Here is a 66897-nt window from a genome sequence, read left to right on the forward strand (position 1 = left end):
TCAGCCTATGCACCGTAGTTAGAAGACAAAAAAACACAGCTGTCCCCAGTTAAAAGACCAGCTGCATTCCCACGACCTAGATAATAACTCTTCGAAGACAGGACAAAGAAGTAGCTGAGGATAAAAGCGGGTGAATTTTTTCCAGAACTTCAGTCATCGACCAACCTTTCTACTGAGAACTTCACTCATCAACCAACTTTTCTACCGAGAACTTCACTCATCGACTAAGAACTTAACTCATCATGTCTGACATCGGTAATTCTTATACAAATTAAATATAATCTTTACTGTATCGATATAATTCAAAAAATTTTTATTAATTCAAAAAAATTTTTTTTTATAAAATTTTAAAAAATTTATAAAAAAAATTTTTTTTAAACATTGAGTTATATACATATACTAATTAATTTTTGTACTTCAGAATGTATCAAACGCATACTACTAATATATAGTAATTGATGATGATAAAATATTTTCTTGTAAAGGATTTGTTATACAATTACAACAAAAAAAAAAAAATAGACATTAAAACAGAATAGTTTAGTCTACTGGTTATTTGAGTAAATTTTAAGTTGCTTTTAACAGGATTGTCGTAATTTTGATTTATGATGGGATAGAATTACTTATCTATTTAACTGATGTTTCCTTTACTTAGAAAAGTTGATTACTTAATTAACTGTTTAATTATTAACTTTAAATTTTTGCTGTGAATTTCTATAGGAATAAAATTGGAACAATTATAAAACTCAACAATATATTTTGACTTTTTAAAAATTCATTATCATCATTCCCTTCTATATTTTTCAAGTCAGACAAATAAGCTATTTCCATTTCTTAACATTTTAAACCTTAAGTTGTTTCATCTTGCTCCAGAAAGCTCTGAGATATTTTAAGATATCTCAGAGCTTTCTTAAAATTTGCATTGTGAGAAGTAACCAGAGTAAATTGTATCTTAAACTTCTAGTGTTCTTTTTGAATATTGCAAAATTTGTGAAATAACTATGCGGAAAAATGTTCTTTTGCCTTTGTTGACAAAGTGCTCTTCCACAATTTATCTTGGATAAGCAGAATTGTGGTTAATTGAGGCTCTGCTGTATATGCATTCAGCATTCAGTGCATGAATTTTTATTTTTCTTATCATCAACCTGTTTTCTTTATTTTCATGTAAAATAACTTTTTATATTATAAAGGATCTTTCAAAAAGAATGCAATCACTTTAAACTACTGTAATTATGTTAATTATTACCCAAAAACATATACCAATCAATAGAGTAACTGCCCAAGTTTCATCTCGCATCTGAATTCAAACATCTTGTATTTACTGTCTCTATGAATTGACTCTGCAATAGAGAAGACTTTTTGCATTCTCAATTCACAAAGGATCACTGGTTATTGTGCAACATGTAGTGAGTGCATTGTGTAATTCCAGTTAAGGTTAATTGTACAACTAGTTCTTTTGTGTTCTCTCTCTTGTGTCTTTATAGTTATTGGGTTCTGTTTTGTCAGATAGTTGTCAGAAGTTAGATTTAAGATAGCTGTAGATTAATTTTAAGTTAATTACAGTGGTATCTCAGGATACGAAATTAATCCGTTCCGAAACTCAGATCGTATCATGAAAATGTCGTAAGGTGAATCATTTTTCCCCATACGATTACACGTAAAACCAAATAATTCGTTCCAACACGAAAATCACACTCAAATTAAAGCTAAGTTGTACATTAAAAAAAAATAACTATAGTAAGGAAAACACTGAAAAATGCGTTTTGTAGTTGTAAATGTATAAATAACCATAATAGAATAATAATTGATTTAAAAAATGCAGTTTTATTTGCACTTTACCTCTGAGGATAGACGACGGTGGAGGTGTAAACTGGTGGCGGAAGAGAGGGAGAAGGGAAATGATACTAAAAATTAACTTACATAACATAATGCAACAATAACTTAAAAATAACTTAACACTAATTTTTTAATCTTTTCTGTTTCATTTTTTTTTAATTTTTTATTCACTGCTTTTTTGCTTTCTTTCCTTCACTTCCACCAGCGCACTCACTGGATAGAGGTCACTTGGTAAAATATTTATCCAAAGAGGTGTGGCTTTGCCTACTTTTTAAAATGTTTCTAAAGTGACTTAGGCAAATGTCATTACCCCGAGCAGCAATACGGCCAGTGTGAACCTTTTTGGGATGTTTCTTTTCAATAAAATCAGTCACTTTCTGATAATACCTCGAAATTTTCTTTATCGAGCAAGATCCTTCCACGACGAAGCAAACGCGCGGACTAAGACCGATAAACAGAAGTGAATAAAAATGGCGCTGCGAACTAATGTGACGTCGTATGGTGAGTTTTTGTTCGTATCGTGGAGCAAAAATATGTTCGAATTTCGTGTCGTATCCTGAAAATTTCGTATGCTGGGACGTTCGTATCCTGAGGTATCACTGTATCAGTATATTTTTGGTTCTCCTAGTTGTTTCAGTTATATTATTCTGCTTATTATACAGCTTGCTAGCTTAGTTTCTGTATTATTTAGTATTAGTTTTAAGCATTAAACTTTACTCTGTCTAGCTAATTTGTAGATGCACTTCTTATTGGTGCACACTACAACTCATGTTTTTTAGACCCACGGCCTCAGTCTAAAAATTACATGCCAACATTAATAGTAGAGGGAGTAGTTATCTTATGTACTGTACACCACATGGAGGGATCCTTCCTTTTTCTTCTTTCTACCTCCTCACCCTCCTCCCTCCCCCCTCCCTCCCCTTCTTTTACTAGGTAAATAAACACTTTGTGAACAGCAGTTGTCTTTTATTAAATAAAATAAATAAAATAAAATCTGCAGTGAGGCACAGAATTATGGGTGCCGTGGAAGGAGTGATAACGGATGGGCCAAAGCAAGCATAAGAAGAATTTGAGTATAAGTCAAATGTGTGCTGTGTGACATAAGGTGCACATATTGAAAAACTAATGGGCAAATGTGAATCTTGAACATTTTTCCAATGTTTTAATGTACCTTACAATATTCTCAGGTAATAATTAATACAATTGACATTTTATTACACTAAAGAATGCTTAAATGTGAAAAAACAACATTGATATTTTTTGGCTGCAATTTGAAAAATTTATAGATCTATAAATTTTCACTGACGTCAGCTGCCTGTTTGTTGTTTCTTAATCTCAAGAACAGAGTTAGATAGATGAAAGTTGAGACCAGATTTGGAAAGTTTAGGGGCAAGAGGCCCTGATTAACTGTTGATATATATGAACTTCAGTTTTATTTGAATTAAAAATTTTTTCCTAAAAGGAGTTAGATAAATGATTGGCATGACTTCATTGCTAGCAGGAAAAGTGTGATGTACAGGGACAAGACACTACTAATTTGAGTTTAAGTTCAAGTCCAATATTATTATATTTTGTGTAAATTTACATAAAATTTAATGTTGGACTTTATTCCAACTGACTATTGTGTGCCATAGTGAGTATTTTGATATAGTTTTAAAGCAATTAATTATAATTTATTTATTAATTTCATGTATCTTACCATACAAATATGGAAAATTTTGTAATTTTCATTTTATCATTTAAAATACATAATTTTTTTATGAAGATTAATCANCATATATAGTAAATTTTAAAGGTAGAAGGTAAAAATTAATATTTTACTGAAGGTGTAAATAGTTTACAGCATGGAAACCTGTAGGTCAGGAATCTTGTTGAAAGGTTGTGGTAAAGTCTCATAATGAAATTTTTGTTATGGGGTCAAAATTTATCAGAGAATTCCTAATTTTTAGGGGTGGTCTTGTGTAAGATTGAAATATATGTATATTAACAGAAGTAACTGTCGTATCTACTTTAAGTGTTGTAAATATTTATATATGTATATATAAACTTGCATAACTGTGTTATTTACTACTGATGTACTACACTTGAATACTTAATACTAGAAAATAAACATTCATGTTTTGCTAAACATCTCGATAAAACATAAATAAGTTTATGTAAGCCTCTTCCAAACATAGATTTAATATTTTAGAAGGGAAAAAACTTATTTAAATTGCCTCAAATTTTATACATAAAATATTTTTATAGTTAAGAGAATATTGTATAATATCAGTTATCTAAAATTAAACTGTTAACCTTGATGGAAGCGTCTGCTTGCAAACAGTCATTATAGCAGCAAAGAAGGGCAAGAGTTTGATCAATCAATCAATATTCTTGATAAAAGTTCAGTTATTTAACTATACAGATCTTGTTATTTATTCATGTGATGATGAGTCAATAAGGCTTATCGTCATAGTAAATTCTAAAATTTGGTTTAAGATGATCAAAAAAATATGCAATGAAACTTGTCAAACATCTTTATTATATATTCTAAAGTGACCTTTATTACAAGTTAAAAAATAAAAATGTATTTATATATTTTTTTTAAAATGAATTCAAGTCTTATGAGATTAAACAGATGAAAATTTTATTACCTTTTTCCAGCAAAGAAAATAAAGTTTGCACTTTAAACTTTAATTCTGTTATAAATATTTTGAGTTAACTTTCTTTTGGTATGATTTATAATGGTGACAGACAGAAGAATACTTAATCGAGTTTCATTATTTTGTGAGATAACTTTCTATCTGATGATAAAATATTGTAGATGTGTATTCAGAGATTACATTGTTTGATGATATTTTTATGGAAGCCATTTTAATTTAATTATATTAATAGGTTGACTTAAAAACTATTTTCCAATTTCCAAATATAATCATTTGTTGGTCCTTCAATTGTCTGTTTAGAATATTCTTAAGAATTCTTTAATTAATAAAAATCCAAACTAAAAAAGATGAAATTTGTTATAAATTTAATTCTAGAATTCATTTCCTGACTTTCACTATGATTAGTTTAACAAAATATTTTCTTTTAAATGTGAATTTTAAATCATTTTGTTAGTTTTTCAAATGAATTTTCTTCTTCTACTCGTCCTTTTCCTATCTCTTCTTATCTTTCTTCTACTCATCCTTGTTTTTAATCTGTTCTCTTCCTATCTCTTTTCTTCATCTTTCACTTCTGTCTCTTCTTATCCTTCTATTTCTCTTTCTCCAATAATTCTCCTTTACAAGAAAATGGGATTTTGCTAATTAAAATTCATAGAATAAATGTTTAATTTTATATATAAATTATTAATTTATAAAATATTTATTTGAGACTTTTTTGTTAATGTAATNTGATGTTACCATTCCTTGGTAACATCAGTGGCGTGCCGTCATTAGAAGCGTTGGAAGCGCCGCTTCCCTCGTATTCTATAATATATATAAGCCTTATGAAGCCAGTGGATAAACATTTCTCAACAAATTTCATTTTTATCATACTGATTCATCCTGTCTCCTCCTGTTGAACTTTTTCTTCTCATTCCTTTCTTCAGCGTAGTTCTTTAAATAAGCTCTATACACAGTCAAAGAGAAGAAAATATCCAAAACATGGGGGAAAAAGGTACACGTGCAGCACTGAATGAAGCGATTGTCAGAGCTGGGGATCATGTCCACAGGAATAAAAATATCAAAGAAACTGATGGTCTTTTCTGAGACCCTTCACTAAACATAGCAGTGCAGTATACAGATAAACTACAGAAATAGTTGGTGCAATAGTTTGTTTGCCATTGTATACAGGAAAAGTCAAAGTGGCCCTTTAGGAAGATATATTAACTTCGGCTTCGTTAGAAGGTCGTGCGGGAGAGTCGGAATCCCACCATTCACCTGCTTCAGCCATCTGTGGAAAGTTATAAAGTAATTGTTTAATTATCGGATGGACGTGGTTATCGAAGAAGGGGCTTCAGATAAGCTTGAATGAGCAGCTCTTTTCATGGGCTTCTTGGTCCTCTTCTTGAAGAAGCTCGGGATATCCATAAAGTTGATGGGTGAAAGGAGCTCTTAGCGTTAAGGCTAATTACTCTACCACTAAACTATGGATGTGTCCTAGTGATTCTCCACAGGTGAGACATGTGGAAATTCGGTCTCGCCATTGAGCACAAACGATGTGACCATTGGTGCACTGGTATACCGGTGGTCGGACTAAATTATATTGGGTTGCCAATGCGTATGACATCGTTACTGGAATCCGGCACGTCTGGAAAAGAGAGAGAAGAGGTATGAAATCGTTGTTTGTTCGACGATTTAAAAAATTGTTTTATTATTGAGTTGAGCAAATTAAGTTTATCTAACGTGAGATCTCACGATGAGGAGATGGAAAAGATCCAGATTATCTCACCAGAATGTGAGATCAAGATCGTGAAGCCCGCTCAGGTGGTCTAGGATTTGACAATATTTGAACATAGCATAAATCTATTTATCTACGCCCTATACGAATAACGAAAAAGAGAGAAAGTTTACAACATGATTTTTATATAATATACTCTGATCGCTGAATCTGTTCCTTTTGTCGAACGTCGGCTCTGATTCTTCACGGTGTTAGCAGACTAAAAATTCTTCTGACACACAAAATAAAAGGACTGGAGGAGTACTTTTACTACAGAACCGAAGAGCGAACCTAGGCCCCGAGAAACGTGATGTTCTCCCCTTTTATCCCCGAATCTCCTCCAATCGGGGATCAATATGACACACCATGTGACGGGATCTAAGGGGTGAGTCGCGCCATACGATGTGAGATTAGATCATTTCTCGTGATGATGTCGGTTGTCTTGACAAAACAGAAGGAATTTCTATTTCTCTCTTACCAAATTTGAAAGTAAAAGAAAATTTAATGGCTTTTTCTACACACACAATTTCTCAAATAATATCTTTAAATAATTAAAACGACTACTAAATAATCTCCCAAGATATGATGGTTTTCATATTACGTCTCTACGTTCTCACACTAGTATACTACATTACGTAGTTAATAAGTTACAAATTACGTTTACTTATTTCCTTGAATCATAGTTAATTAATAGGTGTTGTTTGACATCTGGTTAGATCATAATAATGCAATAACATGTAGGATTGGCGATTTTTAGATAACGTGATAATAGGGTAAGAATTATTATAATACAAATGCCTTTATAGTCAGATAATATACAGGTAATCTTGTGATTTCGTAGATATCGAAATACCCTGTAGGTGTGATGAGTGGTATTTTAGCAAAAATGCGAAGTAGTCGTGGTAATGCCACTGCGGTAATGGAGGTCTATTGATAATATTTAAGCATAGTTTCTATCCGTGGCGTTTCTAAGAAGGAATATCCCTCCGGTAGATGAAGCTGTATCTCCTTTAGAGTATTTAGTAATACATCCTTCGGAAGAAAGGTGCTGAGTCGACTTTGTTCTAAGGTTTCGATAGCATTGCGAATTTCGTTTATTAGGGTTCAAAACTCTCTAATAGAAAATTCTGTAGATCGGACCGCCGATTCAAAAGCCAGATCATACTGATGCAGCACTAGAGATCCTTCTATAAGAATTTGTTTCTTTATCAAGGAGTGAATTTGTTGTCGATTGGTTTTTGCAATTCGTGGGTATCGTTAAATAAGGTAGCTTGCGATTGGAGGAGATGAACAAATTCTTCATTAGTTTTGGATAGTTGAGGATTTCGATGTTTTCAGTAATAGCCGTTCCAAATAGGTATTTTAAAATCTTTCCTCCGGCGTTTATTAATCCGCGCTTTCCTGGGGTATTGTTGAGAATGACCAAAGTTGCATTCATTATATTCTGATTCGTATTCTTCTAGCGTGACCTTCAAAAAGGTAAGTTCGTTGGCGGATGAAGTCAACCGAGGTGTTGAAGGTTTAGTTTGATTATTTTTTGGTACTTGTTGTTGTACTAAGGTGGTTAGAAGTTGAATATGTCGTTTTAGAAGATGTAACTGTTCATCATATGGATTAAAGGATGCATCCAGGATAAGAACCCAATAATTCATGGTCATGAAAAATTTCCTTGAGAACGAAGACAACGCATTTGTGTAAATTATGAGCTTCTTTCTTCGGTTCCAATTAAAGAGCATAGATCGTTGAGATGAGAAGGAGAAAAAGGAGGGTTCGAATTGCATAATTGTTCAGAGTCTTGACCGATGAAGAACACTGGATAAAGGAAGGAGAATTTGTTAGATGCGGAACGTGATAAAACATATAGTGTAGAATATGAATATTGTAATAAAAGGTGATTCTCGGAGAAGAAAAAGTTTATAGGGGAAGGTGGTGCAAGATGGGGTCATGGGGTAAGACGAGGACGTCTGTTTATTTGTGGTTAATGTGATTTTATCTAGCTGTTATTTGGAGAAGTAAATGTCAGCCTCAAAAGGGATCATGGGACAAGAGAACGTCCAAATCGCTCACTTTGTTTGGAAGCGAGACACGTTTTCCATGTTTCAGCAATACTTCATCTAATTTTGCGCCCCTACAAAGTTTCTACAAAGTAAGTATCATTGTGAACTTTTACATTACCTTTTACGTGAAGATATTATGGTATTAGAAGTACTTTTAAGACTGTAATTGTTTAGTTTTGAAATGAAGTATACCTGTGTTTGCAGTTAGTTTAGCTATCTCATCTAGCGACTCAAAATAATCGGTGACCTTAAGCCCTGTTGGGTCTCCCGAAAAGGAAAATATCAAGGAAATAATGCCCCAAATTCTGCCTACTGCGAGTGCACCTCCAGTCTGTCTCCTCGTGGCGTCCTGGAGGATTCGTTTCTCTTCTCGCCTCCATCCTATAATCGGTTTCTTAAGTTTAAATTTGGTTCAGAAACTCTCTGGTGTCCCGGATTCGATTCCAGGTTCACTAGAAATTTTTCTTAGACTATATGTCTCGGATATGTCGTTTCCACCTCAGCACCCGGCCGAACTGACGTCGGGTATAACTAAAAAAATCCTCTTAGAGCCCACACGACAGAGTTAATTTTTTTTTAAATTATGCAGGTTAACTTTCGTTAAAAATAAGGCCTGATGGCGGAGCGAAGATGGTAGCCTACCACTTTGGGGGACCCGGGATCGAGTCCAGACGGGTCAAAAATTCCCAGGAATTTTTCGGGAGTGGTCCTTCACCACCCGGCCGCCCCATTGTGGGCCTGGCCGAACCCATAATGGACTTGCTAAATGAGGCCCTCTTAGTGCCCACGGGGTGGAAAGAGTTTTTAAAAAATTCTTTAAAAATTCAAACAATTTACATTTTCAGCTTCATATAATTTGTTATCTACAAAGTTTTTTCATATTCGTATAGAATAACGAAAGTTCTAGTAATATCAGAGCAATTGTGGAGATGATAATTGATACATTATATTTTTCGATGTCAATGAAATCACCGGTGCGTTATCCTATGGGCAGAAAGGACAATTATCTAGGACTCCAAAGAAATATTTTATAAACTTATTACTGTACTAAGAATATTGAAATTTAAATTTAAGCATTATCTGGCGATTCTAGATTGCTACTGTGGCTCAGGTACGGAGCGCACTTGCACAGAGGTCGCATTAAAAAACAAACGAGGATACCGAGAGAAAATCCTCCCGTTAAACGGGTTTTTTTCACTCACTACGTCTCGTCGACTGCCCTCACTGCGGCGCACCGGAAACATCCCATCATTTTTGGCTTACATACTCGCAGTATACGGAGACCTGTCAAGATCTAGGTTGCACCTTGTCTATAGACTTCACCGTCGTCCGTACACTCACATCTGTTTACTGGGCGCATACCGATTTCCCTCCTCGCCAGCACGTGGAGGCCTTAGAACGATTTGTGTATCAATCGAACAGCTTTCGCATAATAACAAGATGGTGTGCATCGGAGAAAAGGCCAAATGGCTAACAGGCTAGAGACTCCATATGAACCCGTTTAAAGAAAGAAAGTCTCCGAATAAAAATGAAGTCAACACAGACATGGTGTTCCCTAATTCAAATTTCCCTGGGGACCATGAATCTATAACGCGCCATCGATGAAAATACAATTAAGTTGATGATGCTATGAAATATTAAACTGCACAATAACGAATTTTTTAGTAAGGATTTCAACACAACGTTTTCTTAATTTTATCACATAATATCTACATCCCTTTGGCAATACGTTTAAAATATTTTGAACGTTTACATAATACGATTTAAGCAATCATATGGATGACACGTTAATTTTGACGAAACTACATTATAATTGTCATATATTTCATATGTATACAGTGTTTTTAAAAATATATTTTCAATCTGTGGGCACTAATAGAGCGTTTTCATTGAGCAAACCCATTATAGGTTCGGTCAGGCCCACAATGGGACGACCTTCTGATGAAGTACGGGGTTCCGACATATCCGGACAGACCATCCCCGATAAAATTCCTGGGTTTTTTGACTCATCCAGATCGATCTCGGGTCCCTTACAGCGGTAGGCTGCCGTGTTAACCATTCCGCCATCTGATCATCAATGTGTATACAATATTTATTATTTTTAACAATCCAATCAATTTATTTATTTTTTTTTTTATTTTCTTCACCGGATTGTTGATAATAGGAAATTGGTGGCATTAGGTATGAACAATTTAGGCTCTTGCCTAGGGCCCTGAACTTTTACGGGCCTCATATATGCATAGATATATCCTTGTTGATGCTCGATTTTGCTTAAGTACTAGCTAAGAATTTTAAATATTGTACAAGTATCGTATATTGAACAGGCCCTATCATAGTTATTAGGGCCATCCTCTATCATAAGATATGTAAGGCTCTTAGGGTCGTGTCTTACCACAGGAGGCTTGAACTACTATTAGGGCCGGATCTTATTAGAGGAGGACTGCACCACCATTCGGCTCACATCTCACATTTATGGTGCCTCAAAAACATTTATAACTTGTTAATTTCATTGTGTATTAACGAAATTTTTTAAAACTTTAGCTTCTTTAATATAGTAGAAGCCTCAAAAAAGGCCTCAAAGCTCTGAAAAGTCTTCATATGGTTTTAACTATATAAACTTGAGGCCCCGAAAGTCTATACATTCTTTGTAAGGATATTATTTAACCTGTGTATTCAGTTTATTGCTTAATAATTTTTAGGCTTTCATAATAAATTTATATAAAATTATAGCATATATTCAAAAGATTTGTTATATAATTAACAAATTAATTCTAGAAAATTTTATTTACATAATTTTTTTTATAGAATATTCAAGACGAAGCAATCAGGGCATCATTTTTGTCTTCGTGTTTTTTTTTTAATTTTATGCCCACAAAAAAAATTATTAGAAAAAACTTAATTAAGATTCTGATGCTTCGATGTCAGAAAAATTCAATAAAAAAACCCCCCTCTAATTAATGAATACTCAATTATTTTTTTTTTAAATATTCGTTACCTGTTCTTTGTTTCAGCCAGACTTGTTTTTGTCACTATTTTTGTTACTTGTGCTACATTTAGAGCTGTGATATAACCTTAAAATGTGTTACAATCTATTTTACAGGCTGTATAAGGTTTATAAATGATATTTTTTTAATAAAATATATATAATAAGTGTACATTAAAACATTTTTAAAATAGTTTCCGTACATAATTAATACGGAGAAACCTAAGATTGTTGCTCACCCCTTTCAATTGCTTATAGAATTGCGGTTTTTTTTTTTAATATTTCAACCCTTAGAGAGCTATTCTATGTCCATCTTGAACATTAGTAGGTAATCAAGGGTTTGCACCCCACTAACAGACTGGCTTCGTGGAGTTTTCCCGTTTTCTTCGCGTGTCTCGACATCTAAACAATGCCAACTTCCCATAGAAAGTCTTCAAATCCCATTAAACCAAACCAACCCACTGTGAAGCTGGAATAATCCATAATTGGCGTGGATTGATTAGAGAAGGCAATGAGGACTTTCTACTATAAACTGATTCCTATTTAGGTTGAAGAAAACTCAGAAAACTCCACGTGGCCAGTCCGTTAGGGAGGCGAACACGCTACCAACCACCAGTGTTTAGAGGTTTTATCCAATCGGCCACTGTAACAGGAAGTGAGAAACTTATATGTAAAAAATATAAATTAAAAATGAAGTTTGAGATAATGTCAAAGCAACAAAATTGTTAATAAAATGCAAAAAAATCAGCATTTTCAGGTAGAAATTCCACTTCTAGATTAAAAAAATAACAAAATTAGCAATGAAATTTGTCGAAAATGCTTAATAAATAACTAAACACCGTGACTAGTTTAAAGATTACATACCAAAGAATTTAACATTTTACAACAGTAACGACATAAATCGTGTAAATACCCTTTTTTTTTCTATTGATGTGTACATTAAGATGCGGTTTGATTCGTTTTACGATGGATCGAAAAACAATAGAAATGTATAAATTACGTTATTTATGTCAAATTAAACTGCATGTTACTCAGGCAATAAGGAAATTTCTCGGGTTGTAAATTAACGTTTATAGACAGCAGATGTCCTAATCTCATCTGTAACGAAAGGCATTTCTTCCTGTAGGTTCATTTCTTGTTGGTATGTAATTTACAGGAAAGAAATCCTTGTATAAGGAAGGCATTTTGTGGTATAGATTTTAAAATTTTACAATAAAATCGCTTTATTATTACGATTTAAACTATTCAAATGTATCATTTTCGTGTTAAAATTGTAAATTAATAACCACTTATCGATATTTAATTGATAATATACAAGTTTAATGTTAAAAATAGCGTGTTGTGTGGCTTCTATGGTAGGAATTTATTGCATAAAATTATACTATTTGAAACGTTGTTACATATGTATGTTTCGTTAGGTTTCTACAGATGTAGCTATAAAATAATCCATTGAAAAAACCCCTCCAGAACTACTTAGTTTCTTGCTCTAGTCTGAGGTTCTGTTAAGGTACAGTACATCATCTAAAGCTTATTTGCTAGTGTACTAAATACTAAAAAGCTTTAAAACAAATTCAAATGATAGTAAAAGTACAAGGAAGTGTGTAAAATATGTATTATGATAATTTTAATAAACTGTCAAGTCACAGAAGCACATACATCNGTGGGAGTAAGATATTTTCTCGCAGTAAAATGTAGCCTATGTCCATTTCCAACATGTAAGCTATCTATGTGCCAAATTTTATTAAAACCTGTTCAGCGGTTTAGACGTGAAAAGGTGACAGACAGACAGCATTATCTTCGAATTTATAATATTAGTATGGATTAATATGAATTTCTGGTATAAGGGGTACGCGAGTTTGAGCTCTTTCTTGAAGTGGTACGCAGGAAAAACTAATTGGGAACCACTGCATTAGTGCATTTGTCACATTCAAATTTTTTTTCAATATTTAATTTTTTCTTAATTTATTTATAAAAGTAAGGGGATCCTGGGCTCCCTCTCCCCTCTGATTACACTGCTGATTATGTGGTACCAAGTATTATTCATTAATAATTATTTATTTACTATAAAATAACAAAAATATTTATAGAAAACTGCTAATTTGAGTGAAGCTATCTGGTAAGATAGAAAATATTTAAGAATTTTTCTACATATATAGTAAATTTTAAAGGTAGAAGGTAAAAATTAATATTTTACTGAAGGTGTAAATAGTTTACAGCATGGAAACCTGTAGGTCAGGAATCTTGTTGAAAGGTTGTGGTAAAGTCTCATAATGAAATTTTTGTTATGGGGTCAAAATTTATCAGAGAATTCCTAATTTTTAGGGGTGGTCTTGTGTAAGATTGAAATATATGTATATTAACAGAAGTAACTGTCGTATCTACTTTAAGTGTTGTAAATATTTATATATGTATATATAAACTTGCATAACTGTGTTATTTACTACTGATGTACTACACTTGAATACTTAATACTAGAAAATAAACATTCATGTTTTGCTAAACATCTCGATAAAACATAAATAAGTTTATGTAAGCCTCTTCCAAACATAGATTTAATATTTTAGAAGGGAAAAAACTTATTTAAATTGCCTCAAATTTTATACATAAAATATTTTTATAGTTAAGAGAATATTGTATAATATCAGTTATCTAAAATTAAACTGTTAACCTTGATGGAAGCGTCTGCTTGCAAACAGTCATTATAGCAGCAAAGAAGGGCAAGAGTTTGATCAATCAATCAATATTCTTGATAAAAGTTCAGTTATTTAACTATACAGATCTTGTTATTTATTCATGTGATGATGAGTCAATAAGGCTTATCGTCATAGTAAATTCTAAAATTTGGTTTAAGATGATCAAAAAAATATGCAATGAAACTTGTCAAACATCTTTATTATATATTCTAAAGTGACCTTTATTACAAGTTAAAAAATAAAAATGTATTTATATATTTTTTTTAAAATGAATTCAAGTCTTATGAGATTAAACAGATGAAAATTTTATTACCTTTTTCCAGCAAAGAAAATAAAGTTTGCACTTTAAACTTTAATTCTGTTATAAATATTTTGAGTTAACTTTCTTTTGGTATGATTTATAATGGTGACAGACAGAAGAATACTTAATCGAGTTTCATTATTTTGTGAGATAACTTTCTATCTGATGATAAAATATTGTAGATGTGTATTCAGAGATTACATTGTTTGATGATATTTTTATGGAAGCCATTTTAATTTAATTATATTAATAGGTTGACTTAAAAACTATTTTCCAATTTCCAAATATAATCATTTGTTGGTCCTTCAATTGTCTGTTTAGAATATTCTTAAGAATTCTTTAATTAATAAAAATCCAAACTAAAAAAGATGAAATTTGTTATAAATTTAATTCTAGAATTCATTTCCTGACTTTCACTATGATTAGTTTAACAAAATATTTTCTTTTAAATGTGAATTTTAAATCATTTTGTTAGTTTTTCAAATGAATTTTCTTCTTCTACTCGTCCTTTTCCTATCTCTTCTTATCTTTCTTCTACTCATCCTTGTTTTTAATCTGTTCTCTTCCTATCTCTTTTCTTCATCTTTCACTTCTGTCTCTTCTTATCCTTCTATTTCTCTTTCTCCAATAATTCTCCTTTACAAGAAAATGGGATTTTGCTAATTAAAATTCATAGAATAAATGTTTAATTTTATATATAAATTATTAATTTATAAAATATTTATTTGAGACTTTTTTGTTAATGTAATAAAATATAATTTTGTATTTTCTCTGCCTCTTTTTCCTCTTCTTACGCATTCATTAAAATTTACTTATATGCTTTTGATATTTTCTTTTCTTAATTCTTGTATGAAAGTTGTTTTTAAAAATATATTTACATAAATTTTAAACCAGGATTATTTATAATATCGATGGCACGCTTATCTGACCTGTTCTGACCTTATTTCTACTGGTATTACAATTCATTTTTCCTTTTTTTATTTTCTGTTAAATTGATATTCCAAAAATATAAAATATTGATTATTCATAAAAATGTATAATTTAATATAGCTGTGTAATAAAATTTTACGTCAATCATTCATTCAACTCTAGACAAATGTGGCTTCGATTGCTAAATCTCATTTCTCAATTTGACATATGACTGAGCCATCTCCTTAGATTTTTGCAGAGTTTGAAGGATTGATACAAAATAGAATTCTTGTTATTAAGAAACATAAAATGAGAAATTGCTTGTAAATTTATACAATTAAGTTTTCAATCTTTTTACTTATTTAAAAATTAAGATTTTATAAAGATTTGTTCATTTGATGCATGTAAATTTTAACTGAAATCAGTAAGAAAAGAATGTTGATTTATTATATTTAGTAAGAATGTATATTTTTAAAGAAATAAATTGAAGCTTTTATGTATGCAAATCATACTTTGTAATGTTATAAAAACATTACAAAGTATGATTTATACCATTTTACAGACATTTCAATTTATAACATCAGTAATAAAGAATAAACAAAAAAACATACAAAGTAAAAAAATCTAAATATGCACCCATTACAAAATACTCCCATTATTGATATTTGTGGGAAGATAAAACTAAACCGAGATATTTATAAGCTAGATAAATGATTCTTGTAATAGAAATTTCTGGTTGTTCACATAATAGGCATGTAACTTTGAAAATTTGGGTAAATTGGAATGTCATTTTCTTCAAATGACACTAAGAAATGACATCTTTAACTTAAAATTGTTTTTTTAAACGTGAAATATAAACAAATTCATTATTTATCCTAAAGAACTTGTGTTAGTTTTAATTTTAGAAGACAAATAATAAAATATGTAATTGAGTTTGCAATTCTGAAATGTCATTTCATTTTTATAGATGATGTTTATTGAATTTTGTTAATGTTTTGCTTTAAGACTTGTATTTTATGTACTTTGTTTCAATGGAATTGCCAAATGTAGACATTAGTTGTTTAATCAGGACGGGATCAAAAAACTTTAATATTTCTCTTGAACAACAGGTGTGAATCACAACATATTCTAAAGCTTCTTCATTATTTACTTAATATAGAAATGATAGAAATGCAAGACTTTCAAGGTGGTTAAAACTAGCATTGATTACAAGTGGGTGTCAAAAGTGGGAGACATTAGAATCAGGAAAACAAAGTTTTTTTTTATAATTATCTAGTTGTGTGCATAATGATTTTAAAACCTTAACTAAATAATTTAGCCAGTTTACAAATGAATGAGTAAATTAAATTCCAAGAGATCTGCACAAAATATTTTCTAAAATACTTTTTAAATTTCATCATAAAAATGAGTTTCTGCAGTGAGAAAATTAGGTTGTTATAAAGTTGAATAATTATTTTGTTAAAAAAATATAATTCTTGTTTTTCTTACAATTCTAATAATCTAAAATAAAGCTTTAAATTCTTGTTTGCACGTAAGGTATTCATCAATGTGTTAAGTAATGAAAATATCGTGTCGGGTGTTATTACTTATCCCGAGTGGATTTGTATTATGCATGTTGCTTTCTTCCTCCTCTTTATCTTTGGATATTAAATTTTTATTGGCTAGAGACAATATTCTTAAGTAGTGTTTAGTTTTCTTTTTAGTTTCTTTTCCCAAAAGGATACTTTCCTTCTTTTATATTTCTGAATTTAATTTTGTGAGATAACTTTCTATCTGATGATAAAATATTGTAGATGTGTATTCAGAGATTACATTGTTTGATGATATTTTTATGGAAGCCATTTTAATTTNAAGTATGAGCATCCTCTGTTTTTCCCTTATCTGCTAAAAATCTCGCTTCGATGGAAACTGTTTACCCCTCAGTTCTCCCCCTTCCCATCCGTTCACGTGGATGAAGCCTCGACTGATAATTGGTCGTAAATCAGAAGATATATGCGAAGTTCAGCCGAATTCGGGGAGTTCGTCGACAGTTCTGAAAGTGACAAGACTCCACACAATAGCTCTCTAAGGCCAACGCCCTTAAGAGTTCGTCCGTAGATCGGAGAGTGGAAAGGACTCCTCACATATATGCCAGCAGACCAACGCCATCGTCATACCCTGTCAAGTTAATCATAAGAAAACTATGAAGTTCCTTTGCCGAATAAGAAGACGACACTGCCAAGTAAACAGGTCGTATGTTTAGGAATAAATTGTGAGCTCTCTCTCTCGTAAATGTATATGTTAAGAATACATTTCTCTCTCGACCCGGTTTAGGCTAAGAATAGATTACCTTCTGTCGCGATTAATTTGATTATTCGTTCTTTGATTGATTGTTTTGGATTATTTGATTATTTCTTATTCTGTATTAGTATTATTTATTTTGTTTATTAAATTCTCTATATTTTGTTAAAAGATGTCTCTCGATCATTTCCTGAATCAGATCTACGACATAAATCTCACGCGTGTTTATCCGCGTTACGAGAAGTAGATAAACTGGTGTCGGGACCCTGACATAAAGAAGAAGGTAAATTCGCCATCACCAAATTCCGCTCTAAATTATAATTTAACAGTACACTCAACACTCAACACTCGATTTCCTCTTAAATGGGAAAGCCATTCTTGTGGATGCATGAGACTAGTTTCACCAACTAGCTGCCTATTAAGTGATACAGGCGTAACAAATTACCCTGTACCCCAGGCCGAATCTCACAAGATTAATAACAGTTTATATGAATTTATTTGCTATTTTAAAAACTTTTATTATGATAAAAGAAGTAATGTTATATTTTTGCATGAAAATTTTGTAATGGCAAAATTAATGTATGAATTCTTAGAAAACAACATTTTCTAGAGTGGTCACAAAGTCCCTTATGTCCTGGCTTTCCCAATTAGCAAATATCTCTGCAATAAATTCAATGAATCATAAACTGGACAAATTTTGATGTAGTTCAGCATCTTTAGAAATCCACAGTTGATCATAAGAGTTTTCTTTGGGTTTTGTGAAAAAAAATTTTTCAAGTCTAGAGGTTAACTTTCTTATTTGGCCCACCAATGGCCAAGCAGTTCTGTTTCCTGAACGCTGGGAGTTCAATTATGGGTCCGTGCCTCATCAGGACAGGCTAGCCAAGCGTAGTTTTCCAGGTTTTATCCACGTCTGTAACACTTGAATGGGTCCAGTTACCCTTAAAAAGATCTCCAAGAAGGCATTCCCCCTAGACAGATCGCCCAAGTGTTGTGTTGCCGTACCTTAACAAAACAAACAAACTTGCTTATTTAAATGTATTCAATTTTTACATCCATTTTACTGTTCCCATAAAAGTGAAGGAAACAGGCATATTTCTTTGTAAAATGCTGGATGTTACCCAGGGGCGTGCCGTGACATTTGATGATAGGGAAGCTGTGTTTCTATAAGAAGCCGACATCCAGGGGCAACCAGTTAATTCTTTCTTTAAATGTATTTTTAATAGATTATTTATCTGACGTACTTAATAAACAAGTTCATTATAATTACCTCTGTTATTAGATCNCATTGGGTATAAATCGGTTATTAATCATATTTAAATCTGCAAAAAAAAATTATTAATAATAATAATTTTCTAAAAATTCTTCTTCCACTTACGAATAGAACAAATTAATTTTTTGATCAAAATTGCTATTTTTTTCTTTTTTTTAATGGAGTGAAAGTTGGTATTTTTAAAGAATGCTGTGTTTTTCTGGCTTTGAATTGCATTTTTTGGCTTTGATTTTCATTTTTCTGTCTTTAAATTGCATTTTTCTGCTAATAAATATGTTTTTCTACCTTAAAATTATGATCTTATGCTGTGTGATTGTATTTTCTGCTCTTATTTTTGTGTATTTCTCCCATTTAAATTTGAAGTGGATGTTCTGTGTTTAAATTATAAATGAACCTTTGAGGAGATAATTTTGTAGAAATCTTTCAAATTATCTACTAAATATAGTGAGAAGCTAAGAAAATAACTAAATCTTGGGTAAAATTGCAGTGCTGAAAGTGGGTTTTGCACCCTCAAATTTTAGATTTTTTTACTTGTATAGGTATGGTTTACAGCTTTTATAAGGTCCAACTGCTTCATTCTGAACTGCATTTGTACCAAATTATGCATTGTATAATTTCTTGTTAATTAAAAAAATAAGATAAATTATTTATCAGAACTTATATTTCGGTTGAGTATTACTCAGAAGAGAATTGGCCTCTAGATATCTAATTGACGAAGCAGCTGTGAAGGAGCTGTTTCTCTCTTCATTAATTTGAATTTTTATCAGTGAAGCAGATATCTGTCTAATGTAATTTAATATGTTTACACCTCAAGAAAATAATATATAGTTATACATATATATATAGTATATATATGGCAGTAGCATAACTAGAACCAGTATTAAAGGGATCCTGAAATAGAACATAGGAATGTGGATGAAGAATAAACCCTTAAATATTGATAATTCCATTTTATATGAATTACATGTTGTACAAGTCACTTAGATTTTACAAATACATGAGCCATTCACAGCCTTGCACACGTATTTGTAAAATCTAAGTGACTCGTACAACATGGAATTCATATAAAACAGAATTATCAACAGTGTTATAGGGGGTCGACTGTATATGCATTAGTGCAGTGGTTTCCAATTAGTGGTACGCGTACCCCTAGGGGTACGCGAAATTGCGTGAAGGGGTACGCACGGCAATCTAAAATCGGTCGATTTAAAATTTAAATGCATGAGTTGAAGCAATCAAAAAAATAATGGGGGGACCATCAAAAGATCGGCAATTTACAACATGATGTCGAATGCACAAATTCATTTATTTATAACTAAAAATATTCTCGAAATTTCATCAAAAAAATGCATTTGTGACAATACCTAAATGAAATTCTTACGCAAGAAACAAAAAGTGTACAATTAACACAATTTGTGTTAATTGTACACTTTTGTTAATTGTACACTTGTGTTAATTGTACAATTATCACTATCATCGTGTCAGCGAAGCGGCAATAAAATATTTACTTCCATTTTGCACAACATACCTCTGCGAGAGCGGATTTTCGGCCATGACAAACACGATAACTAAACATTGTCACCGACTTCAACTCGAAGATGACTCGAGACTGAAGCTGACCAAAAAGCAACCAGATTTTACAAAATTGCGAAAAGAAAATCGTGCACATTTGTCGCATTAAAATTAAATAACCTTATGTTATTTTCATTATTATTTAGAATTGTATTTTAAAGGTAATAAATGTAAAAAAAACTTATTCTATCACTAGCTGTCTACCCACAGCTTCGCCTGCATTATATCGAATTTTCTCGTGGGAGTAAGATATTTTCTCGCAGTAAAATGTAGCCTATGTCCATTTCCAACATGTAAGCTATCTATGTGCCAAATTTTATTAAAACCTGTTCAGCGGTTTAGACGTGAAAAGGTGACAGACAGACAGCATTATCTTCGAATTTATAATATTAGTATGGATTAATATGAATTTCTGGTATAAGGGGTACGCGAGTTTGAGCTCTTTCTTGAAGTGGTACGCAGGAAAAACTAATTGGGAACCACTGCATTAGTGCATTTGTCACATTCAAATTTTTTTTCAATATTTAATTTTTTCTTAATTTATTTATAAAAGTAAGGGGATCCTGGGCTCCCTCTCCCCTCTGATTACACTGCTGATTATGTGGTACCAAGTATTATTCATTAATAATTATTTATTTACTATAAAATAACAAAAATATTTATAGAAAACTGCTAATTTGAGTGAAGCTATCTGGTAAGATAGAAAATATTTAAGAATTTTTCTACATATATAGTAAATTTTAAAGGTAGAAGGTAAAAATTAATATTTTACTGAAGGTGTAAATAGTTTACAGCATGGAAACCTGTAGGTCAGGAATCTTGTTGAAAGGTTGTGGTAAAGTCTCATAATGAAATTTTTGTTATGGGGTCAAAATTTATCAGAGAATTCCTAATTTTTAGGGGTGGTCTTGTGTAAGATTGAAATATATGTATATTAACAGAAGTAACTGTCGTATCTACTTTAAGTGTTGTAAATATTTATATATGTATATATAAACTTGCATAACTGTGTTATTTACTACTGATGTACTACACTTGAATACTTAATACTAGAAAATAAACATTCATGTTTTGCTAAACATCTCGATAAAACATAAATAAGTTTATGTAAGCCTCTTCCAAACATAGATTTAATATTTTAGAAGGGAAAAAACTTATTTAAATTGCCTCAAATTTTATACATAAAATATTTTTATAGTTAAGAGAATATTGTATAATATCAGTTATCTAAAATTAAACTGTTAACCTTGATGGAAGCGTCTGCTTGCAAACAGTCATTATAGCAGCAAAGAAGGGCAAGAGTTTGATCAATCAATCAATATTCTTGATAAAAGTTCAGTTATTTAACTATACAGATCTTGTTATTTATTCATGTGATGATGAGTCAATAAGGCTTATCGTCATAGTAAATTCTAAAATTTGGTTTAAGATGATCAAAAAAATATGCAATGAAACTTGTCAAACATCTTTATTATATATTCTAAAGTGACCTTTATTACAAGTTAAAAAATAAAAATGTATTTATATATTTTTTTTAAAATGAATTCAAGTCTTATGAGATTAAACAGATGAAAATTTTATTACCTTTTTCCAGCAAAGAAAATAAAGTTTGCACTTTAAACTTTAATTCTGTTATAAATATTTTGAGTTAACTTTCTTTTGGTATGATTTATAATGGTGACAGACAGAAGAATACTTAATCGAGTTTCATTATTTTGTGAGATAACTTTCTATCTGATGATAAAATATTGTAGATGTGTATTCAGAGATTACATTGTTTGATGATATTTTTATGGAAGCCATTTTAATTTAATTATATTAATAGGTTGACTTAAAAACTATTTTCCAATTTCCAAATATAATCATTTGTTGGTCCTTCAATTGTCTGTTTAGAATATTCTTAAGAATTCTTTAATTAATAAAAATCCAAACTAAAAAAGATGAAATTTGTTATAAATTTAATTCTAGAATTCATTTCCTGACTTTCACTATGATTAGTTTAACAAAATATTTTCTTTTAAATGTGAATTTTAAATCATTTTGTTAGTTTTTCAAATGAATTTTCTTCTTCTACTCGTCCTTTTCCTATCTCTTCTTATCTTTCTTCTACTCATCCTTGTTTTTAATCTGTTCTCTTCCTATCTCTTTTCTTCATCTTTCACTTCTGTCTCTTCTTATCCTTCTATTTCTCTTTCTCCAATAATTCTCCTTTACAAGAAAATGGGATTTTGCTAATTAAAATTCATAGAATAAATGTTTAATTTTATATATAAATTATTAATTTATAAAATATTTATTTGAGACTTTTTTGTTAATGTAATAAAATATAATTTTGTATTTTCTCTGCCTCTTTTTCCTCTTCTTACGCATTCATTAAAATTTACTTATATGCTTTTGATATTTTCTTTTCTTAATTCTTGTATGAAAGTTGTTTTTAAAAATATATTTACATAAATTTTAAACCAGGATTATTTATAATATCGATGGCACGCTTATCTGACCTGTTCTGACCTTATTTCTACTGGTATTACAATTCATTTTTCCTTTTTTTATTTTCTGTTAAATTGATATTCCAAAAATATAAAATATTGATTATTCATAAAAATGTATAATTTAATATAGCTGTGTAATAAAATTTTACGTCAATCATTCATTCAACTCTAGACAAATGTGGCTTCGATTGCTAAATCTCATTTCTCAATTTGACATATGACTGAGCCATCTCCTTAGATTTTTGCAGAGTTTGAAGGATTGATACAAAATAGAATTCTTGTTATTAAGAAACATAAAATGAGAAATTGCTTGTAAATTTATACAATTAAGTTTTCAATCTTTTTACTTATTTAAAAATTAAGATTTTATAAAGATTTGTTCATTTGATGCATGTAAATTTTAACTGAAATCAGTAAGAAAAGAATGTTGATTTATTATATTTAGTAAGAATGTATATTTTTAAAGAAATAAATTGAAGCTTTTATGTATGCAAATCATACTTTGTAATGTTATAAAAACATTACAAAGTATGATTTATACCATTTTACAGACATTTCAATTTATAACATCAGTAATAAAGAATAAACAAAAAAACATACAAAGTAAAAAAATCTAAATATGCACCCATTACAAAATACTCCCATTATTGATATTTGTGGGAAGATAAAACTAAACCGAGATATTTATAAGCTAGATAAATGATTCTTGTAATAGAAATTTCTGGTTGTTCACATAATAGGCATGTAACTTTGAAAATTTGGGTAAATTGGAATGTCATTTTCTTCAAATGACACTAAGAAATGACATCTTTAACTTAAAATTGTTTTTTTAAACGTGAAATATAAACAAATTCATTATTTATCCTAAAGAACTTGTGTTAGTTTTAATTTTAGAAGACAAATAATAAAATATGTAATTGAGTTTGCAATTCTGAAATGTCATTTCATTTTTATAGATGATGTTTATTGAATTTTGTTAATGTTTTGCTTTAAGACTTGTATTTTATGTACTTTGTTTCAATGGAATTGCCAAATGTAGACATTAGTTGTTTAATCAGGACGGGATCAAAAAACTTTAATATTTCTCTTGAACAACAGGTGTGAATCACAACATATTCTAAAGCTTCTTCATTATTTACTTAATATAGAAATGATAGAAATGCAAGACTTTCAAGGTGGTTAAAACTAGCATTGATTACAAGTGGGTGTCAAAAGTGGGAGACATTAGAATCAGGAAAACAAAGTTTTTTTTTATAATTATCTAGTTGTGTGCATAATGATTTTAAAACCTTAACTAAATAATTTAGCCAGTTTACAAATGAATGAGTAAATTAAATTCCAAGAGATCTGCACAAAATATTTTCTAAAATACTTTTTAAATTTCATCATAAAAATGAGTTTCTGCAGTGAGAAAATTAGGTTGTTATAAAGTTGAATAATTATTTTGTTAAAAAAATATAATTCTTGTTTTTCTTACAATTCTAATAATCTAAAATAAAGCTTTAAATTCTTGTTTGCACGTAAGGTATTCATCAATGTGTTAAGTAATGAAAATATCGTGTCGGGTGTTATTACTTATCCCGAGTGGATTTGTATTATGCATGTTGCTTTCTTCCTCCTCTTTATCTTTGGATATTAAATTTTTATTGGCTAGAGACAATATTCTTAAGTAGTGTTTAGTTTTCTTTTTAGTTTCTTTTCCCAAAAGGATACTTTCCTTCTTTTATATTTCTGAATTTAATATTTAAACTATTACAATTTTATTTATTTTTACTTAAAATGAAATTCTGATGTGTGATGATAAAAAAAAAATTTATTTGCTTTAAATGTCATTTAACAGGATACTGGATACTAGAATTTAGATATATATATTTATGTATAATCTAGGATTCAAATAGACTAGAATATGACCAGTAATCTAGGATATGACTCATACATTTCAGTTCTAAGATGGCAATAGATGTTCAATCAGAAATTTATTAGTATTTTAGAAATTTATTTATAAGAAGTATCAGATTTACAGTTGCAGTATTCATAATAATGTAGGATATAAATTAATATTGGATTTATAACAATAAATATATTTTAAATTATATACATATCAATTTAAATCATATATATATATCAATATTACATATCAACTAAAGCTAGGTGATCTAAGTAGTAAATATCATATAAATAGTTACAAAAATCATAATTTATGAGTTATACAGATATAAACTTCTACGAAAACCCAATGCTTAGCAAATAGACACCCATGATTTGATGTAAATAATTGGGCTATAATTTGGAAATATTAATTATGAATTAGAAATAAATTTTGCACTAGATGTAAGCATTAGATGCCATCTCATATTAAATCTATAGTTATAATATTTAATTAATTAATTAATTTAGAATAAACTGGAAGAAAAGAATCGGCCCAAAGTGGGACTTGAATCTGTAACTCCCGCTTACTGTGCAACTCCCGCTTACACATTGCCAGTTACACTACCCGGACCTTTGGTCCAATCTCCTCTTATAGCCCAATTATTTACAGCAATCATGGTTGTCTATTATATGAATTAACTTACAATTTGTATGATGTTTTTGTGCCTAGATGTCCCAGCTCTAACTATAACATGGAAATTAATCTTTTTAACATGAGCTGATTTAAATGTATAGTATTTGTACTCTTATATACAGTATAATGTAATACTTGAATGTATGGGACAACAATTATAAATCCTGTTTTATCTATTAAAATAAAAAGAAAAATTGACTCCTGCATTATGATAAATACTAAACATTCAATTCTGATGTTAATCATAATATAGGAATGTAAAATAAAATTAAAATATATAGTTTTTGTAGCAGCAAATTTGGATTTTTAAGGTATATGAGTCATGTTTTTAATATACAAAATTCTTAACACAGGGATCAGATGACTTTTATATTATGAATCCTATATGCTTGATTCCTATATTATTTCTCAAGAATATGACTTCTACATTTGAGTCAAATGTGTAAATGTGTGTGTATTATATACAAACCAGAATGTAAAATATATATGAAGGATTCAAATGCATTTCTTTTGTACTATAATTTTTAGAAATATTTGTGTAATTAGTTTTGAATATTTGCAGTAAATATAATAAATACAAAATAACTCGATTTTAATTTCTAATACCAAACAAACGACCAGGTTCTTTATCTATAAGGCTAAATATTTTAATTTTAGAATATTCTGGAAGAAAAGATTGGCTCGGAATTGGACTTGAATTTATAAATCTGATTATTTGTTTGGTATTTACAGTAAATTAATTGATTTTATATTCAAAATTATTATAAATCTTAAATTTTTAATTTTTGAATTTTAATTAGAATTAATTGAGGATTATCTTTGATCTTGGTACGAAAACAAATACAGTACAGTTCTAAATTATTAAACAAATTTTTTTTTTTTTTTTAAGATAAGAAATAATTTATTTAATTAAAATTAAAAAGGTATCTGTAGAATTTTTATTAATTAAAAATGAAAATATGGAATATTTTCATAACATAATTATTTTCTGAACCAAGTATTTTTTTCTGTTTTAAAAAATTGTTACATGCATATTCTTAGTACAGTAATTAATGCAAATTTTAAAAACTTAATTATCCGTGAAGCTAAATTTATAAGTTTGATAATTAAATATTTAATTAATATTTTTTTTACCTCCTGCTAAAATTTAAAAATTAAAATGTCACACTTTTTTTAATGGTAATTAGAATTACTTTATAAATAAACAAATTAATTTTATACATTTTTAAGTAGAAAATGTTTAATGTGTTTCCTCGTTACAGTAAAGAGAGATTTTGGATTATAATTTTGCTGAAAATTAAATCTTGGCTTGTACGCAACTAGAAGAAAATCCATTCTTAATGTGATAGACATTTTAATTGTATAAAAAAGTACATTTTGAATTATTGCATAATGGGAAATTGTATCCGCAATTATTTTTATTTTTTGTTGTTATATAATTACGGTAATTTAAAGAGAAAAAATTGCATTGTATGAACAAGATAATTTCATTTTGAGTAATGTCCATTGCCAGAAAATAATAGAAAGACATTGTAAAGTTGATTTGTATGTAGATGGGGATAGAGATTGCCGTGTGAGAAAACAATTATCTACCTAATAAAAAAGCACGTCTGGTTGTTGACCCGTTTAGCATTCTTGTCTTCAAACATATTAATTGGTTGCCAAATAAAATAGCAAATTGTACACTCAATTAATTTCTTGTTACTGTAATTGTATTCTGGTCTAAGAGTTAAGTAATATAACACACAACTCTTATAAAGTAATGAAATACTTATTTGTGCTGTAATTTCATAATAGTCAGCATCTCAATTACATAAATGAACAGTGTGTGACTGCTTTAAATTTTAATAATGACTTTATGTGTATATGGCAGAAGATTTAAGAGTAATGCTGCTTTTTTTTTTTATTGTGGTGATGATAAAGATGAGTTATTAAACAAATGTATTTTTATAGATCGGCTGTACCTTGCTACAATTTCAGAATCAACCAAGCCGAAGATAACGTCCACAGTTCATTTCTTTTCAATAGATGAAGAACTTGTTTATGAAAGGTAAACCAACTTTCTGGAATAAAAAAAAAATTATTAATATTATAGAATTCTATTTATACCTATTTAAATAATACAGCATTCAAATGAGGCCGGCTGTTAGTTTTAAGCAGGCGGAAGCTGTCAAAAATAGCAGATTAAAATACTTATAAAAACTGTTTACAGCCCAAACTGTAATAGTAGTAATTAAATACAAATAACAATTTTATGTAAATATTTTGATATTTTCTGAATAATTTTTCACTTTTCAGCTTCTATGCAGATTTTGGTCCTTTAAATCTGGCCATGATATATCGATACTGTTGTAAATTAAACAAGAAGTTAAAGGTAAATACAGTTTGTTCTTACTTTTCTACCCTTTAATTATATTTAACCTTAATAAAAATATTTCCTGAACTTGTAAATCAAGTTATTCTCAACTTATATAAAAATAGAGATAAGGGAAAGAAATGAGTTCGAGAAAAGTACGGTGGAAATAGCTTTATTTCTTCTTTATTTTTTATGTACCAACCTTAAAGTAAACGTCATTAATATATATTTATGACAGCCACATCTTTGGATTAGAAATTTTCAATAATTTATTTCAGATAGACTTTGAGGAATGGGTATCAAAAGGGAATTTATTATATAGATTTTTTTTTTTGAATATTTTTAGATAAATAATGGAGGAACTTGGCTGAATATAAAACACCTTACATATTTACTTAAACATATTTACTTTTCCTCTCCTCCTCTCTTAATCTGGTTTATATTCAACTTTAAAATTTTTATTTATTTTAATTTTTATAACTACTCCAAGTCTCTCTGCATATTTGATGGGTTTTAGGATCTTTTCTTGACCTTAAAAAAATTATGGAAACTGAAAACAGGTAGCATTTATTGATGTTTATGGATGTGTATTTGGCAGTTATTTTTTCTTACAGATTATGTAAACACCCATAACTCTTTCTACATTTTTTGGAGTGTGAATGTCAATAGCTTTGACCTTGAGGAAAAAAGGAAGGGGAGAAGAACGGGGGAAAACAGGTTTAAATAACTTGCGTAATCTGTTACTTTTCACAGTTCAGCCAATAGTTGGAGATATTCCAAATTTTTTGGTGAAAAAAAAGGAAGTAAACTCTAAAATATTTCAACTTTTTCTTTTTGTATTAAATTATCTGAAATTTCTCTTTTGTTAAATCAATGTTTTTTGTTTTTAACCAGTTGAAAATTATTATGTATTATGTTTTTTATAAATTCTGTATAAAGCTATCAAAATAACAGGTCAAACATTAATTTTTTTCAGATTTTTCATTGTAAATCATCCATCTACTTCTGATTAACATTGCCTGCTCCAGCTCTGACAAAAATTGGGTCATTCGAGTCGTTAACTCGATATAAATGATTAGATTTACTTTTTTTTTTTTTAATTTGTAATTCTTTTGAGGCCGGTGCACTTTGGGAAAAGTAAGTTTTCATACGTTCTATGTGGCATTTTATCCAAGTTCAAAACCGTTTCGGGACATATCTGTAGGAATTTATGCCCTGAAACTAGGTTATTTTCTCTTAATGATCTCCGTATACCGAAAATTAATTACTGTAGTTCTATTACTGATGATAACGGGAATTCCTTCTGAAAATATTTCTGTTGGTGTTCGTTAAGTTTTCAAACTATTCCAGATTTATGCCCGATCGCCTAACGTATCGGTATGTCGCTTCGCGCCGTCGATCGAAACGATGAACTATGTTCGTTGTATTAATTTAGAAGTTTCCAGGCGAAAAATCGATTCTCGAAACGCTTTACGAACAATTTTCTATTTGAATTTTATTAATTTTTTATTTTTAATGTTAAAAAAAAACTTCAATCTAGTCATTCGTTTCATCACGAAATTTAAATTACTGTAATACGATGTCGATTGTTTATAACGGAAATTCATTAATTTTAAATTGTTATTATTATTATAAACATTTAAAATTAAATTTAATGGTAACTCAATTTAAATCCGAAATTATTAATAAACTGGTAAGAAAAATTTTTAAAGGTTTCTTGAGGCTATATTATCGATTTTTAATAAATTCTGGGCGTTCTAGCTTCATCGGAAGTCTAAATGACCCTAATATGTAGGCATTGAAAATTGTAATTAAAATCCATTAATTTGAAATTATTATGTAAAATGAATGTGTATTTGATGAGTAAAAAGCATTTTCTCGACTAAATTTTGAATATAAACCGATAAAAATTTTCATGATATTTTAAATTTCTGGAAAGGGAATGAACCCTAGTTGAAAGTCAATAGGAATTACTCTAAATAAACCTAATTCGGTCGGGGGGACTATCGTAGAATTAAAAAACGGGAGGAAATCAACATTATTGCTTAAAACGCGAAGGTATATCCGATTTGAAAGAGTAATTATGATAATATTGTAAAGGTAGTTTCATGAAAAGTTGTACAGATTTCCGCAATTCGAACAACCACACCCGAATTGACGTCAAGCTGAGAGCGGGAGAGATTCACTTCGATTAACTTCCCTCTTTTTCTTCTCTAATCGAATTCTGTATATATATAAAGCGTTGCGTTAATTATCGTTAACGATTGTTTTTAAACACAGAAGAAGGGGAGCGAGTTGTAAATCAATCCGTTCAAGCGTAAAAATATAATTAACTTAATTTTTCTGAAATCAAAAGTTAAGTTCTACTTGTCGCAGGCCGACTAAAAAAAAATTTCTTTGGTTTATTTCTGGAATAATAATTAAGCATTTAATTAATGATGAATGCATTATTGCTGGTTCTTGAGATTTTAAAGTTCGTTTCAGATAACTGTAAGAAATTGGTTGAGTAAAGCGGCTTTCATACAGCTGGATAAGCCAACCAATGATATAGTTCGTTTCAAATGAAAACGGGCTATGATTTGTTTGCTTATTCAGCTACGTTAAATCTGAATTACTAAGCAACTCGTCCATTGGTTTGCATCATCAAATGATTTGGGTTCGAATTCAATTTACATTTTCAAATTTAGATGTTTATGTGGATACTAAACTGGCTTTTTTTTAAATTTTTTTTTGCTATTATCTATTAATTTTTTTTTCTTTGTCAGCTTTTGTATTTTTTTTTTTACTGTTACTGTAAAATTTAACGATAAAATTAAATATAAAATTAGAAAGGAATAAGTAATTAAAAGTTTAATTTGGATGATTTAACAGATTTTTAATGGGTTTATTATAAAAAAAGATAAAGTTTTCGACCTCGGTGGAGGTGGAAAACGTTAGTGGATATTGTAACGAACACAACACTGATATATAAAGGTTTTTATGGACAGTTAAAAAAAAGGTATGTGAAAATGCTGGTTTTTGTGTGTTTATTTGCATATTTTAAATTTATATTAATTAACTGATGTAACGAAGCATGAATTTGCTTGGGTGCAAATTTTATACCATTCTTAATGCATAGATTGCTTCAGCAATTTATAAAAACAATCAAATTTAGTAGAAACCACTTATAAATTCTATCGGACTTGCTTATAGGGATCCTAATACTGACCGATAACATTAAGAGGATTAGTCTATGAATCGGAATTTCTGGTTTTGGTCAATTGACACCAAAAGGACATTTTGGAACAATTAGCAAATGTGAATTAAATCATTTAGTGTTAGTTAGTTTTTTTTTTTAAATACTATCTTTTGACAATGATCAAAGTAAGTAATTCTAGCAATTTAAACTACTGTACTGCAAGAACGAAATGAATAAATTATTAAATGTGGAAAACACTGGATCTTGGTAATTGATAATGATTGTGCACTATTGGCAATGTGTTGAAACTGATGTGAAAAGATAGAGTAAACATGCTTATTTGCTTGAAAGTTACAATGATTATAATAAAAATTTCCAATTGCAATAAGCATAGTTTTGTAAGTGCATTTTAACTTGTATATTTTTGGACTTACTAATTCTGATAAAATTTACAAGATGTAGATTCTGTTGTATTCTATTCTGTAATCTAGTTTGTACCAAAGAAAAATATATGAAAATTACTGTTGTCAGGAGAAATTTGTTTGTTTTTTTTTTCCATTTAAAATTTTATGCATTATACACATCAAGAGATCTTTTTTTAGCAAGCCCATTATGGATTTGGCCTGGCCCAGAATGGTGAGGTTCAAGGTCAGTCCTATCTGGACAGATTGCCCTGAAAAGTCATGGTTATTTAACCCAGGGTCCACCAGAGCCAGTTAGATTGCTAACTTAACTGCACAACCAACTGGCCATCCACAGGATAAGTTAATGATCTTGTGTAGATTTAATGCTGTATTGTAAGATCATTTAGATTTCATTTGTCAGAATAATTCATTTTGAGAATAATGAATTTCATTTTGAGAATAATTTAATGTCTCTGAATAAATGTACTGCAGTCCAACTTTGTTTTGGCAACTTTTGATAATTACAAAATGTAGATGTCAGTCATTTCCATGCCAACAGGACAAGTACTTAATTGCACAGAGCTATGATGAACTTTACAGTTTTACACTAAATTTATTTTATAAATGGCTAGATCATATGTATGAGTTTCTTATTAACACACCAAACAGTCAAGGACAAATACTCTAAATGTAACTACAAGGTTACTATTTCTGAAATAACCAAATACTTAAAAAATCTTCCACTCTCAAAAGAGAGGAGCCAAATAGTTTTTTATGCACTTTAATTGAACCATAATAAAATTTAAATATTATTTAGAACATTAACTTTTTCCCTTTTGTAATTTAGTCATTTTGACTAATGCAGGGAAACATTGAAAATTCAAACTAATTGGGGTTGGACAATATCCAGATTTTCAACTATGAAAGTGTAAATTAGCATTTTAAGCACTGTAAACACCAAATATACTATAAAGAAAGTTTAGATGTTCTAAGTTGAATCCAATATTTCACAATAAATGTAGGAATTCTTCAAGGATTTAAAATATAATTTACAGAATTGCTATATTTAAACACAAAATACACTACTAATAATTTCAAAATTAAAAAACAATACAAGAATGAAAGAATGTCAACAATGAAGTTAGTATTGAAAGGGGTTAATATCCATTTTTTGATAGCCGAATCCAGGTTTATGATATCTGGATTTTTGGCGCTTCATGTAGTTGCATAATTATTTACAATATACAGTATATATATGCATCAACATATATTTTGCACTTATAAAGATAATTGACAGATACTTAAAACTAGCAGTACATAAGAATTTCTTCAAAGATCTACCAATTTTAGAATGAAATAATTGTTTTTGCTCATTATATAAGCTTATTTTTATGGAAGAGAGAGAGAAATTAAAACAAACTTGGTGTGTTTTTCTCCTGCTCTATATATGCACAGAGGATTTTTTTTAAATCATGTTTATCACGGTTTTGACCCAATCCACAATGGGTGCAGCCAGGTAATAAGGGACCTGTCCGAGTTAACTCACCTGTGAAAATTTCTGATTCACAGCCAAAGGTCGAAAGTTAGAAGTTAACCAATTACTGTTTATGTACTAAAAGTAAAATAAATGTTTTAATGGTTAACTTTAATTAACTAATTGGTTGTATGAACATAGATATTAGATTCAAACCAGGGTCCTTAAACAGACAAGCTGATACCTTTTCTGATCATCTAGTTGTGAAATTTCAAGATTTTGACTAGTAGTTTCATGTGTTTTATATATGTATTTTCTTTATTTAAATATGTATATTTGATGTGCCATTTTTTTTTCTTTTCAGTCTCACTGTTTAGCTAAAAAGGTTATTGTTCATTACACAACTAATGACAGTAAGAAAAGAGCAAATTCAGCTTTTCTCATTGGTTCTTATGCAGTAAGTAACATTTTTTTCAATATATGTCAAATAATAAATGTTTATATTGTTATATAATTTGCTTTATATTGCAGCTATAATGTAAAGAAAGGAAATTTAGTTTAAACTTATTTATTCCTAAAAAATGCAGAAAAATAATCGATGAGATAAACTTCAAGTCCTTTAAAAGTAATAAAAACCAAACTGCTTTTTTTGTATTCACTTTTATTTACAAATACTTTAGCATAATAAATAATATAAACTTTTTGTCTTCCTGATTTTTAGTAGCCAGAAAAATTTATTTTTTAAATTTTAAGTCGGACTTTTTGTTAAATATGTCATTTGAAGTGACACGAATTCAATCTCAAAGTTTATTAAGAAAATTCAATCAACAGTGGAAGACTATTAATAATGTTGTTGTACCCTACATTAGCGTAGTGAGTTGTTGACTCCACCCGAAACTTTTGGGTCACGCCCATTGCTATCGAAGACGTTACCGACTCCACCCAATTTTGCTTTTCTTCAGCATCTCTGTCTAATTTCTCTTCGTTATTATTTGGACTTTTGACAAGATAATAGTTGTTTTTAAATTTTAATTACATTAAGGAATAGCCAAACACAATATCAGAAGTCAAACTGAGGCAATATCATCAAATATATTATTATATCTTCTTATAATTGTCAAAGTTTGATTATTGCATCTAATGCACTTCTGCTTGATCTACAAAGATGTATGTAACTTTTAGAAGTTTGCCGAAATACTTAAATAGAATTAAATCCTTAAAGTAACATGTGGCTCTGTAGTTTACTTAGTATTTTTGAGGAACAAATCTATTTACCTTCAGAATAGTCTAAAATTTTTATTTAAAAATTTTCTACTTTTGATTAGTTTTTACTCAGATTGTTAAGATATGAAATTATGTGCTTCTTGAAAGTGCTCTATAAATTAAATCTTAAAGCTGTGTTCAAACACTCTTCTACATTACATGTTGCATTATGTCTGTCCAATCAATGAAGGCATTACAAATAACATTTTCTTTGATTGGCCAGACATAACACAACATAATGCAAGAAAAGTCTGTCTGAATGTAACCTTAAGACATCAGGAGAAAGGTATTTGTTATTTTCAAGGAATAATTGGCTTTAAATTTTTAAATTATAGTAGAGTATCTTTCTTGGTTTGTGTATGGGAATGCATGTTTGGAAACATTATAGTGCATATTAGGCTGGCAACTCATCTTTAGCTGGGTCTTTTTCTCTTGGTCCATTATGTTAACATTTCTTTTCTGTGATTTACCACAAAAATTTGACACTTAGCTTCATTTTAAGTCAGTTGAGGTGCTTTCAGCAAAAGGAGGCTTTCTTTCCTTGTGTTAAAGAAAAGGATTTCTGTGATTGAACAAAACTGGAAAATTTGTGACAATAATTGGCAAAGGAATTTAAATTTGGGAAGACCCAAATTTAAATTCCTTTGCCAAATTTAAATTCCATCCCAGCCATTTCTTGCCATTAAGTCATCATTCACTTTATATCAGTAAATGGGAATCAGACACATTATGTATCAGATATTTCATATGAAACTGAGCAAGTAATGATGTTAACTATGTAAGATGTGCAAGAATTTTCCCTCAGATGATAGATAAACATTAATGCTTAAAGACAGTTCAGTTTATTCTTAAAGTTGTTTACTTGCAAAGTTTTTATTTGAAATGTCACTAGTTTGGTTATAGTTTGGTTTATTCTTTGGTTATAGTTTATTCTTTTGGTTTGGTTTATTCTTTGGTTATAGTTTGGTTTATTCTAAGTTTGGTGTTGAAAAAGAACATATTTTTATTGAAAGGTAACATGTTTTTGTCCCTAGATAAATGACAAAATAAAGATTATTAGTTGTCATTCTGGCTAGTTTTTTCCATCCCTCTTATGCTTCCAATATGCAAACATTTTTGCAATTACAACTAAAAGGAAAAGCAAGTTAATGTTAAATTAGACGTTTAAACTCTACTTTACATTCTCTTCAACGTATTCCGACTGGATGCAACAACATCTGAAAACATTCATACTGCTGGTAAATGCTTATTTGGAGATTTTTGTACAAATTAATGTAAATAAAAAATGTTGGATGAGTGAATTGATTCTTAAATTGACCAAATGTACTTAAAACTTAAAAATTCTTTACCTAATTTAATAATTAAATCTTAAATCTTGCAATAAACTTACAGAATATTATTTTGTGTATATAAGATGAAGTGCATTAGACAAAATAACCAGCAAACTTTGATGTTCATTATAAAAGGAAAAAAATTTCTTCTACTGTAATTCATATTAAAATTTTAATGAATTTTATATATTCTATATTTTAACAATGTTGATTTGACTTTGAGCCAAGTACAATAGATCTAATTTTCGAGATAAAAACTGTTGTTAATAAATCATTTTGACTAGCATCCTATGATTTGCATTAATCCAATAGATTTGTTAATGTAATCTTATGAATAAAATACTTAAAACATCATTCATTTTTTAATTAAAAACCGTCATAAATCACTTTTCCAATAGTTTAAAGATAGTAAATATTAGGGAATTTCCAAAACTTTAAAAGTTTTTATTTTAAGTCTCTTCATTGATAGTATAGATATTGACATTATTGATTTGTCATTATTAATTAATACGAATTAATCAAAAATTAGGCATAATATAGCCTGAAGTAGTCTGATAGTTAGGCTCATTCGGTAATTAAGTTGTGTATCAATATAAGTAATTACAGTGGCTATCTTAGAAAACTAATAGAGGAACACGATGAATATTTATTAATGTAATTAATATAATTTTTTTGATTGATATTAGTTAGATTATCAGGAATATTGATGTATATCTTAAATTTTATTTATGACAAGCCCTCACTTAACATCATTGAGGAAAGATACGAGTATATTTGTAACCTTTTACAATCATCGTTGTCAAATTTTCTTCATAAATGGTAAAATTGATTGTGAGGTAGGAAATAAATGCTAGAGGATGCAACCAAAATTTAGTTAGAATAATGTTAACTGAATTATATCTTGTTTGTATCAGTCAGTCTGTGGTAAAATTAGTTTTGCTATACATCAGCATTCAAGAACCTATCAACAATGTTACACAAGGACTTGCTATATTTTTTTCCAAGTATTAACTAAAATATCTGATTCTGAAGTAAGATATTTTAAGTCTTTCAGTTCAAAGACAAATAATTGATTTATTTGAGATGAAAAACAAGGTTATAAAATTGTTTAATTTTATCCTTTGTTGAGTTAGTCAACTAAAAATCACCAACAAACACCTATGGCTGCTGAGACATTTATTTGCTAAACACTAATGTTTTCAGCCTAATGCATAGGCCATTCTCAATTGCCATAGAGTTCATCAACTTTTAAATTATACATTAGAAGCAACAGTTAAAAGTAAAGAAATTGTCTTGTTTAAATTTAATTCATTTGTGGTTACTTGCATTTCTGTAAATTTAACATAAATAATTTATTTAATCCTTTTGGATTGGAGAAATAAATTAGAGCCTATTCTCAATATTTTAAATGTCAAGAAAATAGAAATTCATCAAATTAACTGCTTAATAAATCTTAACATAAATTAAAGAGTTTCTATTAGATGAAAGTTTCTAGCCATTAATTATTTATAATCATTCATTTGTACATATGATTAAATATTTAAAAATTCGTTAATATTTTTAATAAATTATAATAAAATATAAGTAGCAAATTAATATCTTGTTTGCAAATTAATAGTTTTTTAATTGGAATAATTAGGAATGATTAACGAATGAAAAGGTTTTTGTCAAGAACAAAATAAAACCTGTTTTCATTTCATAATGTAATGTGTTTCTTTTGTTATAAATAATTAAATATTCAATATAAAATCCAGTTTTAAGAGCAGTTTGGAAGAGTTCTTCCATTTAATGATTTTATTTTATTTTTTCATAGATAACTTGTTTCCAGCATTATAAATTGATTTTAGGGAAATTTTAGGCAACTTAGGCAGCATTTTAGGGAAATTTCATACACTCTTTGCCTACTATTTACAATGTAATTAGAAAATATCATAATTTTTTCTTTTAATGTGGAATAATAGCATCAGAGTTTCAATACACTATTCTATAACATCGTGCCAACCTTGGTTTTGAATGCCAGGAGAAATAACCATGCTACATTGACCTTTTTTTTCATTTATTGGAATAAAATTCTTTCCAATAGTTTATATGATTTTACAGAGAATTAATTTTCACTATATATAAGTTAAATGGTAAGAGTGAAATTATAAAGTTTCAAATATTATTCAACTACTTAAAATTTTATATCTAGAGCATATGTTTTATACTAAATTAACATTACATTTTTCAAATTATCATCAAGGAATTCCTTTGATGATGATTTTTAAGCACTGAAAGAATAGCTGTTGACTTAATTGCATAGCCTAGTTATATTAACATTCCTTTCTTGTCAATTTTAAACAGATAATATACTTAAACAAATCTGCCGAGGAAGCCTATCGACCTCTCGTCTGTGGTAATAGTCCTGCCTTTGTTCCATTCAGGTAATTTGAATATTTTTAAATAATTTTATCATTACACCTTTTTATGATAATGTTTCCTTAATGATTAAAGAACAAAATTGGCAAGCAGAGAGTTCGCTTTTTATCAAATTATTGAGAACCAGGTAATTTCTTTAAAATGTGCACATTTGTTAAAACCTACTTTAAACTTCAATTTGTATGTGTCTTGCTTTTAAAGCTAATATAATTTAGAATGAATTTGAAAAATTATTATATTAAAATTTTGGGGAAAAATGGGTGCATTTTGTTTTTTCCAGCTTCCAAAATATGCAAAAAAGTTTGCAAGTATATTAGATTTGATGTGGACATTACTCGTTTAACTGCTTTGCCGACAAATAGTAAATACATTGATTTAACATTATCTACTAATATAACCTTTTTCCCTACATTGCTAGCTCTGTGCAAATTGCTTTTATTGTGTATGTTTCTATAGCAATTGTCTTGTAATTCAAATATTTCTTAAAATAGTTTATTAAAATTTAACATTTTAAGTGATTAAATTTTTAATTTGCATAAATTAGTCATTAAAAATGCTTGGAAAAGGATATGAAGAATATTGAAAATTAAACATTACATAATTACGAGGGTCATTCTAAAAGTAAAGAACATTTGTCTAGATATTTTTATTTAAGATAATGAAACAAAACTTATTTTAAAACACATATGATACCTTAGCTATTTTTCTACATAGTTGCCCTACAAATTTAAACATTTGTCATAGTGTATCAGAAGCTTTTCTATGCCTTCTGCACACTCAGTTACTGCCAAGTTCTTGAACCAGTCGTTAATGGCCTCTTTCAGTTTGTTGTCACTTCCATAGTGATTCCTGGCCAAAAATCTTTCAATTTTGGGAAAGGATGGGAATCAGAGCCAAGTCCGGGCTATAAGAAGGATGTTCAAAGCCTTAAACTGCTGAAGCAAGTTTTTCATCAATGCAGCAGCGTGTGGACGTGCGTTATCCTGAAGAAGCATAATGCCTCTGGACAACAATCCCCATCATTTGTTTCGACTGAAGCTTCATTCATCACATTACCATAAACCTTGGTTATCTGTCTGTAAATTTCAATAGGGCTTTTTTCACATACAAAAAACATATTACACTACGAACCTCACACTTGGCAGCATCTTTAATTTTGTCACACATTTCAAAGTTCGACTGTAAACAGTAAACAATCGTTGTGGCTCACTGTTAGCATCAGATTGGTGCGAATAAATGGGAAGGTCCATGACGTGGCAATGGAGGTAGTGGGAAAATTGCACAACTTGTCAGATCAAAACGTTCTTTTCTTTCAGAATGACTCTTGTATTTCCAATCACTTATAGTCTCTAGCTGCTTCGTCTCAAATACATAGTTTATGTAAATGACATTAGGAGCAAACTGTAGTTGCCAGTTTGATAAATATGAAAATATCTAATATTAATGTTCAGAAGTTACTGTAGCCATTTGGTTTATCATTTCTAAATTAAATTGCAGTGGAAACAATTTCATACTGTATATAATAAAACTTGTATTTTAATCTGAAATAATTGTTTTGCTAGGTTCTGAATTTACAGATTTTACTTTCCAGCAGTTATAACATGACAGGAAAGTGTTATTGTGTCAGATTTGACCCTATCCATTTTTTCCTTGGCATTTTGAAAAAAGAAAAGAAAAAAGGAATTAAATTTCCATGTGCATGTTGGTGTCATTTTATTTAATATCTCAGTATGGGGTAAAGATTAAGAAATAAAATTTGGCATGGTAACTTGCCTATAAGGGCCATTGATTCTGTTAAATTTTAGAGTACAGAACATGAGAGGAGGAATAGAGGGTCATGTGTCTGTATTAAGTGGGTTTAAACTTAGTGAAAATTTTACAATATTGGCCTTTACAACAGTTTTAAAACTCATCTCAATCCTCAAAATTAAATTTTTTTTTCTTTTTATAATAATAATAATTCTCCTGTGGTCACCACTTGGTTGTGGCCACTATATTAAATACATGCCATATTGTCAGTGTCCATATTCTGGAGTTCCTTACACTGACACACTTATTTAATTTTAGTTTTGCTTTGGTTGCTATGCCTTGAATCTGGTCCAGCATAGTACACAGCCACCGGTGTCAACTGAGTATAACCCATTAAACCCAACATAATAATAATAATAATAATACAGTAATAATAATATACAGTAGAGCGTCGTTTATCCGAATCAATTGAGGACTGGGGTTGTTTGAATAACTTATTTTTTGGATAACCAATTATATACGAAAAAATATATTAACCTATCCCATGTTGAAATTTTTCTCCATTGCATGCTGCTTCGTGTTGAATTTTCGTTGATGTTAAGCCTAACATGAACTTTTTAAAATAATAATTGTGGCTATTGTATCATTAAAAATTATTTCTTTATTTTTTACAAACAAAATAAATATATTGAAAAAAAAAAAAAAAATTATACTTTAGAAGTTAATCTAGTATCAAAAACGTTCAATTCAGCATAACACACAGTCCTCAGAAAAACACCACACAAAAGTGCCAGTGCTGCCAGCTAAAACACACACATCAACAAAAATATTGGAGTAGCCCAAGATATAGCCAAAGATTGCAGCGCCACAGCACTAGCGAAAATTTAAATTTGCCGACTGGAATTCTTTCGGATAAACAACTCTCTACTGTAAAAGTTACTTTTGATAACATATTATAACAGATGATACCCCACATAATTTTAACTTTGAGCTAATATCAGTATTTTTTAACAATTTGTCAAGAAAATTCAATGTAAATCTGTACTAAATTTATAGATGATCATCATTTTAACAGAAATAATAGTAATAAATTTTGTATGGAATTTGCTGAATTATGATACAATAATTTTTTTCTGCTGTATTATTATAATACTCTTTCAAAAACTTTCATTTGTTTTTTCCTACTAAATTTTTCTGCCCTTAAATAAAATTCTAAAGAGGTAACTGTCATTATAGAGATGCATCTGTTGGACCGTCCACTTACAACTTGACACTTCTAGACTGTTTACATGCTGTCCATAAAGTTAGTGTTTTTTCCTTTCCCTTTCTTCATTGCAATAATGACTTTATGATGCATGTTAAATTGTCTTTGTTTCGTTCTAGGCACTGACCTGTGGATTTCTAAACTTCGATCATTTTGATGTTAAAGAGTATGAATATTATGAGGTAAGTTGTTGTTATTGTGTTCTTATATATATATATATGGTATTTTCTTCCTTGATTTTTATTTATTTTTTTATCTCTGATAGTTTTATTGATAAAAATCACTTTTATTCCATATTAAAATTTAAGTTCACATGATAATAAAAAGAAACATATTTTATTATGCTTTTTGACATACAAAAAACAAAATAAGGGTATGCATTGCTTAATAATTAACTGCTTATTTAACAGAAGTTCCATGTGATTATAATGGAGCTGACATTTTGTAGCTGCCTTTACCTTTTCTATGTTTAGATAGATAAATATTTATCATTGTGTTACGTATAGCCTGTACGAGTAGTAGCTAAAACCACAGAGGTTTGCCTGTGTATATTATGACAATTGCTTAATGGAATATTTTTGTAGAATGTCTGTCATTCAGTAGCTTTGTATAGTACCTGTAAAGAACAGTCAACACTGACATTGCTACTTTTAATGTTATTAGGGGCTATTAAATGAAAAGTTATTTCAATCTGTAGAAAGTTTATTGCAAGAGCTCTATTTACACATGATCCCCATATGTGTTAAGGCACTTGTTCTTCTGAGAAACTATATGATTGTCATAATAGAACTTCTTCTTGTTCTGGAATTGAAGCAATCTGTCACAGCAGCCGTTGCTGCTACATCTGATGCATAACTACATCCTTTGAGGTATTTCTTCAGGGAATTGAAAATTTCAAGGGCTAGAATACAGACTTTAAGTAGGGTGATCAAGCACTATCCAAGTAAACTTGGCAAGCAATTCCACTGTTATCCTTGTGATGTGGAAGTGGCAGTGGCACATGCAGACTATAAAAAAGAAGAGCGTTGTACATAAATACAGGTATCTTCTTGCATAATGTATCCTTTGATTAATGCAGTTTATTAATCCCTTGATGCTACTGCATATATCAGAATCACTTTAATGAAATACAGTGATATTTTGATACTAAACCGAACAATCAACACCTGCTAGAACAAATTTTTGGGTAATAACAAATATTTTTATTTTAATTTATCAGTAAAAAATTTTTTTGTGATAAAAATGAGTGCGTAAATTAAAAATAAAATGAAACCTTAGTGCTTCCTTAAGAATTAAGAAAAGTGTCCTCCACTGTTATTGGGTTGCCCATGCTCCAAGTGCTCCAATGTAAGGACATTAGAGCACTTGGAGTGGACATTATTGTAGAGCAAAATGCTTCTGCTGAGCATACCTCTCCACTTATTCTTGAGGTGTGATACACCTGAGAACAGTAATCACCACTTGCAGGTAGTGATTGCTGTTCTCAGACATAACACATCTTGCTGTTCTTCCATTATGATGTCCATCAATGACAGCTCTATTTTCTCTCTTCCAGTGTGTGTTGTGTAGAAAAAACAACTAAGCCTAGGTATATGCACAATTGCTGGTGTCCTGCTACAATGATATTACTTATACTTGTGGTTATCTACCATAAAAGGAACAAGTGTCTCATGTACCATGTAATTCTCAATAATTTGAAAGAAACCTATATTTGATCACATGTTATTTACATCCATTTCTTACATATTACTGTTCACTAACAAAACATGTACATTTTTTTATTTTATAAATTTCTTATTTCCTTGATACATAATCAGTTGTTTTATGTTTTTTGTGTATAAATTGATATTTTTTTAAATGCAAATATGGAAAACTAACAGAAAATTTGGGTTTTTAAATTGACAGAAAGTGGAAAATGGGGACTTAAACTGGATTGTGCCAAATAAATTCATTGCATTTTGTGGTCCTCATCCAAAAAGCAAAATAGAAAATGGTAAGAATATTTTCTTTTATTATCAAAGTTTTGAAAATTATTTCACATACAATAAATTTCAGTAATTGAATTGATGTCAATGAATTATGTGGAACCAAAAATACTTAGAGTTAAGGAAATAACTTATTTTAAAATTTGATGTTTCCTCTCTGCTCTGTAGGAACTAAAAATTTTTTTTTTATATCAAGAAGGGTTTGGTCAAACCCTTCTGAATATTAAGAAACTAGGTGGCCCAACATATCTAGGACTTGCTGACCACAAAAAATTCCTGGGCTGGCTTTACTAGATTACTATCTTAGGTTCTCTATAGTAATAACCAAGATGCCTTAACCATCTCTGCCACAATGGCCAGATGGCCAAGCAGGTAAGGTATCACCTACAGCTATGGGAACCCAGGAATGAATCTGGATGGGTCAAAAAATCCTGGAAATTTTTTGAGGATGGTTTCTTTCAGAATGTTAGGTCCCAACCCTCACCATTTATCTGTCTAATTGTGGGCCTGCCCATAGGATAAAAATATCTTCCATCTGTTATATGAAAAAATATTTTTATGTATATTTTATACATTTAAATCTTGAATTCTGGCAGTATTTCTTTATGCATTATATTTCATTCAGGATATCCGCTGCATGCACCAGAAGCCTATTTTAATTATTTTCGAAAACACAATGTTACGACGGTCATAAGATTAAATAAGAAAATATACGATTCTCATAGATTCTCGGACAATGGCTTTGAGCACAAAGACCTGTTTTTTGTAGATGGCAGTACGCCTAGCGATGCAATAATGAGGGAATTTTTAGAAATTGCTGAAAATTCTAAGGGAGTTATTGCAATTCATTGTAAAGGTTAGTGAACAAAGTACATTGATTTTATTGTAAATAATTTGAAAAGATATATAATACAAGTAATTTTTTTAGCCGGTCTCGGAAGAACGGGCACTCTGATTGCATGCTACATTATTAAACATCATCGATTTACTGCCGCCGAGGCCATAGGATGGATCCGAATCTGTAGACCTGGTTCCATAATTGGTCACCAACAACTCTGGCTTGAAGAGTGAGTTGGATTTGATTAAATATTTTCTTTAAAATTTCAGATAAGTATGGAAATGTAGAATTAGCACACAAGTCTCTTGTGTGCCAATGCTATTAATCTATTAATTTCTAAATGAATATTGCTATAATCAATTTTATGATAATATAACAATAAAACTGTGGAAATATACTTTTCAAGACATGCAAAAATAGTTCAAGAGAAATTTAATTCTAAATGTAATTGTAAGAGGATTTGGAACTAAAATAGTAAGGGAAGTAGGGTAAGCATTCTTGATAATTTTTATGCAAAGCAAATCATAAACATTTGAATGAAATGATGAGAGTATAGACTTTAAAATAATATGATATGATTATTGATTTAAGACTAGCTGTTGTAATTGTTCCCAATTGGAAGACTTGGAGATAAATGATATGGTGTACAAAGGGCATCTTGTGCATATCTGCACTCAGTTTTAATATTTTTAACTTGTATTTTTTTAACAAATGAGTTGCTGTTTAATTCTAGTTTTTTTAATTTGGTGCTCTCTTGAAAAGTGGCTCGTTTATACACTATAAACTTGCTCAAAATAATTGAGCAATTATTTATTGTGATATCATAATGCTGGGTTGCAATTTTTAATCATATTTTTAATTTTTTTAATTTAAAATATATGCTGTCCACCACAAGAGGCTTGCACTGTACATCATACTTTTCCTTTAACACTATAGTCGTTCCAATTGTCTGTCTAACACCTTTCAGGGAAAAAGATTTGAATTGAAATAACATGACTTCTGGTACAACCAGAAGTTCATATATAGTTAATCAGGGCCACCTGCCCATAAGCTTTCAATATCTGGTCTCGTCTTTCATCTATCTAATTCCATTCTTGAGATTAAGGAAAGATGGACGGATGACAGTGGAAATTTATAGATCTGCAATTTGAAAAAATTGCATCCCAAAAACTAATTTTACTCCATCAAAATTTCAACCACTTGGTAATTGTAAAAATCTAGTTAATATTGGAATGTGTTAGTATTTTCTAATAAAACTGCATTCATTCATATAAAAGTATTTTGCTGGAATTTTATTACTATTTTTTGTAAAATTCCAAATTTGCTCAGAAAAAATTGGAAGGAAAGTGAGTTAAGCTATGTCTAAATGTATCTAACAACAATGCTAACATTCTTTTACCACTTGATAAATCAGTTTGATAACTCAATGATTGAGTTAGGTTAGGGGAGAATTGGAAGATAAGATGAAAAAATTAGAAGAAATTAATTTGTCAAGGTGATCTTTCCATCTGTTATTATTGCACATCTGATCTGGAGAGGAACTTTTATGATTTTACTTGTTTTATAAAAAATGTAAAAAGATTCTTTTATAGTAAATATTAATGTATTGTCTATCTATCAGTTTTGATTTACTTACCTGATTCTTGTATATTTTTTGAGTTTTACATATTTGTATTATATTATCTATGTGAGCTTTACTGAATGGGGTGGATGTTCTTATTATTGTTGGTATTGGGAGTAGTCTTCTCTTGCCTTATTTGGCATTACTATGAGTTAATAAAAATAGTCACTCAAGTCAAATTTGGGATCATATAAATTGGGAAATTGTTTTTCATTCCTCACTGCCATTGATTGATTTTAGAATTGGGTCCACTTTTAATTAATATGCATAATTGTGACTTTGTATTAATAAATCATTACTTACTAATTTTAGCAAATAATTTTTTCATCTATAAGATCAAAAAGATCCCTTTACCCACAATTATATAATGTTAAAATGTTTTATGGATTTTTACATTAGGCTAAGAATAGCATATTTCAGATTTAGTCCTGGGATTAGTGAATGTATGGAATTTGATAGATTCAAACTGAAATGTGTTTTCATATTTTTATAATAGATTGCATATATTATTTGCAAGATACAAAGATTAAAGAACAAATCAGCAGGCAAAAGCCTGCTGATTTGTTCTTTAATGAATATAATAAATTCTGTTTTATAACTGTTTGCTTGCTAATTCTTCACGTTTATGGCTGATGTAAATTTGTTATTATTACTAATGCCAGATTTTTTTCTGTTTATAGATTTTTCTGTTTTCCAGATTTTTATAGGACCTGGAAATATAGTTTTGCCATTATGTAAGCAAAACTATATTTCCAGGTCCTATAAACCATAAACTACCTGTCAGTAATAGTACTATAATAGTATTGCTATAAACTTTGTGTCAAACTAAGGTTTGACACAAAGTTTATAGTTAGTTTCTCAATACATCTTGAACCTCTCACCAAATATTACATAAAAAGAAAGTAAAAAAACAGAGTATGGTGTTAAGTTTATTTTTGCTAACGCTTTCAACAAACTTATATTCATTATCGTCATGTTTTTACTGTTTTTTTATGGAATAGTTTCTGAATTTTATATTGTTATGGGGTTGATCATTTAATTTATTGGAAATATGTTCACAGATTTTTCTTTTGTGAAATACTGGAAACAAGTTGGTTTATATCATCTCCATAGCATGTGCCCCTCCTTTTTTGTAAGTGGTTGTCCTTTTCCTATTACCCAAGGGGCCCCAAATTACCTTATCTACAACAGAAAATGCAATACTTCTAGCCTATTCTGCAAATACTCATATAAAATAAATTAATGAATGATCTTTCTTCATTTTTCCATACATGGACGTCCACAGAACATTTTCTGGAGGCAAAACTTAAAGACAAATAATTACATCAATAAATTTTTACTTAATTATTAAATTTTGGGGTGTTACAATTAGATTATAAAATACAGTATTGCATCAGTACAAAAAGACAAAGCATTCCAAGGTTGAGAGTGTAATGTTACATTTCTCAATCAGTTTTATGATTATAGTTTGTGGATATTTGCAGAGGGGCAAAAGGGAGTAACCTTTTGCTCCCTCTGTGGACACCCATGGTCCCATGCAATAATCTTTATGTAAGTATTTTGTTGTGAACATCACACACTGCTAATATTGTGTAGTGTGTTATGTTCACATTGTTATAATGGAAAGGCAATTGTTTCTAATCCAATGCAGATCCACAATTACAACTCTTCAACATCTATTCAAAAATAATTTCAGAAATAACATGATGTGTGGTTATGACAAAGGTGTACTTCAAGCTGACAAATTCTCGGGTGTAGATGACACAATAAGGAAAAAATCTAGCAGTTAGTTTTATATCCCTTGTAGCTTAATTATGAATAATAAATAAGAAAATATTAACTTGTTTTAAGTTTATGATGCAGTTATATTACCAAAATTTGATTCAATTTATAGATGGAAGGTTGCCAAATATTAACCATTATCCATATATTAATTAATAGAATATTAATATGCAACTGTCTTTTCATTAATAAGTATTTATTATTTGAAGAGGAAACGGCTGCTGAATATTAAATATGGGTGTGGATGAATTCTTCGCCCACTAGAAATGCAATATTGTGCACCCACGGTGATTACCTTTATCTGAGTTGGTGAAATTATAGAGATTTTTTTTTTTACTTGAAGTATTTTGTAATTAAGTTTAAATTCTATTTTTTTTATAGAAAACAAACTTATCTGTGGCTCCAAGGAGATATCTACAGAGTAAAAAAAGCTCATCAAATCAATAACAATAGAAAATGGGATAAAAATAAAATGGCCAATGCAAATGCCGCACTGGATGGTTACCTGTGTAATAACGGCAGAGACAGGCGGTTGCCAGGATCCTGCAGTCCACAAAAGGATAAGGTCGGAGTTCGGCGAATTCTGACCCGCGTTGATCGTATACACCTGGGAGACAACCAAGAGTTGAATAATGGGAGATTTCCAAATAAGGTAAAATTTTTATGAATTTAACATTGAAAGTAAAGAATAAATGGTGGAATTCAGTTAAATGAAAATGGCAGTAATAAGTATACATAAAAAATTAATTATTAACTTATTTTTCATCGTGATCTTCGTAAAGTATGGAAAAGAGAGAAAATTGCACACACACTCATCTTAATGAGTGAAGATTGAATTACAGTAGAGCCTCGATTATCCGGCCATCCTAGTCGGCAAATTTCAAATGTTCGCTAGTGATGTGGCGCTACAATATTTGGCTATGTCTTGGCTACTTTAATATTATTTTTACGTGTTTTAGCTGGCAACACTCATTCGACCATGAAAGGGAGCCAGTATTTCAACGAGGTTTAATTTTCTAATTTTTAACGATACAATAGCGACGATTATTACTTTAAAAAATTTTTGTTAGGCTTAACATCGATGAAAATTCAACGCGAAGTAGGTTAATAGCAATGTACTAATATACTGATTACATGGGATATAATAATATACTACACTAATAATGGATTTTTTCATACTTTTCGGTTATCCGACTTTTCAATTATTCGACCAACCCCAGTCCCCAATTGAGTCGGATAATCGAGGCTCTACTGTATTGTTAAATCACTACTACAGGATGTTTAAGCAGTAATGGTGCAGTGAGAAATTTGTAATAATACTAAAGTTATACATATGGCATCACAAACAAGACTAAGTTGTATATCCTGCATTTCCATTTTGTGGTAGATAGTGTTATTGCTTGCTCACAGTCATTCTGTTTCTTAAGGTACTGTTTTTGAAAAACTTCTTTGTCTATCATATAATCTCCCATGAAATCTAGTCCACTAGGTCTCTGGATCCCACTCTCCCAGATTTTGTAGCCTCTGGGGGACATTTCCAGCATTTTCTGTAGAATAAACTGCAATAACATAAAACTTAACTTTTCCATTGCACAGTAAATTTTCAGACATCCTGTATAAGCCAAAAAATTTTTTTCTAATTTCTTTAAATATGTATGGTCTTGTTATTTTGGAGAATGAGACAGTATTTTTTGCTTCCTGCTCATTCTTGGGGTATTGACACTGTAACAATTATTACCATTTTTGTTACTATCTGATTTGATGTGTACCAGATGTTAAACAAAGTATAATTATAAACAGTCTACATTCTTATCAAAATAAACAGTAAGGACATCACAACTAATTTTCAAAATTTTTTTTAACAAGTCTCAAATCTAATTCAAATGCAAAAATTCAAAGATAAAAGAACAACACACACAAGTTTATGCAGACAAAAGTCTGTGTGAGTGTGAATGTGAACCTCATTGGACAAAATAATTTTTCTTTACAAAATTCTTTTCCACATCCTTTGAAAAGCATGTACAGAACTTTTGATGACAATCAGCTAATTGGAGTTAGTCCTTTGAATAGGATAACCTTGATTATGATCAAAATACCAGACTATGTATATGGAACTTAATTCTTTTGCTCGATTGGAGTTCATAAATGTAAAAATTGCATTTGACTGCTTCATTTTATGTTGTTAGGATATGCAGCAGCAGCAGAACAGTGTTAACAATAATCCCGACACTACGGAAGACGGAAGTACACAGGGTGACCGTCTAAACCGCATCAAGGCCCTGAGGAGGCATCCTCGATCCATAACTACCGGGGGAGTCCAGTATGTATATAATTTTGAAAATAGTAACAAAAGTTTAAGAACTAAAGGGTACTCAACCTTTTTCTTCAGTTTAGAGGAACCCAAAGTTCATCGCCGTACTACCTCCCAACCATTCAGGTTACTTCCTTCCACTCTGTCTCCGACTTGTTCTTACATGTCACCGATGAAACCACTGAGAGGAGGAGTGGTTAATCTTGGAAACGTAAAGGCGACAAATGGAAATCACACGAGCAATGGTTCTTCGCGGAGGCCTGTCAGGCAAAGAATCTGCAACAGTAATTCACCTGGAAAAAGGTATACATTTTTGTTGTTTAATTTTTAAATTGAAATGTTTTCAATTAAACAGACACTAAAGTGATTTTCTACTCTTTCTCAATAGTCCAAAAAATTCCAAGTGCAGCTTACCAAGATGATAACCTCTTTGAACTTTCATCAAAGCAGATCTCCAAAATAATTTTTTATAGGAGTCTTCCCCTCGTGCACAGAAATTTATTTAGCTTTTATATTAAGATAGTGGCTATGTATATAAATTTTGTTGTTATCTTTATTTTTAATTAGAGAATAAGAAATATTTATGTAGTATGCTCAGTTTAACTGATTAGATTTTAAGAAAAATGCATTTAACTACAGTCATCATCCCCCAAAGTCAATTTTTAACTGTTTGATGGACTTTTAAAGCATTTTACGACCATTTTTTGATTGAAATTAGATAAATCATAATAGTTTTGTCTTTCGGAAAACAAGCTGCCATACATTTAGTGTTCTTTTTTATGAATTTTATTAGAAAATTTAATAATTTGAGGTAAATAACTTGAAGGATTAACAAACTAATTATAGAATAATATCATTTTTTAAAGACAAATTTTGCATGGTTTGGTTTTATATAAAAAAAAAAACAAAACTTGCACCATTTTTGACAATCAGATGTTAGTGTACAAATTTGTAAATCACACAATACTTTTCACTCTTCTATGAGATTTCTAACTATTGGTCATCTTTCCCACTACCAAACTAAATTGAAATTTTTAAAATACATAAAAATTTCTATAGCATGTGTACAGTTAGTTTTTAACAGAACATATCAAATATTAAAAGTGAAAGACGACCTCCCTTTTTCGTTGTACAACTTTGAATTTTGAAACTCTGCATTTAGTACAAAGATGATTATTCCAGTGATAATTTGATTTTGTCTGTATCAGTAGTGAGTACTGTTTTAGGGATATCTTAAAATTCCGTTCAATCCAGTCATATTTAAATTGAAATTAAAACATTTCTTTTGCTAGGTAGATGTCTTCGTTAATCATAAACCTGCTGAAGTTCTTATGGTGACACTATGGAAACTCAAATTATTGTTTGCAATAATTAGATTATGCAGCATTACTCTGTACAGAATTAAATTACTTCTCAAAACTTTGGCCATTCTTTATTCAAATATAAGAAGTGACCCACTTTAGAACTTTATATAAAGTGAAGTTCTCTTATAACATAGCAAAAGTATAAGTTTCAACTTTGTCTTTACAAAAATTCTTTTAATTACATATATACTGTAGAACTTGCCACTTTCTGGAATGGTTGCCATTTAGTGTTGGAAAATTAATAGAAAATTATGTTAATTACTACTACTTTCTCACACTAAACAAAAATTTTAATATGTAAAATAAAGTTCTTCATTTAAAGGTTGAATACAATGTAGCTATTTTCACAAATAAATTCAGATGGAATAAAGAAAGGCCTAAATTTTGAGCTTAATTTCTATATTTTGTTGACTATCAAGCATACTCCCATTATATAAAGAAGGTTAACATGCTGTACAAGGTATCAATACCATCCATTAATTATAATATAACAATGAAATAAATGATTTAGATGCTTTTATTTCTTAAAACTCTACATATATATGTTAAAACAGAAGAAATATAACACTGTAAATGGTACAAAATGATCTCAGAATGCATTTACATGCCATTTTTAACAATTTCCATGTGGAATCGAATTTTTAAGACCTTTTTTTTTTTTTTGTTCTTACTTTGACAGTGTTTAGCTGCTGTAAGTGATGGCTTTTAGTATCTCATACAATTTTATATTAGTAGGTGAATGTTTTTCATTTTTATCCATACAAATGTTGTCACCTCTTAATTCCATATAAGTCTCTAATGTCCACATTTCACAACCAAGAACCTAGAGTTAGAAGTTAACCAATAAGTGATCGTGTACCAAACACAAAATAGTAGTTGGTCAATTTCTAACTCTCAATCCTTGGTTGTGAATATGGTCATTAATAATTTGTGCACGTATCATAAACCTGTCAGATGAATAAACAGTATCATATCGATCATATTTGCGCAGTTGGCATCCAGAGTGATAGATTTGATGCGTGTTCTTCTCTATATCATGTGACGTCCAGATCTTTCTAAATTAAATGCATGGAAAGATTGGGAAGCGGATTTTTTGACGAATTGTTTAGGCAAAGCCGGATGCCTATTGTATTATATCATACATAAAAGTTTAGTATGTTATTAATTGATCATTGTTGTGTACATAAAAATAAAATGTTAGTTATCAGATGAGTCTGTCGTACGTTAGAAGTTGTTAGACGAGATGATAAAAAGCAAAATATTTATCTAAATTCTTCCATAATAAGGGAAAGTATTTGATAATCTTCCAGTTATCAGTGTAATGAGGGAAATTTTAAGATTTCTTCCCAAATTTGAAAAATAAAACTGCCATCTGCATTCTTTAAGGTTGTCAAAAAGAAATGGTTTCTATATTATTAGAAAGTTTTGTAGGTTGAGCCTGGTTTTGCTCATCCTACTCTTAGGAAATGCCAAAAATGGATGCACACCAGCAACTTTTGACACCATCATTGTCACTGCAGCTGTATAAATCTGTTTATTTGCCTCCGAGTAGGCGGCAAGTGTCAGGAGGCTCATTTTACTCTCTTCAGTAGTATAGAGAGATCATAAGCATCTAAGGAGGCAATGAAATAAATTTATGCCACTGCAACAACAGTTGGATGCTCATGCTCTACTCTACATTATTGAAAACAGTAAAATGAGTATCTCTTGACAGGCTCATTTTATTCCAATAATGTAGAGCAAAGAGCACAAGCATCTAACTTCTGTAGCAGTGGCTTAAATTTATTCCATTTCCTCCAACGTGATGAGACAATAAGTTTGATCTTCAGAACAAACTTGTCACTATCCTCCTTTAGTTGCAAGATAAGACCAGGCTTGACTTATTGCAACAGGTGTGGCAATGATTTATAATGTTGTGCTCCATTTTTATTGTTTACTTCGGCTGTAAATCAAATGGTATGCGTGCAATGTGATCCTCTAAACACTCATACCCAAGAGAACCAGCAGAGCGTATTTCCTTCCAGAAACTGGGCTATCACAAATACAGTAGCTTTAACAGTACAAATATATACATACACACACATTATTTTTTACCTTAATTTTCTTTAATGATTTATATAAAACTTGATTTAAGATATTAATTGTTTAATTATTATTAATTATTAAAATCAAAAAGAGATTTATATTATTATTATTAAAAATACTCACCAATTTTTATTATTATTGTTTTAGTAGCAATTTTTGTTGTTTATTTTGAATTTGTTGAACATATTTTTGTTCATCTTTTGTAAGAGTTTTATCTAAAACTTTAAATGTTTGTAGTTTTAAATTATAACTTATAGAAAGGATTAATATATATAAAAATGTATATTATCTACGGTATATACAGTACACAGACAACGCAGTGTATAAATGTATTTGTAGTAATAAGTCTTCTACAAGAGGGGTCTTCCTGCAAAGAATAGAGGGCAGAAGGACCTCTCTGCAGTCAGATTATGTTAAATTATTATTATCCAAACAGAAGAGATGCTTTCGGAGATTTTTATAAAAGACTAAGAGTTGTATCAAGGGGCTACAATTAATGTGATGACTTATAATTGTGATTAATTAGTAAAACAAGAATTAATTATGATATCATGTAATAATTCCTTTAACATAAATTATGAGAATTTTATTTTTTGTTTAATCATTGTATAAAAAAAAGAATTCATTGTAAATTAATTTGAATTTGAAGGAGAATATGAAAAATTAAAATTCTTAAAAATCTATATTTATCCTTTCTTCTGTCTTTTTGGTATTGTTTTCGGTAAGTGTGTGATTTTTGGAAGCAAGAGGAATGTCCTGGTTGTTGTAATTTTATATTATAACACCATTTTGAAGTGTTAAAATGAGAGAGAACATTTCTACATCTGTTCCCCTATGGTAATTTGGTCTTGTAGAAAAAATTAAATGGATAGATAAGGTAACAAGTAACAAAGTATTAAGTTTTGTTAAGATTATTTAAGGTTTTTATTAAGGTGTACTTAAAGTTGCCAAGAGTAATGAGAAGAGAATATTTGCCAGACTCACTAAGGAAATTGTGGAAAAATTGAAGAAAACTGGAAATGTTGAGAAAAAATGAAAAGTAAAGAGGAAAAGGCAGACTGTAGTGGAATGGGAAGTTACTGAGTAAAGAAATGGATGTAGACAAGAGTACTGAGCATGCAATATGATGGAAAACTTAGAGAAAAATTTGATTTCTGGTTTCCTGTTAGAGTATGCACAAGAAACACAGTATATAGACTATTTACAATTGACAATATACACTACCGTATTATAATATAGTTATAGCCTTTATAATTCTATTATTTTATAGCATTATTTCTTTATACTTATATATCTATAAAACTTAAAGATTAGAACTATAACACTATGTTGGCCGATTTTGTAAAGCTGCGGCCTGGGCTCTGAGGACTGGAGTGTTTTTCTTCTTTCAATGAGTTCTTATGCATGAACTTAGTGGGCGCTCAGTTGTAGCTACTAAACGTAACGTGGAGTGGAATTTTAACTTGTGTTATTGAAGTTATGGAAGATTTTTTCCGATACTGATGACTTCATTATCAGGCCGACAGGCTGTCTTGACTTTTTCAGGTTTTCTTGTGTGTAAATAGTGTCCAATTTCTCATAAAACTCCTCTGGAGAGATCATCCGTGTGTTGCATTGCCTTAACAAAAATTTAATCCTTTGCATTCTCGCATTAAGAGATTTTTTTTCATGTACAATGCGTTTGTCCAGGCCAAAAATGGAGGCGGCTGAATGGTGAAGAACGGAAACTAGTCGTCCCTGAAAAATTCCAAGGTGGGAATCAGTGGTTAAGGTGTCATAGCAATGGCAACTGTACAGTCGACCCCCTATAACACTGTTGATAATTCCTTTTTATATGAATTCCATGTTGTACGAGTCACTTAGATTTTACAAATACGTGTACCGGGCTGTGAACGGCTCACGTATTTGTAAAATCTAAGTGACTCGTACAACATGGAATTCATATAAAACGGAATTATCAACAGTGTTATAGGGGGGTCGACTGTATTGCAGATTATAAAAATTGTTTGGTTTATTCAAAAAAAGGCGGAATTTGAAGGATTTCTTATGACCCATCGGTGGCACTCCGAATTTACTTCTATGGGAGAATAGAGTGGATAAAACTAAATAAACGATGACTATTGTCGTATAAGCCGCCGGTGTCACTTATACATAATTAAGTGTAGGCCACATTGCAACTTTAATTTGGATTACATGTTGATAGAAATTAACAAAGCCACTGACTAAGCTAAATTATAGGACTCAAACGAGTGTTTCTATAATTTGACAGTGAAAGGTGAAGGATGAAAATTGCAGGTGACCAAACCTTGTTTTCAAAATTCATCTTTGCTCCATTGTTTCCGAAATCCATTACAGAAATAAGGCATTTTTCTGTGTATTTCGGTCATTGCATTTATATATTATTTACTGTAATATAAAAATTTATTAAATCCTCCAATCGAGATTTGTTTGTATGCTCGAGACGATGCATATTTCGACAAATTTGACATCACTGCAGTTATTACATTAATTAATAAAACCGAAGAAATGACGCTTTGAAACAATTCAAACTTTTCGATTATTGCAATTTATATTTCTTATGAAAATTTATTAAATATATCACCAAATAATCAATTTTTTTTAAATTTTATTATAAACATTTAAATAAAGACTTACGTAGAATGGTCCACGTAACGCGTGACATATTTGTTATGACCGACAATAGTTTAAAAGTGTTCGATTTTAATTGTCGGTCGCCATCTTGAAGTAGACTGTTTTACGGATTTTCCGATTTTCTCTCACTCATTTTGTCGAAAAAATTGATTTACAAAACTTCAAGAATGTAAGTAATTTCGTATAAAATTAAATACAGAATTTAATACATTACATTAGCATGCATTTCTTCCAACTTAGAAAAAAAATTTTAAATTAAGACTTACTTGTTAGATTAGGACATATAATAAAATTAGAAGTGTGTGACGTAAATAACCAACTTTTTGTTTATGTTTAATCCTTTGCATTCATGAAATGTATTCCTGTATTCCTCGTCCTTTCAGCTAATGGTTCCACGTGCAACTTTTACGCACAATGTTTATCAGTTTTGGAGGAACAATAGTGACATTGGTATTAGTCTAATTAGATTCCATTTACGCAGAAAGTGGTTAGTAAGGAGAGAATTAGTACGAGCCCTGTTGATAAGATCGGCGGGGTGTGTGTGTAGATCTTCGTAAATGGGGTCAGAGGTTTCTTTTTCTAGTCATAGATAGGCTTCCCTTTTATGGTAGGATATCCATATTTGGTTCATTCTTTCTTTCATGTCCTGTTTATTGATGGGGAGGAAATCTTGTGGGGAGATATATGTTTTGTTGATGAAGCTAGGTTTTCTCTTAACAAGTTTGTCTGCTTTTTCGTTGATGCCTACGTGCCCGGGCATATGATGATGATGCTGAGGAAAAGGTTTTGATTCGAGGGGATAGCTGCGAGAATATTGGTAATGATGGAATGAGAGGATTGATTCGGTGTAATCATGCTTTCCAACATGGCTTTAGAGTCTGTACAGATGATGGTCTGTCTAACTTTAACCACAAGGGAGAATGCTTGAAGGATGGCATAGCCCTCGGTCGTGAAGATGCTTGTTTTGGGGTGGAGGGTGTAATGTGCTGAGATGTTCGTTACTTTTGGAACCGTCTGTAGCAATTAGAACTTCATATTTCTGATGATGAATCCATTCGTTGAAATTAGCTTTTGAACCTCTGGGGATAAGGTGGGTTATTGGAAAACTAGACTATTCATGAAGATGAGATGTTTCTTATTATCTTCAGAGCGGTTGTTATACTGGATGCAGCTGTCTTGGATTATATTGTGTTGGCATGTCCAGGAACGAGTCGTTTGGATAGAGGGATTTTTATGAGTGAGATGCCTTCATCTGAGTGGATGATATGAAACATCACACTAAAAAAAACAGTCAACATGATTTTTCTTAGTTTGTACTATATTGTTTGATAATGCGATGGTTGAATCTAGTGGTGATGTTGGGTTTGTTTGCAGTACAGAGTGTGATGATATTGTTGGTGGAGTGGGGGAGGCCTAGGCAAAGTATGAGATATTGGTTCTGTATGGTCTGTAAAGTTTTGTGTTGATGTTTTCTTAGATGAATGATACCGGGAATTATGTAATTGGCTAGACTACCAAAGAACTTTCAGCGATGGTAATTTTTCAGATGGGATTCACATCTTTTGGAGCAGAAAATTTTAAAGATATTTAATAATTTTTGCTTTTAGTAGCTATTTAATTAATATGTTCATTTCAGGTGAGGTTACTGGTGATTTGATGACATTAGACCCCTTTACCCCTTAAGTTTGGAAGTTTTGGGTGACGTTTTTGTGATTGTGGATTGGAATAATGGTGCACTTTTGTGGCTTGATGAAAACATCGTTATGATGGGTCCAGCGAATAATATTTAGAAGGAAGGTATTCGTGAGTTGGTGTAGACCAGCGATTCCCAACCCGGGGTACGCGATAAGTTGTTTAGGAGTACAGAAAAAAGTTATGGCAAAAAAAATATATGTATCACAAATTAATAGTACAGTAAGCGTCGTTTATTCGAATCAATTGGGGACTCGGGTTGTTCGGACAAAAAGCTTATACGACAATAGTGGAAACTCTCGTGAATTAGCATGTACCGTAGTGAGGGAACTAGCGACATCTAGCGGTTTGAGGAGAACACTAACACCGCAGACAGTATGTAAAGTGTAACAAAACTTGCAAAAATGCAACGAAATAAATATTTTATCATCATTTTGTCTTTATTTTATGATCTTAAAACATGAATTATAATTTTATTTAGTAGGAAACGTTGATGGATAGTGATTTAAAGGAAGGAATAATAGCAATGAGTCAGATTTTTAAAATTAAAATCTGAGGTTTTAATTTCATTTTATTAAATTAGAACACATTGAACACCAAAATGTATTATTGCACAGTTTGATCATACAGGTCATGGATAATACAGTTATTACATATGTGCAATCCTTTTTAATTTAGCATTTTTTGTTCTCAGAAAACTTTCAGATGAATCATTATTTTTTGTCACATATGCTTTAATAAGGACTTTGAAATATTTATCTGCCAATAATTTAATACAATTGTCACAAACACCTTTAATATTTGCATTCTTTAATTAATTAACTTACTTTTAATTCCATATGGGCTCTGTAACAAAAATATATTAAAACTGTTTTGAAAGATTGCTGACATTTCTGAAGATAATTTTTCCCACACCCATTTGGATACAGCATTCGGCAATTGTCATCAGTTTCTTTTTAAATGTTCTGGCCCTTTTGTTTTTAAAATACGAGGGCTGTTCGAAAAGTTCGCGGCCTTGCCTATATACGGCGCTGCGATCAATTTAATTTTTGGCGGGAATAATTCAGCCATTCTTGCTAAAGATACGATACCAATTTCCGCTTGATTCCGCGTAAAGTTTTGCCACGACAGCTTAGCAGATAGTCAATGTGCACATGCTTTGTCAAAAATGGAGAAGACGGAGACTCGTGCGGTCATAAAATACCTAACGAAAAAAGGGTTGACCGCATCTCAAATCAAAGCTGACATGGATGAAGTTTTGGGAGAGTCTGCTCCTTCGTAAACCACTGTGAAAAAATGGACAGCCCTTTTTAAATCTGGCAGAGAGAGTGTGAAATATGACCCTCGCAGCGGACGGCCGTCAACTGCTGTCACTGAAAAAAATATCGACAAAGTTTACGATTTGGTGTTAGCAGATCGCCGTTTGAAAACGCGTGAGATAGCTGAGACAACAGGCATCTCTGTCGACCGAGTGCACCACATCTAACCGAAAATTTGGGTATGACGAAGGTCTCAGCAAGTTGGGTGCCGCATCTGCTGACCGCTGAGCAAAGACGTGTTCGCACTTTGATGTCAAAGAAGTGTTAGGACTTCTACAAGAAAAGCCCACGGGATTTCTTGCGTCGGTTTGTGACTACTGACGAAACGTGGATCCATTTTACTACACTCCTGAAACAAAAGAACAGTCGAAGCAATGGAAACACCCCAGTTCGCCACCACCAAAGAAGGCAAAAACAGTTCCATCAGCGGGGAAAGTGATGGCCACGGTTTTTTGGGGATGCTAAAGGAATCATCTTTATTGACTACCTAGAAAGAGGAAAGACCATCAATGCTGTCTATTACTGTATACTTTTGGAAAAACTGAAGAAAGAAATCGAAGAGGCCACACTTGAAGAAGAAGGCTCTGTTTCATGCCAGAATCACTGAACAAAAAAATAAACGAACTTAGTTTCCAATTAGTTCCACATTCACCGTACTCACCTGATTTGGCCCCCAGTGACTTCCACCTTTTTCCAAATTTAAAATAATTCTTGGTTGGAAAGAGATTCCACTAAAATGACAAAGTCATCTCTGAAGTAAACGAGTATTTTGCACACCTTGACAAATCGACCTATTGTAATGGCATAAAAAAGCTAGAACATCACTGGAATAAGTGCATTGCTAAAAAAGGAGACTACATTGAAAAATAAAAAAAGTTTTAACATTATTTTGTTTGTTGTTCTATTTGAGGCCGCGAACTTTCCGAACAGCCCTCGTATTGTCTAAGTCGGACCTTCTGCTTTTAACAACCCACTGAGTGCATCTGAAAATCAATATAAACACATACGTTGAATGATAACAATATTTTAAATGAGGAATGTTGATATAAATGAAAACAATCTAATTGCTTATGAATTTACTTACAGTACACTTGTTTGTTTTTAGGGAATCTGTAAAACGACTTGCGATCACTTTGTATCTTATAGTTAAAGCAGCCATACATAGCGCAAATAACCCCTCTTCCGGCCATTCTAATTATTATGAGATATAAAAATGTTCAAAACTATATTAATATTAATATAGTAATATATATATAATAATATATCATATTAATACCCAAAAACGTCTCCTTATACACGCGGTACAAATGAAGTGAAGCGTAGTTATCTCCTCAAACCACTAGATGGCGGGCTGAAGCTTGTCGCCAGTTTTCAGCAGAAGTTTCCACTATTGTCATAATAAACGATTTGGTTCGGATAACCGGTTATGTACGAAAAAATATATTAACCTATCCCGTGTTGAAATTTTTCTCCATGTCGCTTCGCGTTGAATTTTCGTCGATGTTAAGCCTAACGAAAACTTTCTAAAATAATAATCGTTGCTATTGTATCGTTAAAAATTATTTTTTTATTTTGTACAAACAAAATAAATATATTGAAAAACATAAAAACGAAAAAAATATACTTTAGAAGTTGATATAGTATCAAAAACGTTCGATTCAGCATGACACAGTCTTCAGAAAAACACCACACAAAAGTGTCAGTGCTGCCAGCTAAAACACACACACCAACAAAAAAAATATTGGAGTAGCCCAAGATATAGCCAAAGATTGCAGCGCCACAGCACTAGCGAAAATTTAAATTTGCTGACTGGAATGCCTTCGGATAAACGACGCTCTACTGTATTAAAAAATTATTAGGTAAAAATTATTCCTTGCAACAATCACAAACTTTATTATACATTTCAAAATGCAAAAATAGAAATACAATAAAAACTTATGCTGCCGATTGTACAATGTAGCAGATCAGTAAATGTTGCGCAGTCGGTCTATGGTAGTTGGGATACCATTATGTGTGATTAGTGATTATGCTATGGACTTTTGATGGTAGGGTGTGTTAGCGTTACTATTTCTATCTCTCAACAATATCCCCACGTGTTTGGAAAAGTATTCTTTTGTTTATGAAAAGTAGAGGAGAAGGTGGTATTATGGAACCCCATTTTCATTATAGTGAATTGTAATAAAACTTAAAAATAAAAACCATTCAACTATCCAGCATAATTCTTTAATAACATAAAAACGCATTAAGCGTTCATCATCAGTTATTTCTGTAATTCGAAACGGGAAATTCGAAAAATTACGTAATCGAATTTCCAACAAACGGTTATGTAAAAAAATTAAAAGGTAACATGTTATAAACGAAAATGATATATATAAATTTTGGTGTATTTAATAAATAAAAATAAATAAATAAATAGGATGATCTGTGATAGATATTTTATTTAAGTCCGATGAAGCCTTTTTTTTATAGATCTATGTTAATTCGTCGCAAAAAGATTTCCAAGCAGACGAAAGCATTATGAACGTAACTCCTTAACAGGAATATACTCAATACCGCTAAGAGACCATAGGTTCAACTCTAACTTAGTATATATAGGCGCAACTTTGAGGAATTTGAAAAAAAGAATCAATGAACATAAGCTTTCGGTGAACAAAGCTGTTGACAGTACAGTCCTAGCCACTTTTGCTAAACAACAAGGCATTACCAGGCCTCTATAATAAAAGCTACCATATCTAGACACGCTGTAAAATATCTCGAAAAGCTGGAAATCCACAGGGCGCAGAAGAGCACGCAGTGTATCAACTATAGGGATTCCGACGGGCTTTCGTTTGCTTGGAAATCTTTTTGCGACGAATTAACATAGATCTATAAAAAAAAGGCTTAATCGGACTTAGGATAATCTGTGATAGATATTTTATTTATTTATTTTTATTTTTATTTATTAAATACACCGAAATTTATATACAGTAGAGCGTCGATTTTCCGAATCAATTGGGGACTGGGGTTGTCCGGATAACTGATATTTCGGATAACTGATTTACGTACGAAAAAATAGTTTAACGTATCCGATGTCGAAATATTTATCCGTTGCGTGTCGCTTTGCGTTGAATTTTCGTCGATGTTAAGCCTAACGAAGACTATTGTATCGTTAAAAATTATTTTTTTATTTTGTACAAACAAAATAACTATATTGAAAAATATTAAAATAATAAAAAATTATACTTCAGATGTTAATTTAGTATCAAAAACGTAAAATATTTGAGTAGCCCAAGACATAGCCAAAGATTGAAGCGCCACAGCACTGGCGAAAATTTAAATTTGCCGACTGGAATTCTTTCGGATAATTGACTTTTGGAAAATCGACGCTCTACTGTATATCATTTTCGTTTATAACATGTTACCTTTTAATTTTTTACGTAACCGTTTGTTGGAAATTCGATTGCGTAATTTTTCGAATTTCCCGTTTGGAATTAGAGAAATAACTGATGATGAACGCTTAATGCGTTTGAAAACGTTTTTATGTTATTAAAGAATTATGCTGGATAGTTAAATGGTTTTTATTTTTAAGTTTTATTGAATTCTCCAGTAAGCAAGTGAATTGTAAACAAGTTATCATAACTACACCCACATTTTTTGTGCGAAAAGTACTGGTAACTATTAAACTAAATGTTCCTAATTGGATTTTACGCTAGTGTAACTATAAGTATGGTTTTTGAAGGCTTCTGTACAAAAAGTCAGAAAGTAGGCTTAGGGAAAACCGGGTGGTAATATGGAACCTTACTGTATATTTTCAAAAAATGCTTTAATATATCCAAAAACAAATAGGAAAGTACAAAGCAAGTTAAATAATTACAAAATCATTTACTCCAACGTATTTTATCGAAAAAGTGCTTTTATAATAGAAAAATATGACTTCCATCAACAATATATATTCCAGCAGCTCTTTTTCGATATTCTCAGGAAGGATTGTCTTTCTACCTAGTGTGTTTTTCACAAATTGCTCCGGACGAATGTCTGCTTGCAAAGAGAGAGTTCGGAGGAGTTGGGCTCCATATTAAAAGCATTAATGGGGTTCGTATTTCAAGCATCTCCATCTTGGGTTAACTTAATTCCTGTCGACACCAAACTTTAAAAATGTAAACATCAGACAGATTAACATGTACCCCTAAGTCTCTGGAACGGAATACATGCACCAGTGAACTTACAACTACACGATTTATATTTTAGAAATAATTAAATTTACTTACCATTCAAAACTTTCGAATTTCGAAAAACACAAATATGCCGATTCACTACGAACAACCGTTTAACTGAAGTGAAGCGGGTTTTCCCATTGCTACGGATGTCTGCCTAGTGCAGTTCAGCCACAATCCGCTACAGTTCGCCTTTATATTAGTTTAAAATGGGGAGATTCCATAATATCTGCAGGGTTCCATAATACCACCTTTTCCTCTATTTTTTATTGTTAGCAAGGAAAAGGACATACCTAGTTTCTCCAGATTTTTTCTACAAGCGGTAATTTTTTTCATTATTTATTCGGTATTTTTATTAATTTTTTATTGACAAGACTATGTCTTGTTTATAAAATCGTACTGCCTGCTGTGTTACCAGCTTAGAGGTATGAAGGAGTACATGTTAAAAGTTGCAATTTGGCACAAAGTATTAGGTACCCAAATCATGAACGCATAAAAAAACTGACTTGTAGGTACTCGGGTCCGAGAACCAAGTCAAAGTAAAATTCAAAATGGCGACATTCTATAAACAGGTAGTGCGAGATTTGCGCATGCGTTGCTCGTCGGGAAGTTGGAAATGTCTCGGATATTTATTAAAGTTTGATTCTCATTACAAAAACCAAGCAGAGGCCCTCGGTGCCCGCCTTATGGCCTCCGCACAGCACTACCCTTTTCCTTTTTCCCCCTTTACACAAAAATAAATAGTACACCACTTTGTTAAACCGACAATAACAATGTTAGTAAAGTACAAAAGATGAGAACCGACAATACTTTTTCGTTACATAAAAGCATAAATTTGATCAACGACAAAAATACATCATAAAATACAATTTTCATATAAACCAATCTACGTAATAAGAATTATAATACACAAACAAACAAAATAGTAATCCCTTAAATTTACGTTTCAAAAACAGCTTCTACATAATATGAAGCATCACCAAAACATTATAAGACAAATAAGTAAAAACTAAATTAGAAAAACATCATAATTATAAAACATGTCATCATGAAGGAAAATCAAACAGAAAAATAAATATAAAAGCTCCAAACAGAAGTATTAACATAGAATCATAAAAAATATTCACGAACTCCAATCATCATTAAACAATATGTTCCCATGTTCTTNAGTAATGTGACAATTTAATTTAATCACAATATTGTAGAAGATTGAAGTTATTCGGTTTTTTTAAAAATGCTACAGAATAATATATAATATTACAACGATCAGAAAAAAAGTTATCTTTCAATGACTGAAAATTACGTAAAATGTTGATAAAAATGTGAATTAAAAGGAGAAATTTTTTGTTTCTGATTATTCAATGAAAAAAAAAATGATTTTGAATAGTTCATTATATTTAAAAAATGAAAAATACCCAACTTCAGACCTTACAAAATACAATTTTCATATGAGACCTTACAAGATACAATTTTCATATAAACCAATCTACATAATAAGAATTATAATACACGAACAAACAAAATAGTAATCCCTCAAATTTACATTTCAAAAACAGCTTCTACATAATATGAAGCATCACCAAAACATACTAAGACAAATAAGTAAAAACTAAATTAGAAAAACATCAAAATTATAAAACATGTCATCATGAAGGAAAATCAAACAGAAAAATAAATATAAAAGCTCCAAACAGAAGTATTAACATAGAATCATAAAAAATATTCACGAACTCCAATCATCATTAAACAATATGTTCCCATGTTCTTCTCTCCAAATAACATCAATAACTCCTCTATAACTCTTAGTAAATTCATCTTGAGACATATTCTCCATATCACTTCTGATCTTAACAATCGCTTCCTGCTTTATTTTACAAACAATTAAAGACGCGCTCCACAATTTTTGCTCAAACGTTAACACATAGTGCGCCTTCCACAATACCTTTTTAACTAGACCAATAAACCAATTAATCATGTATCTATTTTGATTTCTACATATATATTTGATATGGTATATAACATTGTCCCAAGTTATTTTTGTTTTCCAAACTTTCTGAATCCAATATCTGACCTGCTTAGCAATTTCACATTCATAAAACACATGTATTATATTTTCTTCCCTTTTACATCGTGAGCACCGGGAATCCACAAGCCTCATATACGTATTAAGATAGTGTTTCGTCATTACTACATTCTGAACTATCCGCCAAGAAATTTCCTGCCACTCGGCTGGGAGTGAGCTTATATTTTTCCAAATTTCATCCCATGGGTAGGTATTATCTAACATATTTGCACTAATATATTGCTTATGTATATCACGATAAACATTACCGGGTTTAATTTTTCTATTGTCATTAGTAAACTGCGGATTTTTGTCAACAACAATACGAAAATAATCTCTCCATTTCCGATGCCTTTTACTTCCATTTACTAGAAAAGTTTGCTCACCACTGATCGAGTTATACGTCTTGTGATCGGCCCTAGGACATATTCAATTACATAGGTAAGCGGATACGTTTGCTTTTTTCAAATTATTTAACATATTAGTAAGCTGGAGCGAACATTCTAACCCCTTTACATCCCAAATGTTTCAACCTCCGTTATTTACGCTATTTTTCATTATCTTGCGACTCAGAGGTTCGAGCGTATTATGCCATAAGAATTTAAAAACTTTTGACTCAATCTGTTTTATGTTTTCAGTCCTTAAGCTAGTAACATACAGTAAATACATTATTCTAGCAAAGATAACCTTATTAATAATAATAGCGCGTTCCGGTAAATAAAACCAATTGATACTCCAATCGTTTATCGCCTCCTTAATTTTTTCCAATATTAAATTTAAGTTCTTCTGATAGCTATTCTTTCCATACCACACGCCTAAAATCTTTATGTCATCAGCCTTTTCGACATGCATAACATCACAGTCAAGAGATCCATAAATATTCATTAATTTACACTTATTTTCATTGACACTCATCCCTGTCAATTTACTGAATCTCTTGATTACATCAACAATCCTATTCAACGATGGTTTATCTGATACGAAAAAACTGATGTCATCTGCATGTGCCGCATAGCGGATTTCCTCCCGCATTCCTGGAACATATAAGGGTGTAATTAACCTCTCGTTTTGAATTTTACACAGTAACAATTCAATATAGATTGTAAATAAGATCATAGACGAGGGACAACCCTGTCGTACCCCCGCTTCACAAAAAACATTACCCACAACGTTCCCATTTACATTAAGATCAGTTATCGGCGTGTGGTATAAAGATTTAATCATATTGATCTCGCTATCATTTAACCCATACGAACCCAAAATTTTCCAAAGAATCTGTCTATTTATAGTATCAAAGGCTTTTTTTATATCAATTGATAACACAGATAAAGGGGTTTTTCGTTCGATATATAAATCATAAATAAACTTAAGAAACATTGTATTATCCTGTATCACTCTATTTTTAATTCCAGCAGATTGCGTACTTCCTATTACTCCATTAAACATCACCTCGAGACGTCGCGCAATAATAAAACTATAAACTTTATAATCGATGTTTAACATCGTAAGAGGTCTAAAATCACTAAAAGAATTGCCCATACCACCTGTTTTATTAATTAAGACCATTTTTCCACGACAAAAATCGTCGCTAAAATTTGTAAATTTATATAAATTAAAAAGAATAAAACTTAATTTCTCATTAAAAAACTTATAAAACTCTGCCGAAAGATTATCAACACCAGGCGCTTTACGCGTGCGGAGCGCCTGGACAGCCTCACTAATTTCCTCAATCGTAATTTCCCTATCTAAAACGTTATTATTTTTTTCTTTTATAGGATGGATACATCGTGAAAATTCGTCCCAGAGAGACTCATCAGTCCCCGGATCTTGATACAAATGTGTATAAAACTTCACAAATTCCTTACTAATTTCCTTTTCGTTCTCAATTTCCTTGTCATCAATGATTAACTTCCTAATATAAATTTTTTCCTTAACTTTATTTTTCTTATTTTCAAAAATTGTCTTTACAGCTTCTCTCTTAATTTTAAGCCTATTCATTTTATATCTTATGTAATTCTCCTTAGTCCTAAAATCTATTTCTTTACTAATCTCATCTTTTAACATATTGATTTCAGACAGACTATTGTTAATTATACTATTGCTCAGTTTCCTTTGCAACAATTTTAATATATTAAAATTATTTCTTTTTATTTTCTTCCATGCACTTTCTACTAATCTATTAATCTCTTGTTTAACAAA

General features: G+C 30.5%; 1 protein-coding gene across 1 annotated transcript; it reads left to right on the forward strand.

Moving 5' to 3' along the window:
* The first annotated feature begins 26822 nt into the window (after positions 1-26822).
* LOC111618594 (dual specificity protein phosphatase CDC14AB-like) lies at positions 26823-52737 on the forward strand. The gene is made up of 14 exons (XM_023360148.1): positions 26823-27241; positions 27311-27407; positions 27656-27731; positions 33134-33226; positions 37707-37786; positions 40767-40833; positions 40914-40976; positions 42700-42787; positions 43405-43635; positions 43708-43846; positions 47402-47672; positions 49207-49340; positions 49410-49634; positions 49720-52737. Exons 1-14 carry the CDS (start codon positions 27208-27210, stop codon positions 49751-49753), a joined length of 1632 nt encoding a protein of 543 aa, XP_023215916.1. The 5' UTR covers positions 26823-27207; the 3' UTR covers positions 49754-52737.
* Positions 52738-66897: the final 14160 nt, after the last annotated feature.

The sequence above is a fragment of the Centruroides sculpturatus genome, unplaced genomic scaffold (assembly GCF_000671375.1).
Source record: "Centruroides sculpturatus isolate CEXI.00-Female unplaced genomic scaffold, Cexi_2.0 scaffold42, whole genome shotgun sequence".
Taxonomy (NCBI): Eukaryota; Metazoa; Arthropoda; class Arachnida; order Scorpiones; family Buthidae; genus Centruroides; species Centruroides sculpturatus.

Bases quoted from the DNA above. Each gene is read 5' to 3' on its own strand.
- LOC111618594 (XM_023360148.1), top strand. From the start codon at position 27,208: ATGACTTTATGTGTATATGGCAGAAGATTTAAGA. The intron at 40,834-40,913 runs GTTAGTGTTTTT...GTTTCGTTCTAG, and splicing joins GTTTACATGCTGTCCATAAA to GCACTGACCTGTGGATTTCT. The intron at 49,341-49,409 runs GTATGTATATAA...CTTTTTCTTCAG, and splicing joins ATAACTACCGGGGGAGTCCA to TTTAGAGGAACCCAAAGTTC.